We start from the raw sequence: 72,089 nt of genomic DNA on the forward strand, positions 1-72,089 counted from the left end.
AAAAGAATAGACTCGTATCCAGAGCGACGCTGCGCAGATAAATGCTGGGTACTGAGGTTCTTTAAAACGTGCACTACATCATGTGAGGTGTGGAGAACGAGCGGGTGAGACAAAACCAGCCGTTCAGCGTCCGTGACCATGACAGCACATGCAGCCACCGCCCTGAGGCAAGCAGGGAGACCCCGTGCCACAGAATCAAGAGTTTTAGAGAGGAACGCACAAGGCCGCATACCCCTATGCGTAAAAGCAAACAGGGGCTGTGTCTCACAGCCCACAGGGACGCTGAAAAAGGCAGAACAGAGGTCAATCACAGAGAAAAACGCATGTTCACACGGAATCGAGGCCATAAGAGAGGGAACGTCTGGAACTAATGGGGCGACTGGGATAATTAACTCATTAATCTTACGCAAGTCCTGGGTGAAACGCCACGTGCCGTTGGGCTTCTGCACCGGGTTCACTGGGGTGTTATAAGGGCTGACACAGGGAACAACCACACCTTGCTCTAGGAGAGAACACAGAACATCATCAATGCCAGACAGTTTAGCTGGGGAAAGGGGGTACTGTTTTACATATACTGGCGAAGAGTGTTTAATGACCGCCTCGTAAGGGGTACAGTTAACAAAGCCCACCTCGTCCTTATGTTCCGCCCAAAGAGAAGCTGGAAGGTCAGAAAGAGAGGGTGTGAGGTGGGTAACGGCACAAGCAGCATTGAGAAGGTTATGGGGAAGAGAAAGGGAGGTGAGGGCAAGAGCAGCCGACGAAGTGTCGTCTGGTATGTCAACAACCATGTGTGAGCCACTAAAAGAAATAGAGAGCCCTAGGAGGCTCATGAGGTCCCGTCCAAGCAGGTTAAAAGGGCAATCAGGCATGCAAACAAAGGAGTGAGAAAACTTCAGTAAAGGATCAAGGGCACAAGTAACAGAAAGGGGGGGCGTGCAACTGGAATGGAAAGGAACCCCTTCTATTCCCACAGAGCTTACAGACCGTGTAGATAAAGGACCCGCATATTCCCTCCCCACTGAGGACATGGTAGCCCCGGTGTCGAGTAAAAAAGGATATTCAGTCCCTGCCAGGCATAAAACAATAGTGGGAAGATCTTCGTTAAGAGGGGAGCTGAATAAAAGATTTAACATAGCAACGGTCGGGGTTTCATCGCTCTGAGGGCAGCCCTATGGGCGGGCAGGATCTCTCTGCCCTGTGGGGCTTGAACCGGCGCGCATGACGGGTTTCTCGCGTTCCTGCTCATCTCGCTGTTTCGCATGACATTCTCTTATCCAGTGCCCCTCTTTTCCACAATAGTGGCACTTTCCATTTCTCCTCCCTCCCCTGCCGCGCGGTCCCGTTCGGCGACCCCTCTCCTGTCGTCCCTCCGCTCGTCCGCCCGGCACGACGGATAAACATGCTTTATTCGTTTTACAGTCTAAAAGACCATCGCTCTCCAACGTGCGCACCCGCTCCCCGGCCTGACGGAGGACCAGATTATTCCGGTCACTCCAGTGATGTTTTAATACGCTCTGTATTTCGGGGCGACAATTAGACAGAAAGGTGGACAAGAACATTGGGTTCGGGTTTGCCAAATCAAGTTCAAGACCTCCCAAATGTTGCCAAACTTCCCCAAAGCGCTTCCAGAAAGCCGACGTCAGCTCAGAACGCTCCTGTTTGCAATTAGTGACCTGTGACAGGTCTCTATTTGCTTGTTTTAAGGCGAGCAGGTATCGCGTCAACTGCTCGCGAAGCTGCTGCAGCGCGTCCGGCGTGTCTTTCCAAAAAAAGGTAGACACGGTGCGCTGGCGAGGGCGACCGTTTTCCCCTACCGGAGGCAATTCCTCCTTAACATTAACAGCAATATCGTTGACGGGGCGGAGGACCTGTACGTTTTCTAACAGGGCCGTCTCATCGTATGCGCCTCCTAATTTATTCTGCAGAATAAACCGGTAGTCGGCTCCCGTTAGCTGACAGTTACGAGAAACATTAATTAACTGATCAACGAAGAGCAGAGGCTTGTCGGGTGACGGAAGAAGTGAGATGATGTCCTTAAGAGCCGACGGGGACGGAGGAGTTATATCAATACCACTGCGCTTTGCAACCCATACACAAGCAGCGTTTTGTGGCGGATAAGGACGCGAGCCGGCGTCTGGACCCACACCATCGGGATTATCCCAATCATCATCATCAGTGTCATCATCGGTGTCGTCACTGCTTTCTTCGTCTTTGCCGGTCTTGGCTGATGCAGGCGCACCTTTTATCCCTCCAGGGCGCTGCCCTCTGTCAACCGTGGGGGGGGGGCACGCAGACACAGCAGCCAGGGACGGATAAATTTTAGGAATCGTTTTTACAGATGACGACGATTTACCAGTAGCTTTTCCGGTCTTACTGTAAGGCGGAGGTTTACTGTCTAACGAGGCTGGAGGAGCAGAAGGAGATTTAGATTTTCCCAACGCCGCCTCCACCGTTTCTGTAGTAACGGGCGCAGATCGAGGCTTCGGGATGGACTTCAAGACTGAACGGGGAGTATAGGCCTGTTTAAAATTATCCCATACCTTTTTCATGTCATACCACTTAGCGTAACCCTCCCGCATATACGGGCGATCCCAACCGGGGTCCCCTAATCCCTCATAAATCATGCGATAGGCTGATGCAAGATAACCAGGATCGAATGTACCTTGACGAGGATAGGAAGGAATTTGAGGGTTGGCCTCAGTCCAACCTGCCAAATTATCGAGCCAGGGAGAAACATAATAAGCAAAACCGCACCTAGTCATCCATTCGGCCGGGGTTTCCCCTGGCGCAGGCTTAGGGAACGAGCTTCCCATCGTACAATGACAACAAACGGATCTGAAGAGGAACAGACAACAAATATAGTACAAATTTGTATAGCGCGCTCTTCCTGGACTCGAACCAGGGAAAACTGTCCTCCGTAGGACACTACGAAACTACTGCCAACCAGGTAGTCAATCAAACATGTCTTACCTGATTGAGAGTATCACGTCGGGGTCACCAAATTGTTAGAACCTGTGTCTGTCTCAGTTCAGATGCGTTGACGTAAGAGCGCTCTGGAGCAGGGAGAAAACAAACCACACGAATGAAATCAATCTGGTTTATTCAGGCACTGCTCAGTGATACACAAAAAGAGCAGGGTTTATATACATCAGAAGCTTTCGTGACAAGATAGGTAAGGGGCCCGGGGGCACAAGGTGAACTCGCCAGATAAGGAGTCGTTTTTATTATACATGAAAGAGCAGAATGTACACCCCCTAGAACAGGAGGGTCCAGGAATGTGGTTTCAGCGAAACTAGAAGGTACAGAGAAGAGCAGAAGAGTATGTTCTCACGGCTATGCACGTTTACCAGGATGTGAACAGGTCATAAGTTCAGTACAGCTATGCACGAGAACACACATACAATCTTACATTATTCTTCCGTCTTCTTCTTCTTCTTCTTCTTCTTTATTTTTCTCCGCTGTTGGGCCATTTTCGGGGCGCTTACCATGGGCGAAAACGCACGAAATTTGGCACCACTTCCGAGAATTGCCACCGCTACTCAGAACCAAAAGCCCAAACTTGGCCGGGGCTCAGGGCCTCTATAGCGCCCCCTAAGTCGTTGTGATTTTGGCCTCCCGCATTAAGGTGCCTGGTTGCCATATAGTTTGTAGTAGTGGCATGCCATTTGGTATGCATATGTATCTCACTAGGCCGGACAAAAATGTAATGCCAATGCATTAGCCACGCCCAACAGGAAGTGAGGTAATTTCACTTTTGTGCGAAATGCATGGCCACGAAGACGGCGCAACTCCTCCTAGACCGTTCATGGGAATGTCTCCAAAATTGATACACATCATCTACAGACATGGCTGACAAAAGTTACTAAATACGTTTCACGTAGGATAAACCGTTCAGAAGTTATACGTCAATCAATTTTCACTTCAAAATTTTACATGCTAAAAAATTCATAACAAATCTTATAATTGCTCAAAACTACTCATACTTCACACGCAAATCACTCATTGGGCTTCTGACATGTTACCCAATTTCTGTGATATTTCGCCTCTGGGGGCACTATTTTTGGGCAAAAAATCCAATCTTTCCTCAAATTTGGTCAAACTTCACGGCCACCCTCTTACTACCTCCCATGTCATGTATACCGCATTTTGGGAATTTTCGTCCATGGGGGGCACTGTTTTTGGCCGACGCAATTGCTCCAAAACGGGTTTTTGGTAAATAATTCCATAATGCTTTTCCTTCACACCACTACCTTGTGATAGTGCGTTCCTGTTGTAGACACTTATTTTTCCAACTCATAATCGCTCATGTACAGCATAGCGCCACCTTCTGACATGGGAAAAACCAAAAAATTTATTCTTCAAAAATCTATATCTCATCTTCTATTTACTCAATTGTCATCAAACTTCATACGCAAACTCTTCATAGCTCACCTGACATGTACGCCAAATTTTGTGCACTTTCGCCCCTGGGGGTGCTGGTTATGGCGGAAATGATATTGCAGCTTCTGATTTGTCAAACTTGGCAAGCAAACTCTTTTCAAGACCCTTATTGGGGCGCTTGCCATGGTCGACAACGCACGAAATTTGGCTCCTTTTTCTTAGACTGCCACCGCTACTGAGAACCAAAAGCCCAGATCCAGGCGGGCCTCAGGGCCTCTATAGCGCCCCCTAACTCGTTGTGATTTTGGCCTCCCGCTTTAAGGTGCCTGGTTGCCATGTAGTTTGTAGTAGTGGCATGCCATTTGGTAGGCATATGTATCTCACTAAGCCGGACAAAAATGTAATGCCAATGCATTAGCCACGCCCAACAGGAAGTGAGGTAATTTCACTTTTGTGCGAAATGCATGGCCACGAAGACGGCGCAACTCCTCCTAGACCGTTCATAGGAATGTCACCAAAATTGATACACATCATCTACAGACATGGCTGACAAAAGTTACTAAATAAGTTTCACGTAGCGTAAACCGTTCAGAAGTTATACGTCAATCAATTTTCAATGCAAAATTTTACATGCTTAAAAATTCATAACAAATCTTCTAATTGCTCAAAACTGCTCATACTTCACACGCAAATCAGTCATTGGGCTTCTGACATGTTACCCAATTTCTGTGATATTTCGCCACTGGGGGCGCTATTTTTGGGCAAAAAATCCAATCTTTCCTCAAATTTGGTCAACCTTCACGGCCACCCTCTTACTACCGCCCATGTCATGTATACCACATTTTGGGAATTTTCGTCCATGGGGGGGCGCTGTTTTTGGCCGACGCAATTGCTCCAAAACGGGTTTTTGATAAATAATTCCATAATGCTTTTCCTTCACACCACTACCTTGTGATAGTGCGTTGCTGTTGTAGACACTTATTTCTCCAACTCATAATCGCTCATGTACAGCATAGCGCCACCTACTGTCATGGGAAAAACCAAAAAATTTATTCTTCAAAAATCTATATCTCATCTTCTATTTACTCAATTGTCATCAAACTTCATACGCAAACTCTTCATAGCTCACCTGACATATACGCCAAATTTTGTGCACTTTCGCCCCTGATGGTGCTGGTTATGGCACAAATGATATTGCAGCTTCTGATTTGTCAAACTTGGCAAGCAAACTCTTTACGGTATTTCGCGGGGACGCATGCCCCTGCCCCCCCTGGCCGCTGGCGCGAGGGCCCGTCGAGGCCGCTTGCGGCTTTAATTATTCTTCCGTCTTCTTCTTCTTCTTCTGCTTCTTCTTCTTCTTTATTTTTCTCCGCTGTTGGGCCATTTTCGGGGCGCTTGCCATGGGCGAAAACGCACGAAATTTGGCACCACTTCCGAGAATTGCCACCGCTACTCAGAACCAAAAGCCCAAACTTGGCTGGGGCTCAGGGCCTCTATAGCGCCCCCTAAGTCGTTGTGATTTTGGCCTCCCGCATTAAGGTGCCTGGTTGCCATATAGTTTGTAGTAGTGGCATGCCATTTGGTATGCATATGTATCTCACTAGGCCGGACAAAAATGTAATGCCAATGCATTAGCCACGCCCAACAGGAAGTGAGGTAATTTCACTTTTGTGCAAAATGCATGGCCACGAAAACGGCGCAACTCCTCCTAGACCGTTCATAGGAATGTCACCAAAATTGATACACATCATCTACAGACATGGCTGACAAAAGTTACTAAATACGTTTCACGTAGGATAAACCGTTCAGAAGCTATACGTCAATCAATTTTCACTTCAAAATTTTACATGCTAAAAAATTCATAACAAATCTTCTAATTGCTCAAAACTGCTCATACTTCACACGCAAATCACTCATTGGGCTTCTGACATGTTACCCAATTTCTGTGATATTTCGCCACTGGGGGCGCTATTTTTGGGCAAAAAATCCAATCTTTCCTCAAATTTGGTCAAACTTCACGGCCACCCTCTTACTACCTCCCATGTCATGTATACCACATTTTGGGAATTTTCGTCCATGGGGGGCGCTGTTTTTGGCCGACGCAATTTCTCCAAAATGGGTTTTTGGTTAATAATTCCATAATGCTTTTCCTTCACACCACTACCTTGTGGTAGTACGTTGCTGTTGTAGACACTTATTTTTCCAACTCATAATCACTCATGTACAGCATAGCGCCACCTACTGACATGGGAAAAACCAAAAAAATTATTCTTCAAAAATCTATATCTCATCTTCTATTTACTCAATTTTCATCACACTTCATACGCAAACTCTTCATAGCTCACCTGACATATACTCCTAATTTTGTGCACTTTCGCCCCTGGGGGTGCTGGTTATGGCAGAAATGATATTGCAGCTTCTGATTTGTCAACCTTGGCAAGCAAACTCTTTACAAGACCCTTATTGGGGCGCTTGCCATAGTCGACAACGCTCGAAATTTGGCTCCTTTTTCTTAGACTGCCACCGCTACTGAGAACCAGAAGCCCAGATCCTGGCGGGCCTCAGGGCCTCTATAGCGCCCCCTGACGTGTTGTGATTTTTGCCTCTCGCATTAAGGTGCCTGGTTGCCATGTAGTTTGTAGTAGTGGCATGCCCTTTGGTACGCATATGTATCTCTCCAAGCCGGTCAAAAATGTAATGCCAATGCATTAGCCACGCCCTACAGGAAGTGAGGTAATTTCACTTTTGTGCGAAATGCATGGCCACGAAGACGGCACAACTCCTCCTAGACCGTTCATAGGAACGTCACCAAAATTGATACACATCATCTACAGACATGGCTGACAAAAGTTGCTAAATACGTTTTACGTTGCCTTAACCGTTCAGAAGTTATACGTCAATCATTTTTCAATGCAGAATTTTACATGCTTAAAAACTCATAACAAATCTTCTGATTGCTCAAAACTGCTCATACTTCACACGCAAATCACTCATTGGGCTTCTGACTTGTGCCCCAATTTCTGTGATATTTCGCCACTGGGGGCGCTATTTTTGGGCAAAAATTCCAATCTTTCCTCAAATTTGGTCAAACTTCACGGCCACCCTCTTACTACCTCCCATGTCATGTATACCACGTTTTGGACATTTTCGTCCATGGGGGGCGCTGTTTTTGGCCGACGCAATTGCTCCAAAACGGGTTTTTGGTAAATAATTCCATAATGCTTTTCCTTCACACCACTACCTTGTGCTAGTACGTTGCTGTTGTAGACACTTATTTTTCCAACTCATAATTGCTCATGTACCAGCATATGTATCTCACTAGGCCGGACAAAAATGTAATGCCAATGCATTAGCCACGCCCAACAGGAAGTGAGGTAATTTCACTTTTGTGCGAAATGCATGGCCACGAAGACGGCGCAACTCCTCCTAGACCGTTCATAGGAATGTCACCAAAATTGATACACATCATCTACAGACATGGCTGACAAAAGTTACTAAATACGTTTCACGTAGGATAAACCGTTCAGAAGCTATACGTCAATCAATTTTCACTTCAAAATTTTACATGCTAAAAAATTCATAACAAATCTTCTAATTGCTCAAAACTGCTCATACTTCACACGCAAATCACTCATTGGGCTTCTGACATGTTACCCAATTTCTGTGATATTTCGCCACTGGGGGCGCTATTTTTGGGCAAAAAATCCAATCTTTCCTCAAATTTGGTCAAACTTCACGGCCACCCTCTTACTACCTCCCATGTCATGTATACCACATTTTGGGAATTTTCGTCCATGGGGGGCGCTGTTTTTGGCCGACGCAATTTCTCCAAAATGGGTTTTTGGTTAATAATTCCATAATGCTTTTCCTTCACACCACTACCTTGTGGTAGTACGTTGCTGTTGTAGACACTTATTTTTCCAACTCATAATCACTCATGTACAGCATAGCGCCACCTACTGACATGGGAAAAACCAAAAAATTTATTCTTCAAAAATCTATATCTCATCTTCTATTTACTCAATTTTCATCACACTTCATACGCAAACTCTTCATAGCTCACCTGACATATACTCCTAATTTTGTGCACTTTCGCCCCTGGGGGTGCTGGTTATGGCAGAAATGATATTGCAGCTTCTGATTTGTCAACCTTGGCAAGCAAACTCTTTACAAGACCCTTATTGGGGCGCTTGCCATAGTCGACAACGCTCGAAATTTGGCTCCTTTTTCTTAGACTGCCACCGCTACTGAGAACCAGAAGCCCAGATCCTGGCGGGCCTCAGGGCCTCTATAGCGCCCCCTGACGTGTTGTGATTTTTGCCTCTCGCATTAAGGTGCCTGGTTGCCATGTAGTTTGTAGTAGTGGCATGCCCTTTGGTACGCATATGTATCTCTCCAAGCCGGTCAAAAATGTAATGCCAATGCATTAGCCACGCCCTACAGGAAGTGAGGTAATTTCACTTTTGTGCGAAATGCATGGCCACGAAGACGGCACAACTCCTCCTAGACCGTTCATAGGAACGTCACCAAAATTGATACACATCATCTACAGACATGGCTGACAAAAGTTGCTAAATACGTTTTACGTTGCCTTAACCGTTCAGAAGTTATACGTCAATCATTTTTCAATGCAGAATTTTACATGCTTAAAAACTCATAACAAATCTTCTGATTGCTCAAAACTGCTCATACTTCACACGCAAATCACTCATTGGGCTTCTGACTTGTGCCCCAATTTCTGTGATATTTCGCCACTGGGGGCGCTATTTTTGGGCAAAAATTCCAATCTTTCCTCAAATTTGGTCAAACTTCACGGCCACCCTCTTACTACCTCCCATGTCATGTATACCACGTTTTGGACATTTTCGTCCATGGGGGGCGCTGTTTTTGGCCGACGCAATTGCTCCAAAACGGGTTTTTGGTAAATAATTCCATAATGCTTTTCCTTCACACCACTACCTTGTGCTAGTACGTTGCTGTTGTAGACACTTATTTTTCCAACTCATAATTGCTCATGTACAGCATAGCGCCACTTACTGACATGGGAAAAACCAAAAAATTTATTCTTCCAAAAATCTATATCTCATCTTCTATTTACTCAATTGTCATCAAACTTCATACGCAAACTCTTCATAGCTCACCTGACATATACGCCACATTTTGTGCACTTTTGCCACTGGGGGCGCTATTTTTGGGCAAAAAATCCAATCTTTCCTCAAATTTGGTCAAACTTCACGGCCACCCTCTTACTACCTCCCATGTCATGTATACCACATTTTGGGAATTTTCGTCCATGGGGGGCGCTGTTTTTGGCCGACGCAATTGCTCCAAAACGGGTTTTTGGTACATAATTCCATAATGCTTTTCCTTCACACCACTACCTTGTGATAGTGCGTTGCTGTTGTAGACACTTATTTTTCCAACTCCTAATCGCTCATGTACAGCGTAGCGCCACCTACTGACATGGGAAAAAACAAAAAATTTATTCTTCAAAAATCTATATCTCATCTTCTATTTATTCACTTGTCATCAAACTTCATACGCAAACTCTTCATAGCTCACCTGACATATACGCCACATTTTGTGCACTTTCGCCCCTGGGGGTGCTGGTTATGGCAAAAATGGTATTGCAGCTTCTGATTTGTCAACCTTGGCAAGCAAACTCTTTACAAGACCCTTATTGGGGCGCTTGCCATGGTCAACAACGCACAAAATTTGGTTCCTTTTTCTTAGACTGCCACCGCTACTGAGAACCAGAAGCCCAGATCCAGGCGGGCCTCAGGGCCTCTATAGCGCCCCCCGAGCACCGTACAGTGCGAGACCCTGTTGTTGCCATGTGTCCATTTCTGTGCTTTGTCGCCATTGTGGGAGTAATGTCTCTTGCCGAAGAAGCTGTGGAAGGTATTTCGCGGGGACTCATGCCCCCGCCCCCCTTGGCCGCTGGCGCGAGGGCCCGTCGAGGCCGCTTGCGGCTTTAATTATTATTATATCAATAAATATTTATGGTGAAAGTAAGAAATACCGTTACCGACTTGCTCAACTAAGATTGTGGGTTGAAAGTTTGTGAATCCTTTAGAATTTTCTATATTTTTGCATAAATATGACCTAAAACATCATCAGATTTTCACACAAGTCAACTGTAAGTCCAAAAATTGCAGCCCAATTCACCCCGGTTGCCTGTGGAGACCACCTCTCACCGCCCCAGAGGGCACAGGTTATCAGGTTGCAGGAAGAATTCTGTGACGTGTTCTTACCCCTTCCTGGTTACACGAACCTCATAGAACACCACATCAAGACTCCGCCAGGGATGATGGTGCACAGCCGCCCGTATCGGCTCCCCAAGCACAAGAAAAATGTGGTTTGGGAGGAACTCTAGGCTATGCTTAAAATTGGCATAATTGAGGAGTTGCACAGCGACTGGAGCAGCTCAGTGGTCTTGGTTACCAAGACCAATGGGTCAGTCCGGTTCTGTGTGGACTATAGGAAAGGTCAACATGGTGTCTAAATTTGATACATATCCGATGCCTTGTGTTGATGAACTGCTCAATCAGTTAGGTGCAGTTCACTTTTACTCAACACTGGATTTAACAAAGGGATATTGCCAGATCCCCTTGACTCCATTATTCTGCAAAAAAATGGCCTTTTCCACTCCGTTTGGTTTACACTAATTTGTCACCCTTGCTTTTGGGTTGTTTGGGGTTCCAGCAACATTTCAGCATATCATGGACCAAATTCTCTGTCCCCACAATGCATATGCCCCGGCCTGTTTGGACAGCATAATCATTTATAGTAATGATTGGGAACGGCATTTACAACATCTCAGGGCTATCCTGAGGTTGCTGATGTGTTCACACACTGCTGAGGGGCTCACAACAAACCCTAAAAAGCGTGTAATTGGACAGGTGGAAGTATGGTATCTGGGCTTCTACTTGGGTTATGGGCAGGTACATCCCCAAATTCATAAGACTGTAGTGATTGCGGCCTGCTCATGGCCTCGGACCAAAAAGGGGGTGAGGCAGTTCCTGGGGCTGGGTGGCTATTATAGGTGGTTCCTGCCTAACTTTTCAGATGTCACCAGCCCACTGACTGACCTCACTAAAATGGGGGTGCCAGATCTGGTCCAGTGGACAGAACCATGAGAACTGTTTTTTCCTCAGGTAAAAGTGGTTTTGTGCGGGGACCTGCTGTTGCATTCTCCTGACTTTTCTCTCCCTTTTGTTTTACAGACTGACATGTTGGACAGAGGGCTGGGGGCCATTTTGTCACAGGTGATGGAGGGGAAGGAGCGCCCAGTGCTGTACATCAGCCACAAGAGTCGGAGTCAAAGTGCAAAGAGTTAAAGTGCGTGAGTCAAAGAACAGCACCGTGTAAAAGGAGTGTCTGGCAATCAAGTGGGTGGTCCTCACCCTCCAGTACTAGCTGCTTTGAAGTCCTTTCTCCCTCTGTTCTGACCATGCCCCGCTCCAGTGGCTCCACTACATGAAGGATGCCAATGCATGGATCACTCATTGGTATCTGGCCCTTCAACCCTTTAAATTCGAGGTGGTCTGCAGGCCAGGGACATAGATCGTGGTGGCAGATTACCTCTCCCACCGGGGGGTGGGGGGGAGGTGTCAGCTGCAGACCAGATGGCTCCCTGGCCTGAGTCAGGCAGTGGGGGTATGTGGCAGTGAGGGTGTGGTCATGCATTGGTTGTGAACAGCGAGGAGACTGGTTGAACCAGCAGTTCACATATGATGAGGTATACCTGTGTCTAATTACTGGGTGTCTATTAATGTGTGTCTCTCAGACAGCCAGTATGGAGAGAGTTGTACCTTCCCCATGTGTGTGTCTGTGTGCAAACAGTAAAATCACTGAAAAGTGTAGAGAAAATTAAAAGGAAACCGGGAATTGCGAGCGGCACGGTGGCGTAGTGGTTAGCGCTGTCGCCTCACAGCAAGAAGGTCCAGGTTCAAGCCCCGTGACCGGCGAGGGCCTTTCTGTGTGGAGTTTGCATGGTGTCCACGTGGGTTTCCTCCGGGTGCTCTGATTTCCCCCACAGTCCAAAGACATGCAGGTCAGGTTAACTGGTGACTCTAAATTGACTGTAGGTGTGAATGGTTGTCTGTGTCTATGTGTCAGCCCTGTGATGACCTGCCGACTTGTCCAGGGTGTACCCCGCCTTTTGCCCGTAGTCAGCTGGGATAGGCTCCAGCTTGCCTGCGACCCTGTAGAACAGGATAAAGCAGCTAGAGATAATGAAATGAGACCTTGAATTGCAGCAACTTTCTCAAGTTCCTCATTGCCCAGTCGCCTAAAGTTGTTATAATGGAATTATTATTATTTATTTTATTTTTTTCACAGGCAATTAACTTAGGTGACCTTAACTCCAAACCCAATGAACATGATTAATGCATCTTGTGGCCAAGATGAATGACCCTTCATCAGATAGGAGTGTGTTGCTCCCTGAACTGCTCAATATGTTTCATGATGATTACACAACATTAACCCTGTCAAATGCCTGCTGAAACTGATGGCTAATGAGGGCCATGTGTGTGTGTTTTTTTAAGCAACTAGGTCATCATCTCCATGCATGGTGGGTGCTGTTCCTGTGTGCACCACCAGGTGGCATCTCTGCCTGTGGAACATCTCATTTCAGAAGCTTGTGTGTGGGTCAGTGTTAGAATGAGTAGTAACACTATGTGAGAGGTATCAGTGCCAGTTTACTGTCTAACCCTCATTTGTAAGGAATTATACCTTATTAACTGAATAACCAGACAGCAGTAAGAACTGCACATCTAAATGCAAGGCTACTGGGTTTTCTCTTTAAGATATTTTTCAGTGCCATAAAGAGTGGTATATAAGGCTGAATTCTACATCAGTGTGTTCTGAACAAGACTCTCAGAAAGTACAGGCAGTTCAGAATGCGGATGCATACTGTTTTACAGGACCAGAAAATTAAAACAGGCTTGAAACACAACACCTAACAATGCCTGAAAGTAAGATGTTAAATTTAGAATGAAACTATGAGATAGAAGAAGAAGAAAACCTAGAAAGGAACTTCATGTGTCCATAAAGAGCCATGATGAAATACATGTGATAAAAGGCATCTCAACATTTAATAAGTTCATTTTTAGTAGAATGAATTAGTTGCATTTTTAATATTATGCATCACTGCATACTTAATAATAATAATAATAATAATAATAATAATAATAATGTTACAATAACTCATGTTATCTTCTTTTTTAGGTGGCACAGTGGTGTAGTGGTTAGCACTGTTGTCTCACAGCAAGAAGCTTCTGGGTTTGAGTCCAGAGGCTGTCGTGGGCCTTTCTGTGTGGAGTTTGCATGTTCTCCCCGTGTCTGTGTGGGTTTCCTCTGGGTGCTCCGGTTTCCCCCACAGTCCAAAGACATGCAGGTTAGGATAATTGATGGCTCTAAATTGACCGTAGGTGTGAATGTGAGTGCATGAAGGATGTGACGAGCAGAATCGATGTAAACTCCCTCGGTAGGTAGAAGGGTCGGCACTTGATGATGATAAACTCCGCCAGTGGAGAACAGTGTTTGTGCACAATAGTAGCATTCCAGCACCAAGCATCAGTGATGTAAACACACGCTCCCCCACCGCGAGTCTTGCCTCCTTCCATAAAGGCTTGGTCAGCGCGGTAGCATGTTAGCCCAGCTCACTGGATAGCAGAGCCTGGGATGTTGTTATTCAGCCAGGATTCCGTAAAGGTGAAAACATAGCAATCCCTCACATCACATAGCACAGATCTCATGAGTTCCTATAGCTGGAAGGCAGTGGCAACAATATCTTGTGACTGACATTGTCAGTGCACTACTCACACATGTACGTAGACATAAAGCACACAGACATACACTAGAACATGTACTTTTAGACACTAAACGCGGAGAGCAGGGCTGGACAGGCCGTCTGGCGTACCGGGCAAAATCCCGGTGGCCTAACAGTCCATGTGTCCTGACAGTCCAAGATATTAATTAAATAATAATTATAATAATAATTTTACTTTGAAACCGGTGGTCCGGCGCATAATATAGAGTCGTGGCGCCCTATTGGTCTATTTTCAGTGGACTGAACCAATCAGTGGCGCTCTGGCACCCCCACCCCTCCCATGCCCCTTCCCTGCACCGAATCAGCTCTGCCGAGATTTTGCCTGGTTCATAGATTACCTGTGGAAGGATGGAGAAACCAAAATGCAAAGGTGGCGCAGCGAGGCTGCGAGAGAAAAAAATTAAACAGCTCGAAGCAGACGCACCAAAATGCTCAAAAATAACAGACCTGTTCACTGGAGGGACTGCTGTAGCCTCCACATCGTCCCAGTTTGAGGTTTTTGAAAGGGAACCCAATGCTGAGGGACATAATGAGGGAAGTGTAGCACAGCAGCAGCCGGTAAGCAAGCAGTAACGTTAGGACTCATCTCATCTCATTATCTCTAGCCGCTTTATCCTTCTACAGGGTCGCAGGCAAGCTGGAGCCTATCCCAGCTGACTACGGGCGAAAGGCGGGGTACACCCTGGACAAGTCGCCAGGTCATCACAGGGCTGACACATAGACACAGACAACCATTCACACTCACATTCACACCTACGGTCAATTTAGAGTCACCAGTTAACCTAACCTGCATGTCTTTGGACTGTGGGGGAAACCGGAGCACCCGGAGGAAACCCACGCGGACACGGGGAGAACATGCAAACTCCGCACAGAAGGGCCCTCGCCGGCCCCGGGGCTCAAACCCAGGACCTTCTTGCTGTGAGGCGACAGCGCTAACCACTACACCACCGTGCCGCCCACGTTAGGACTAACTTAGGATAATAGGGACTTTAAGGTGATGGAAGTAAGCAACGTTAACTCTATATCACATGAGAATCATGAGCAACTGTTATTTTTACATGCCGTAGCAGTTGCATTAAATAGTGCTTTGCTTTCGTTTCTGCTCCACCATGCGAGTTCCAGAACAGGCGAGGTCGCGAGTACCATGTTTTTACTGTACAAGCATGCCCGAAACCAACTCCAGTCCTTTGTTTTTGTAACCTTGGTTGGTGTCATGTACACAAGTATGAGACGTTTATCTTATGATTAGAGCATATTAAAAAAATAAACATGTACCCTTATGAAAAACACCCTGCGTTGTACTGCAGTAGGCCTATCTGCCGTTTTTATTCTGCGGTAGTATTGCAGTATACTATCATGCCTTCTGCAGTAAAAGCAATATTTTGCGCACGGAAAAATTGGACTACAAAAATACTGCACTTTACAGCATTACACTGCATAATGCAATATTTTAGACGTGGGAATATTACAGCACTACAGAAAAATGGCAGTTTTCATGTTATACATTGCAGTTTTTTCATAAGGGTAACTGAATACTGAGAGATTACTGAATAGAGTGGAGTGTATGTGTTGATGGTTAAGGTTGTTGCTCAGTTTTTCTAGGTTGTTCCAAATAGATTTATTTAATCAATTAATTATTTATGGAGTAGTTTATAAATTGCAATATTCCATCCCTCTCTTCCTGTCTAGTCAAGACAGGCTCTTGTGGCAGGTGAGGTTGAAGAGAGTGAAGACACAGTAGATTACTTTTCACGACCAGAGCCTGGTAGGATGCAAGCGTTTTTAATGCATCATCCCAAACAAGATGCTACAAATGCAATTGTAAAGAGGGTGTTCACTAACAAAGATGGCACAAGCCGGAAGTGGCTGACGTACTGTAATCAACGTCATGCTTTATTCTGTTTTGTATGCTTGGCTTTTAGCAAGACTACTGATTCCAGCATATTCATAACTGGGATGTCAGACTGGAGACATGCCCACCAGAGAGCTGTAGAGCATGAAAAAAGCATGGCACATAGAGCCTGTGCTGAAGCTTATTTCTTAAACTGTTCAGAAGCTGACATAAACAGTCTGCTTAGGGGAAGACAGCTCACTGTTCACAGAGAGCAGATCAAGAGGAGGCGCCAGGTCTTAGAGCGTGTTGTTGAAGTTGTCTGAGTAATAGGGAAGAGGGGCCTGAGCTACAGACACAAAGAGAATGAGGCTGCGTATACTTTGGAGGACAGTAGCCTTGACCATGGTCATTTTCTGGAACTGATTATTTTACTGGGGAAATATGATGTGGCCTTTTATATAAAAAAAATCAAGTTTATTTGTATAGCGCTTTTAACAATAAACATTGTCGCAAAGCAGCTTTACAGAATTTGAACAACTTAAAACATGAGCTAATTTTATCCCTAATCTATCCCCAATGAGCAAGCCTGTGGCGACGGTGGCAAGGAAAAACTCCCTCAGACGACATGAGGAAGAAACCTCGAGAGGAACCAGACTCAAAAGGGAACCCATCCTCATTTGGGCAACAACAGTTTTAACAGGTATAACCCTCAACTGTCCTCATGGGGCCGTCCTTCACAGGAGCGGTGCGATAAAACTCCGACCAGACACAGGGCACCAGGATGGATCAAGCAGGTCCGAGGGGCAGAAGAGGCCAGCATCTCAATCCCAGGATCAACATGTAACTCAGAGGGACAGATTGGGGGGGGGGGGGGAGAGAGAGAGAGAGAGAGAGAGAAAGAAAACACGTTGTTAGGTATGCCCTAAAAATGACAAGTATTAAATCTGTGTGGTAGGCTCGCAGAGATGAGAGTCTTTACATCAGGCATAACACACAACAATGGCATGTTAATCTGGTAAAATATATCATGACCTGCATATATATGTCATTTATATGTCTTTTATATGTCTGCCATTCATTTAGGATGCCATTTGAGAGGATTTTGTCGTAGATATTCAGGGGTCATAAGTCATGATTCAGCAAGTAAGTGCACAATGCATTTATGTGCCTATTTATCTGGCTTTCCCAATGTTTTTCCAGTTAGTAGTCTTTGTATTGCTTTCATGTACATGAAACATCTATTCTATCATCTATTAATCTTCATCATCTATTCTATCTATTCTAACATCTATTAAAAATATTTGAAGCTGTCATTTAAAAGTGAGTGTAAACTTGTTCATGTCTCACCTCTCTGCATCTCCCTCTTTATGAAATCCTGCTCCTCTGAAGGGTCTTCTGGCGTACATAGATGTTCATAGGATCGTCAGGGTATGAGAGCGTTTGTTCAAGTCAAGTGAGCTATCTACCAAGTGAGTAAACATACCGGTAATACACCTCACTACAATATAAAAGTGTGATGACTGTCCAAGTAGCAGATTGGACTGAAGACTGCAGATAAGGTTGGTTCCTCCCAGCTTCTGGGGGCTCTCTTCCAACCATGCCCCATTGTGTGCAAGAAGCATTTTAAATAAATCAATGACTGCATAGTTACTGTGCATTTGTTGGTGTTTTTTGGGGGCCGGGAATTCTTGCTTTAAATGTTGCATCACTTCCCCTTGGCCAGGATGTAACAACTGTAAAAAAAAAATGTACATTGCTTCACGGAAAACATACTTAAACAAGTGCAATGAGAGATAGCAACCTGGCCCCAACCGGTGTGTTTGGCTCCCCGTAAGGACGGCACACACACACACTGCAGGGGGACAGACAGACAAACAGATGGGGTTATTGCAATACCTGGCCAAACCTCCTCCGGGGGGGCAGGTTACTAGTTGTTTGTACTCCGGTCTTTATGAGCCTGTCGAAGTCTTAATATTGGCCTGCCTAAGTCAAAAATGCCCGGCCCGTTTTTTTGTCCCAGTCCAGCCCTGGCAGAGAGAGAGGGGCTGCTGTGTCCATATGTGCCGCCATCTTGTAAAAAAAAAAAAAACTCACTTGGACTCAAACATTAAGTGATTTAGGTTTTGGCTGTCAAAGGTCGAAGTTCAAGGTCATGGTGAGCTCACGTTATTGTGAATGTGATATATCAGGAACGCTCAAATGGAATTTCATTACATCACAGCACAAACATTCATTTGGACTCCATTATGAAGTGATCAGATTTTGGTGGTCAAAGGACAAAGGTCACTGTGACCTCACAAAACACATTTTTGGCCATAACTCAATAAATCATGCAATAATTATGACACAATTTAACACAAATGTCCAATAGGATAAAATGATAAATTGATGACAATTTATATCCAAAAGGTCAACTTCACTGTGGCATGATAATGTTCTGGAAAACAATCCTAACCCTAACCATATTTCCTAATACTTGGCGAGTTGGTTGCCATGGCCGCAGGCATTATGTTTTCAGCTTGTCTGTCTCTCTCATTCTTGTAAATTCAGTATCTCAGGAGGACACAGAGGGAATTTCACTACATTTGGCACAAACATTCATTTGCACTCAAAAATGAACTAATTAGTATTTGGTGATCAAACGTTATTGTAACTTCATAAAACATGTTTCTGGCCATAGCTCAAGAATACTTATGTGAATTGTGATCAAATTTAACATAAATGCTGAGTATGATAAAACAATGAAGTGATGACATTTTGTCTTCAAAAGGTCAAAGGTCAGTCACATTCTCATGAAAGTAATACTATATCAGGAACACCTTGAAAGAATTTCTTCAAAGTTGGTACAAATGTCCACTTGGACTCACGAATGAACTGATTAATTTTTTGTGCTCAAAGTTCCAGGTCACTGTGACGTCACAAAACATTTTTGGCCATAATTCACAATTGATTGGATTAGGATGGAATTGAACAAAAATGTCTAATTGGATAAAATGATGAAGTTCCAATAAATCTACATACCAGAGGACCTGACCTGGAGCCTGAATACCTCACACTTTTCTTTCTCAGTGGGACAGAAGTAGTGGAAGTAAAACATTATAATGTCCAAATTTCAGATTAGTTCAGAAATTAACATATTCTATGAAAGTCACTGCTTGGTACGGTGGATAACTGATTATTAGAGATGATTGGAATAAGATATGGGTGTGTTTAAATGCCATGTGGTGCTCCTAAACCTTTCATCAAGGAGCACCAGTGTTGGAGAAACTAGGCTGGAACCCTGCTTTACTCTGGTGATCTGTTTTTAGCGGTGCTAATTTTTACATCTATGCCTTTCAGACAGTGAGGGTGTCTTCTCAGTTATTTACCATTTTATATCTTTCATTTCTTTAACAGAATCCTCAGGAGCTAAGATAATACAGCAACCTGTTGAGACTGACATCGATGACCCTAAACCAGGTATATCACACGACATGCTGTGCTTGCCTGCAGTGTTATTTACTTGATCTTGTCAAGCAGAAAGCACCGCAGCCTTTCTGAAATCATTTATGATATTGCAGCATTATACGCATATGGAGATCTGTGTAGAAACTTAAGTAGGGGAGAGTGGGGAGGAGTGAGCCATGGGGAGAAGTGAACCACTTAAAATTTTTCTAAATTTAGCCAGGGTTTATCCCAGTTAACTTGTCATATGAAGTCACCAGGGAATTCCCCTGACTTCAACCCACAGTGGATGGAAGCCTGGCACCCTGCTCACAATAGGAGAATAAAAGTCTAAAATTCAAGGTAGTAAGTAAATATTTCACTTAACATGTTTTTTCATCCTATTGTCTAATAAACCAAGATAACGATCACATTGTTGTTGTTGTTTATTAGGCATGTACTATGGTATTGTGTGATGACATAACCTGGGCCACATCCTTCCGTTCAAATGTAGGTCGACATCAGAAGCAATGGCGGGTCGTTTTGGGAGGAGTGAGCCACACAGTGCATGGGAGGAGTGAGCCTAGGCCCACTCCTCCCTTAACTAATCTTGTGTCATGGTGATACATTACCGTACTAATACTTTTACATGTAATTAAGGTATGGGGCTATAATCCACAGATTACCAATAATCCTACCAACCCTTACCATTGTTAAATCTCTTCTCTCTGGGCAACACTATTGCCTGTTAATCAAGATCAAATTTTCTCTAAACTATCACCCAAAATTGAAACGCTGTTAATTTGATTGTGATGGGATTTCCTTGCATTTCAGTCACTCCCAAAAGGTACCATGCCATTCCAGTCAAGAAAAAGAGGGAAAAGTTTGGATCAACGCCAGCTGGTGACATGTTACGGGCTACAAAAAGTGTTCTTGAAGGATCTGAAAGTATCCGTGCTGTTGCAAAGCAAACCGGTATACCACGTGCTACCCTCAGACGCTATGTAGACAATGCTAGAAAAAATGGCCTGGAGGAAGCAAGAATGGCACCAAACTACAAAAATGTTAAGATTTTAGATTTTTTTGATATCTTTACTGTTTTACAAGTTTTACAGTCTGATTTTGTTTTTTTTTAATACGTTTCATTTGTTACAGTTCAAATAAAAGTTTGTATTTCATGACAAATGTCATTTGTTCATGATTTCAAGCCAGTGGTCCAGTCCTCCCCATGGGGTGGTTCACACCTCCCTTAGATCGGGAGGAGTGAGCCATAAAATTAACAGGCTTTTTCTCCCATCTGTAGAACTGATGGTTGCACGATTAGTTGTACAACTTGGTTCGTGTTGCAACTACTCTGAATACCTTTCATTTGCATAGGATCATTTTAACTTCGGCCCTTTTATTTTGGCTAGGGGTCCAAAAATAAAAAAAGCGGCTCACTCCTCCCCACTCTCCCCTACTTACATGTGTATTGAATACTTAGATTTTCATACTGGTTACTTTCATTTGAGCTGGTCATATAAGCAGCTGTGTAAGAGTATACATATCGTCGTGTATTCTGAGGGCAGGAGCTCTTATTGTATAATGACTGGATATGTCTCAGTTGTCGTGATGCTTACACATGGGTTACATGTGAGATGTTAAAGCAGTTGATGAACAATAACTGTCAGACATGAGATGCTGTTCTTTCTGGTTCTCTGTGTTGAGGACCTGCCAACCTGTCTGCATTTTGACATTTCAGTACACTGGTATGATTTGTCACATTAAAGTCTGCGAAAAGCTTGTGCTCTGCGAGGTTGTCCAGTTGTGCAGTATGAAGTCTATGCCAAAGAGTGTCTACATGAATGACAGACCTTTGACCTTTAGCTCTCCAGTTCATCTACACAAAAATTTATCATGAATTTAGCAGTTAAAATCATGTCTCTAGACCATTCAGAAAGGATGGATCCCACAAGAACCCTCTGAGTCATTCATCCTGAAGCTGATAAAAATGAAAGGTTTCAAGGGTTTTGCCTGGGAGCTTCTCACCCTCCCCCACACACAGTTGTGTGTATGTGTAGGTTTGTCTGTGCTGGCCACAAGATGCTGAAACGGGATTCTTTCCACATGAAGTCAGCTCACACGCACACATCTATTTTTATACCTTATAAAGACCAATGACTCAGAGGGTTCTTGTGAGATCCATTTCATACACACAGGCAATTCAATGTGCTTCACAAAAAATAAAAGCATAAGAACAGTAACAAAGAATTAAAGTAAAAGTAAAATCATTAAAATCCAAGAATAAAAAGAAATTAAAATAAAGAATTAAAGTAAAATCATTAAAATCAAAATTAAAAGAAATTATATTAAAGGAAATTAATTACACTTTAGGTAAAAATGAATCAAGTGAAAGCATCTGAAAACAGCTTTGTCTTGAGCCTGGATTTAAAACTAACAACAGTAGGAGCATTTTTGAGATCATCTGGAAGTTGGTTCCAAAGCTTAGCAGCATAGCAACTAAAGGCTGCTTCACCACACTTCGTTTTGACAGCTGGTATTACTAGCAAGTTTTTCTCTTGTGATCTTAGAGACCTAGTTGGTGCATATAATTGAAACATACCCAGTAGGTAGCTGGGTCCCATCCCATTTAATGTTTTAAATAGAAGAAGTAATGCTTTAAAGTCAATTCTATAGCTCACTGGGAGCCAGTGCAGAGACCTTAGGATTGGAGTGATATGGACTACCCTTTTTGTTCTTGTAAGAACCCTTGCTGCTGCATTTTGGATTAGTTGAAGCTCTTTGATGGTCTTTTTTGGAAGACCTGTGAAAAGGCTATTGCAGTAATCAACTCTACTGGAGATGAAAGCATGAATAAGTTTTTCTAGATCATGTTTTGACATGAGACCCCTGAGTTTAGAAATGTTTTTTAGGTGATAGAATGCAGACTTTTTTACCACTTTCATATGACTGTTGAAGTTAAGTTCGCTGTCAATAAGGACACCAAGGTTTTTGACAGTATCCCCCTTAGTTTCAAGAACAGTGGCAATCCTAAGCTTTTCCTCCTTTTTGCCAAATATAATTGCTTCAGTTTTATCTGCGTTCAGCTGAAGAAATTTGTGAGACATCCATTTGTTAATTTCGTCAGTGCATCTATGAAGAGACTCAAGAGGGGCATAGTCATTAGGTGACATAGCTAAGTAAAGCTGAGTGTCATCTGCATAGCTATGGAAGTTTATTGAGTTATTCTTAATAATTTGTCCAAGTGGGAGCATATAAAGGTTGAATAGTAATGGTCCCAGGATTGAGCCCTGGGGAACCCCACAGTTCAAGGACACGGGTGATGAACTGTGGCCTCCAATGGCCACATAAAAAAATCTTTGTTGTAGGTAAGATTTTAACCAGTTGATTACTATACCAGTAAATCCAACCCAATGCTCCAGTCGATGTAACAGTATGGAATGATCTACCGTGTCAAATGCAGCACTTAAAGGACATGGGACATGAAACATAAATGCATGCTATATCAGTTTCTTTCCATTAACCTTAGATGCATAAGTGGGGTCCAAACGGACCCCAGTGGTAGTTTTGTTGCAAAATCTTTGTCATTTTACATTTATATTGTCTAACCTTCCATGTATTCCTCAAATAGGGTGTTTTTGATATGTTCTCATTTGGATTTGTATGTATAGTTTTTTTCTTTTAAGTTATTTTATATTTTGTATCAATACCCAACTTTTCCATAAGTGGGGTCCAAACGGACCCCAAGCATTTTATATGGAGTTTCGGTTGATATCCCTAGGAACTTTTTATTTTTGTCACCTCTGGTTGTCAGGAATACATTTGTTGCCGATCAACACATCTACTGCTTACATTCTCACCACCCTGAAGAGCATTTTTACTCAGCAACACACATGTAAGTATTATCATCAGTTTTATTCGCCATACAATAGTCCTAAAATGTTAACTTATTTTCAACATCAATGAATCTTGTGTGATTGTGTTGTTACTGCATACTTATGTTGTTCTATACTTATTTTTATTACACTAGCTTACTGTGCTAACAGTAAAGTACGGCTTCCAAACTGCAACCTCAATGATGAGAAAACCTTGAAGAAAAAGGGAAGAGGGACATTTGATGTCAGAGTGGAGAAGAACCACAACATTTGTGCTGTGACATGGTACGACACCCGTCAGGTGACACTTGTGTCATCCTTTACTGGCCCAGAACCAGTGGAAAAGGTTAAACGTTGGGACAAAACTGCCAAAACATTTGTGGAAGTTCAGAGGCCTAACATCGTGGCGACCTACAACAAAAACATGGGGGGAGTGGATTTGCTGGACTCATTTGCGGCCAAGTACAAGTTTCCTCTCAAGTCCCATCGTTGGTACATCTACATCTTCTGGCACACAATTATTCTAGCTGTGATCAACGCTTGGCTCCTGTACAAACGGGACTGCAAGGCCTGGGCTATTCCAAAGAAAGAGATCGTGATCAGGAGACGGTTTCAGGCCCAGTTGGCATCCTCCCTTATCCTGACTGGCACATCTGTCCCAGTGCCAAAGCGAGGGCAGCCATCCTCAAGCCCTATGAGTTCTCCAGCTGCTAGGCCCTCTAAGAGGAGAAATGCACACCCACCAAGTGATGTCTGCAAAGACATGACTGGGCATTTCCCCATCAAAGCTGACGGGGGAAGGTGCAGACAGTGTGCTAAAGGCTACACTAACACTGTTTGTATGAAGTGTGATGTCTGCCTTTGTTTTTCAGAACAAAGAAACTGCTTTTTGGACTACCATAGGTAAAGAAGGGAGATGTAAAAATGCATCTTAAGTTTGTTTTCAGATTTGTACATACAGCATTCATCCAGTGTTTTTAAAGAGTGGAAATTACTTTTTTTTGAATAAATTACTTGTCATAAAACAATATAACATGTCTGACTATTATTGTTGTTTGTTGTGAAGATACAATCACTTCTGTGACCCTTTATCAGCAGGAAAGTGAAGACAAACACACCCAGATCATTTACAGTGTGTGAATGATGCCAGTGAAATTCTGCTACCCTTGAGAGCCAACGTTGTAATTTTACAACATTTCCCCAAAAAGTTGCTAAAATATCAAAATTAAAAAAGAAACACAATTTTTGCATCAGAGCCTTCCTAGAACAACATATATTAGGTTGAAAAATTGTTTTTACACTTTTTTTCTATATTTGGGTGTTAAGGGGATAAGTAAGCATGTAAATAAAGTGCATGAGAACATCATACAACATCATACTGTTGTCATTGTGTCATTACTGTTTCTCTCATCATTCTCTCCACTGGAGAATATGTTATCCTCTGAGATACCGCTATACGGATGAGCACACACACACACACACACACACACACACACACACACACACACACACACACAAATTCAACTGTACATGTACAGACATACAAAAATAAACAAACAACAAACAAATTCACACAAAACAAACATACAAAGTGGTGAATGAACATGTCAAATATCAAAATATGGCATTAACAATCAACTCTGAACAACATAAAATCAGTTTCCACTCAAAAATGCCCTAATTCCAATTGGGGTCATTTTGGACCCCACTCATGGAAGAGTGTAGGTCTGGTCGTCCATGCATCTAAGGGTTAAAAATATGAAATAATTGCATCAACAAATACAAAATTATCTATTAAATTCAGCAAAATCGTTATATTCGTGATGATTATATGGCATTTCTGCTCGAGCTCCGATATGCATATTTTACAACCGGAAGAGCCGCTGTCACGTGATCATACGTCACAAAAACTTTCGGGTACAGCACAAGCGGGTAGATGAATATGGAGAAGTGTGAATCGTGATGATGACGAATGCGACAAAATAGTTTTTGTGTCTTGGATGACAAGAAAATTGTTTCGTTTTTAGAGTGTTTAACGTACATTGAACATCATGGTGTATTGCGACCTCCCAGTCAGTCAGACGCGCTGTCACTCCTGTTAGCAATGTAGCTAGGCTCAGCATGGCCAATGGTATTTTTTGGGGCTGTAGTTAGATGTGACCAAACTCTTCCACGTTTTTCCTGTTTACATAGGTTTATATGACCAGTGACATGAAACAAAGTTCAGTTACACAAATTGAAACGTGGCGATTTTCTATGCTATGGAAAGTCCGCACTATAATGACAGGCGTACTAACACCTTCTGCGCGCTTTGACAGCGCATTGATACCTTCACTCGGAGTTGTACCATTATTTTTTTAGACAGGGCGGACGGACCAGGGCATTCGCCCGCCTGGCTGTGCCCGACCAGGAGCGCTCTCGGCCGGCTTGGGAGGCAGACGGCAGCCCCTCCAGGAAGTGTGGTTTTACCATGGGCCTCATGCGGTAAGGATTAGTATTATAATTTTGGGTGTATCAATTATTGATTATCATAATTCTGACTCGTTTCGCCATTTTGAATGTTTTCATCTCGGACTCTGGAAGCATTGTATCTCAATCAATCTCGAAAAATATCAGCAAAAAAAAAACTAGCTTGCAACGGACTTTAGCTAGATCTATGATGAACTTTCAATGTATGATACAAAAATAATACTTCTTTCAACAGATCATTAGCCTTTGAGCAGAATTGTTTTTAACTTACCAGGAAGTGTTATCGAGCCGACCGCTTTCAGTTTCATGGGGATTGAATGAACTCTCACTCTCAGAATCATCTGACCCGTCAGAGTAAAGACAAGATCCATGTCCATGTGAATTTCCAGCTATCGGTTCGAATTGATAGGGTCTAACTTCACATCTCTGTGAAACATCGGGAATGTCACTGTCGATGGTGTCCATTTCGGTAACCTGTTTACATTAGATTCCCAAGCGCTGGCTCCTTGGAAAGTTTTTGTGATGTCACGGGTCACGTGACCACCTAGCTAATTAACGAATCATTGTTTTACGCTGATGTATAAAAAAGTTGAATAATGTGATGATTTTCACATTTTTGACGCCCTGCAGTGATTTAGATGGCATTTCTTATGTCCTTTATACATAATTATGCCCAGAAAAAAATCCATGTCCCATATCCTTTAAGTCTAAAAGCACCAAGACTGATGTTTTACCAGCATCAGAATTAAGACGTAGGTCATTCATGACTTTAGTAAGAGCTGTTTCAGTGCTATGATTGGCACGAAAACCTGACTGAAACTTATCAAAACATCCGTTTAATGTCAGGAAGGCAGTTAATTGATTAAAAACAATTTTTCAATTATTTTACCAACGAATGGCAAATTGGATATGGGCCTGTAGTTGTTGAGTACTGAGACATCCAGGTTATTCTTTTTCAGTAGGGGTTTTACAACCGCTTTTTTCAGAGATGAAGGAAACATGCCAGTTCGTAAGGGAGTGTTGATAATCTGAAGTACCTCGTCTGATATTAGGTGAAGAACAGATTTGAAAAAGACTGTAGGTAAAATGTCCAGTTCAGATGTGGAGGAGCTGAGACTTTGTACTGTTTTTCTCAGAGTCTCAACATCAATTAAACTAAATGTTGACATTGTATTACGACCCCCTCTCTCTTTATCCAATGGTTCCAGATTTTGAAGTGTTTGCACCTGTGTGGCTATATTCATACGTATTTTATCAATCTTTCCTTTGAAAAAAGATGCAAAGTCGTTGCATGTATTAACTGAGAGAAATTCAGAAGGCATTTGTTTTGATGGGTTTGTTAGCTTTTCAACTGTAGAAAATAGCACACGGGCATTGTTGATCTCATCTCATCTCATCTCATTATCTCTAGCCGCTTTATCCTTCTACAGGGTCGCAGGCAAGCTGGAGCCTATCCCAGCTGACTACGGGCGAAAGGCGGGGTACACCCTGGACAAGTCGCCAAGTCATCACAGGGCTGACACATAGACACAGACAACCATTCACACTCACATTCACACCTACGGTCAATTTAGAGTCACCAGTTAGCCTAACCTGCATGTCTTTGGACTGTGGGGGAAACCGGAGCACCCGGAGGAAACCCACGCGGACACGGGGAGAACATGCAAACTCCACACAGAAAGGCCCTCGCCGGCCCCGGGGCTCGAACCCAGGACCTTCTGGCATTGTTGATATTCCTATTAATAATGTCAGCAAAAAAAGACTGTCTTGCTTTAGAAATTTCTAAGTTGTATTTACATAACATCCCTTTGTAGATTTGATAATGAATCTGGAGTTTAGATTTACGCCATTTTCTTTCAGACTTTCTACAATCCCTGTTTAACATTTTAACTGTTGGATTTAGTTTCCAGGGTGCTTTTCCTTTGTCTATGACTCTTTTGGTTTTTAAAGGAGCAATAGCATCCATAATATGATTCATTCTTGAATTAAAAATTTCCATTAGATCATCTGCACAATCTGAAGATTGACATGGGAGTTCTGAGAGTGCCTGCTCAAAAAGAGCTGCTGTGCCATTGGTAATTACCCTCTTTTTTACAGTCACAGACTTGTTTTGAAAGTGAGGGGAAATGGAAACATCAAAGAAAACACAGAAATGATCAGATATACCCAGGTCCATGACACTAGTAGATACATTAAGACCCTTAGTGATGACAAGGTCGAGGGTGTGGCCATGGGAGTGTGTTGGCCCTTGTACATGTTGTGTTAGGTTGAAGGCATCAATCAGTGTAAGAAATTCATTTGCATACGTGTTATCTGGATTATCAACATGGAAGTTAAAATCCCCAGAAATAATAAGATTGTCAAACTCTAAACAAATATTTGACAACAGTTCCCCAAACTTCTCTAGGAACAGTGGTGCAGAAAGTCTTGGTGGTCTGTAAATAGTCAACACTAATATGTTAGAAGAACATTTTAGGATTGCACTTAAGTATTCAAAAGATGTAAAATCACCAAGAGTTGTCTGTCTGTACTGAAAACATGCCTTGTATATATTTGCTATTCCTCCTCCCCGTTTATTGGCTCTTCCAACACTCATGAAATCAAAGAGTGGGGGAGTTGCTTCAATAAGAGTAATAGAGCTGCTTGACTGTTCAAGCCAAGTTTCAGTAAGAAGCATAAAATCCAGTTTGTGTGTACCGATGAAGTCATTAATTAAAAAAGGCTTATTAAGTGATCTTACATTCTGAAGAGCTAGTTTTACAGTGAATGTGGGGATAATTTCCACAGAAGCGTTCTGTGGTTGTTTTGGAACTGGAAGGAGATTTGACGAGTTTACCCCATTGATAGGATGAATAAGAACACCTCTCCCTTCTTGTTAGCACAGGAATAGAAAAGTACGTCGTGGGTCCCAGCTTATTTTCAAAACTACCATCTGGACCCAGATTATATCAGTTCATTCCAACATGAAGGTCTTCACTGCTGCTGGTGAACTGTAGCTGTGCACATGGTCCTTGAGTCTTATCTGTAATCACAGGGGGAGGTGGTGCCCTCTGTTTCTTGGGTGCTGTAGCAGTAGGATATATCATTAAAGATATTGGGGTACACAAGGCCTGACCATGAGGCAGCTCTGTGTACGGTACTTGATTTGAGTGTCCTCTTGGGCTTGCCAAAGACACTCGGCTTAAAGACAATAGTCTCTCCATTTTCTCTGGAAAACGCAGTCTGGAGGGTGAAGGAGATACAGAGGGGCTTGGGGTTACATCCACTGTTGTTGGTGGTGATTGCCTATTGCCAGTCTCAGGAGGTTGTGGTGATGCTTGTTTATCTGATTGTCTTTCTGATAGTTCTGCCAGCTTACCCGTTAGCTCAGATATCATGTTGCTAGCCTTGGAAAGTGATGGGGATGTGTGTGGTGATAGATCCACCCTCTGATCATTTTCCTGAACTGTATTGGGGGCAGATGAGTCAGCATGATCCTCTGTAGTTGCTGGGGGCTTAGTTGCCTTCGTTGGTGACAAGGAGTTTTGCTTGACTCCACTGAGAATGGGAACTGAGATTGGACATTTCCTGGAATGTTGTGAATCATCTGTATGTTTGAGGTTGTTTATCATTTTTTTAGTTTGTAATCCATCAGAGTAAGCATTAGTCCCGCTTCTTTCTGCCTGCAGATTCACTGCTTGAGTTTGAACCTCAGCAGTGTGTTTCCGTACTGTTTTTGAATCTTTGTTGATGTCCCTGGGAGGTTCAGTTTGTACCCAAACAGAGTTCGTATCAGTGTTGTTAACTCCTTTCAGTGCAGCTACAGAGCGCTTATCAGAGAGTGTACCCAAGGTCGGCATGGAATGGTGGACAGAGTGTTGATAATGGTCTGCCAAGACTTTGGCACCAGTCCAGCTGAGTTCTGTGTTATTTGGGCTGAAAAAGGCTTTGCGTTTCCAGAAAAGGTTAAAGTTGTCAATAAAATTAATGCCAGAGGAAAAACATGTCTTTGCAAGCCAGGTGTTGAGACTGAGCAGTCGGGAAAACCTGTAATTGCCGATCACAGATCCTGGTAATGTACCACTGATAAAAAAAGGCATTCCAAGTCCATTTATGGCAGAAAAAAAGGTCTTTGAAAGATTTCCTCACAGTGAGCTGTTCCCTGAAAACATCATTTGCTCCAACATGCACAATAATGCGTTTAATTGATTTGTAGTTTGACAGCATTTTTGAAATGTTGTCTGTAGTCTCTGAGATGGAAGCGTGAGGAAAACAGCACACAACCATGGACTCTCCTCCAATATTTTCCACAGTGAAATCACCCACAACAAGGGTTGTAGGATTAACAGGTGTTGGCGGCTGCTTTCTACCTCTACTGCGAGCTTTATTTTTGTTATTCAAATTCTGCCACTTTCTAGGAACTACTGGTTCCATGTCTGTAAGGCACTGAAATCTGTTCTGGAGTGTAATGGGCTGTGTATATCTGTAGTTTTCAGCCCGGTGGTATTCATGGACTGTAGGTCTGACGGCATCAGACCGCAATGGAGTTGAAGTTAATACCCTTTTGTTTTTGGGTCTAGCACCTTGTCTTTTCCAGCAATCAGTACTCACATTTTGCTTTGTGAAGTCAACTGATTCATCCAAGTTCCCATCATTCAGATGCTGAACATTCCCCGCATTCCCTTTAGCGGTATCGGCTGCTGGACTCCCTTCAATCCTTAATAGACGGGCATTAATCATAGATTCCAGGCTAGAAATTCTTTTTTCAAGCTCAGTCCATTTGTTACTAGAGTTCCTTGGTTTCCCCATTTTGCTATAATCCAGTCTTCTGTGTCAGTTGCTTTGTCTAACTTCTAGGTTATCTTGTATAAATGGGAGAAAACATCTGTCCTTCCTTGCTAAACTTGTTGAATGTAAGTAAAAAGAAAGCAAATAAGAAAAAAATAGAGAAATAGTGAAAAAAGCAGAAAAGAGTTCAAGCAGGAGCAAAGCAAAAAGCATCCTACTCGCTTGAGTAGGAGGAGTTAAGAAAGAGTGAGATCCTTCTCTGAAGAAAGCACTTAAATCAGGACATAGAAGTGACAGGCATATTTTCACAACCCTTCGAAACAAGGTTTTAAGAGGCATAAGAAAGGCTAAAGCAGATTTTTTTTTTATTATTATTAGAGTTATAAACCAGGCACAGGGTAATGGGAAAATTATACAAAAAATCTTAACAAATTAACTAATAGGAATAAAGAACAGCAAACAACTGTATCTGAACTTGAGGTAAACGGTATAATGATCCAAGATGAAGGTATAACAGCAAGCACTTTTCATGATTTTTTTATAAACTCAGTTGAGAAGCTGGCCCAAGGCTTGCCAACCGGAACTACACCATGTGTCCTTATTGATGACATAAAACCATCTTTTAGAATAATGGAGATATCTGAATTAGCAGTGAAAAGAATCATTGCATCTCTGAAAAATTCAAAAGCAAAGGATGCCTGTGGCTTGGATACCACATTTCTAAAATCACATAAGGATGCTTTAGCTCGTCCCATTGCTCATATGATCAATCTTTCAGTTAAAAGTGGTGTATTTCCTAGTATCTGGAAAATAGCAGTCATAGCTCCTGTCTATAAGTCTGGTGATAAAACGTCTGTGTCAAATTACAGACCAATCAGCATCCTACCAGTGGTATCCAAGGTGGCTGAGAGATGGGTAGCAGAACAGCTGACAGCACACCTAAATCTGTGCCATACCCCACTGCATCCAAAGCAATTTGGATTTTGTACCAACCACTCCACAGAAACAGCTAATTGTTATTTTTTGGAAAGTGTTAAATCCCAATTAGATAAAGGTGGTGAAATAGGCGCAGTGTTTTTAGACCTTAAAAAGGCTTTTGACACTGTGAACCATCAAACACTAATAGCAAAACTATCTTTTTTTTTATTTTTCAATAGATGCCATTAAATGGATGAGTTCTTATTTAAAACAGGAAACAAAGTGTACTTATTGGCAATACTCATTCCACTTATCAAAACTGTAATATAGGAGTGACACAGGGATCAGTGTTGGGACCTATTTTGTTTAGTCTGTACATTAATGATCTGCCATCATTATGTCCATTTGTCAACATTCATATGTATGCTGATGACACAGTTCTTTATGCACATGCAAAAAACAAACAACAAGCTGCAAGCAAGTTAACTGCAGCCTTGGTCCATGTTTCTGAGTGGTTAAGAAACTCATGCTTACATTTAAACATAAATAAAACAGTTTGTATGTTCTTTTCACAGAAACATGCTAAGACACATCAACCTGATGTTTTAATTGGTGGAGAAAAGTTCATGGTTGTATCTGATTTTAAATATCTTGGAATCATTTTAGACTCTAACCTAACATTCAAATAACATGTTAAAAAGGTGATCAACACCATTAAATTCAACCTGGCAAATTTTAGACACATACGACCATATTTAACAATAGAGGCAGCTAACCTCTTGATGCATGCCTTGATCTTTTCTTACATTTCATACTGTTTCACAAGTTGGTCTCAAGCTAATAAGACAACTTTGAAACCAATAGAGGCCCTATATAAGCAAACTGTAAAAGTTCTTGACAAAAAACCAATCAGCTATCACCACTGTCATATTGTTAAGAAGAACAATTTATTTAATTTGGATAGTTTTTTACATTTTTTAGACGCTTGCCTAATTTTTAAGATATTACATGGGCTTGCACCTCCCCCATTGAGTGAATAATGGGGCTTTTCCACTACCAACGCGGCTGAGTTGGGCTGAGCCGTGCGGTGCTGAGTTGGGCTGAGTCGAGCTGAGTGGGGCTGTTGGCGTTGCATTTCGACTACAACCGCACTGAACCATGCTGCCTGGAAGTGGGCGGACACATTGGGTGGAGTTAGCAAAAGTGGGTGGACATCACGTGATGTCGTTAGGCGGCGCAAACAGTGACATCAGTGACCTTTTAAGCGGTAGTCTCACGACCCGGATAGTAAACAATAAACATGGAGGACATGGAGTCGTTAGTGTTGCTGGTCTTGGTGCTGTGGCTTGTTGTCACCGACAACGCCAACAGATACTGGCAAGAGCATATAGATGAGGCGAGGCGCATAATTTGTCGTAATTCTTCTTGTTCCGGGTTTACGGTGTTTACAGATGGTGGTTCCCAGCGTGCTCATGGGGTGTGTGTGGGCATGTGAGGACAGTCCTCCTCACCAATCAGTGCACAGGGGAGTGTCTCCTCACACCCCTAGCCCCACTTGGCTCGGTTTGGCTCACTTCAGCCCCACTCCAAAACCGTGCGAGTTTTGGGTGCTGAGTAAGGCTGAAGTGAGCTCAGTCATGCTGCTCTGAGGTAGTCGAAACGCGAGCCGTGTTGGGCTGAAGTGAGCTGAAGTGAGCTGAAAAAGGGTAGTGGAAAAGGGCCATTTGTGAAGCAGATGGATGGTAGTGGCAGGGTAACTAGGGCAACCACCCGAGGAGACTGTATGACACAACACAGATATAGTAAACTTGGGCATACAGTCTTCTCAGTAAGGGGCTCCAACTACTGGAATAGTCTTCCTTGTGAGGTAAGGGAAAGTTCAAATTAGACAACTTTTAAAACCAGACTTAAGAGATGGATCGAAATTAACCAGTCTTGTAACCATGAATAGCCCTCAGGTCACACATCACTCTTAAACAAAATTACTCATTCTTGTGCTGGGTGCTTGTATTGTTTTTTGCTGTACTGACCTGCCAAGGGACTACAGATGAAAATTAGCTAATTTTCTAACTCTGGCACATTTACATTTTTAATTCAGATGGAGATGTTGATGAATGTGCATTGTCCCTTTTAAATAAATGAAAGCAAAAAAACCAGGCCATATTTGCCTGCTGCGATCTGGTAGATCTGATTGGGTTAGGCCGCTGCAACATATCAGAGAGGTAATTGGGCCCTGTACCATTTAGAGATTTGTACACCAGCAGCAATGCTTTAAAGTCAATTCTGTAGCTTACTGGAAGCCAGTGAAGGGACCTTAGAATTGGAGTAATGTGCTCTGTTCTTTTTGTTCGTGTGAGAACCCTAGCTGCTGCATTTTGAATCACCTGAAGTCGTTTGATGGTCTTTTTTGGCAGGCCTGTGAAAAGGCCATTGCAGTAGTCAACCCTACTAGAGATGAAGGCATGTATAAGTTTTTCCAGATCATTTTTTGACACAAGTCCTCTTAGTTTGGAAATGTTTTAGGTGATAAAATGCCGATTTATTGATTGCTTTCATGTGACTGTCAAAGTTTAGCTCGCTATCAATGAAAACACCAAGATTTTTAACCATATCTTTTGTTTTAATCCCCTTTGTGTCAAGAATAGTGGTAATCCTGAGTCTTTCATCTTTTTTCCCAAATAGAATTACTTCTGTTTTATCCGTGTTTAGCCGAAGAAAATTTTGTGACATCCAGTTGTTGATTTGGTCGATACACTGGTAGAGACATTCAAGGGGGGCATAATCATTAGGTGATAAAGCAAAATAAATTTGAGTGTCATCTGCATAGCAGTGATACAAAATTGAGTTGTTCTTGATAATTTGTCCAAGTGGGAGCATATAAAGGTTGAATAGTAATGGTCCAAGGATCGACCCCTGGGGGACACCACGGGTCAAGGACATTGATGTTGAGGTACAATTTCCCATGGTAACAAAGAAGCTTCTATCTTTTAAGTATGATTTTAACCAATTGATAACTTTACCAGTCAACCCAACCCAGTGTTCAAGTCGATATAGCAGTATGTTGTGATCAACAGTATCAAAAGCTGCACTGAGGTCCAGTAACACCAGGACTGATGTTTTGCCTGCATCAGTATTAAGATGTATGTCATTTATAACTTTAATCAGCGCTGTTTCAGTGCTGTGATTGGCACGAAATCCTGACTGAAAGTTATCAAAACAGCTGTTTGATATCAAGAAGGCAGTTAATTGATTGAAGACAATTTTTTCAAGGATTTTCCCGATGAATGGTAGATTTGATATTGGCCTGTAGTTGTTCAATACTGAAGCATCCAGATTATTCTTTTTAAGTAGGGGCTTTACAATGGCTTTTTTCAGGGACACAGGAAAAATGCCAGTCTCTAGGGATGTATTTATGATCTGAAGCACATCTGTAATTATGAGGTGAAGAACAGACTTAAAAAAGTTGGTGGGCAGAATGTCCAATTCAGATGTTGAGGAACTGAGATTTTGTACAGTTTTTTTCAAGAGTGTCGTAATCAATCAAACAAAATTCTTACATTGTGTTGAAATTGTCTGTCTGTGTCAGTGGTGATTGTGACACTGTCTGTGTCACTGGTGAATTTATTCTACCTTTGGTTCTGCAGACTGACATGGCCTGATGGGAAGGTAGTGGAGGGGGATTAGTGGGAGGGACTTTGACCTGACTATAACCCAGTGACCACAACTCCAGGCAATGGAGGTGGTATGTGATGACATTCACAGTCCCCCCCCCCTCCGATTATGTGACATTAAACCAGACGAAGGTTCATTTCAACATGATACGCCATGAAACTGCACGAATAAATCCAAGTAAATATATTTGACAGCATGTGAATAATTAGTGATAAGTTGTTAAAAAAAAGTAATCTGAAAAAAAAAAATTACAACCCCAATTCTAAAAAGCTGGAATGCTCTGGAAATAAAAAGAGAACGCATTGATTTTCAAATAATGGAAACCCTATATTTCATTGAAAATAGTACAAAGATCCATGCTCTGATCCATGACTGGTTTGCCAACAACCCACATTTTGTAGTGCTGTACCTTCCACCATATTCCCCATTTCTAAATCCAATAGAGAATTCTTTTCAGCATGGAGGTGGAAAGTGTACAAATGCAGACATGTGGCACTACTCCAGGCAATGGAGGAGATACGTGATGACATTCACGCAGATGAATGCCAAGGTGCAGCTGCTAAGACAGGCCTTTTTCCCTTCCTGCTGCTGAGCCGCAAGTCACTGAATCACTTCCCCCTTCCCCCTTGCCCAGTAAGTTCTATTAACCATAAAGCCAGGCCTTTTTCCCTTCCTGCTGCTGAGCCAGGGGAGAGCACTGCAGCCAAATCACTACAGCTGCAAATCATTTAATCACTTCTCCCTGGCCCACTCAGTTCTCCTCTCCTCTCGTCTCGTCTCGTCTCGTCTTCTTCCGCTTATGGGAAATTCCATGTAAATGTCAACCTCACCATGCAAAAATAAAGCAACATGTAATACATCAAAACCACTCCCAGAGATATCACCTAGGCCTGTATTTTACAGATGTGAATAAGTTGAACCAATTTGTCTCATCTCATTATCTCTAGCCGCTTTATCCTTCTACAGGGTCGCAGGCAAGCTGGAGCCTATCCCAGCTGACTACGGGCGAAAGGCGGGGTACACCCTGGACAAGTCGCCAGGTCATCACAGGGCTGACACATAGACACAGACAACCATTCACACTCACATTCACACCTACGGTCAATTTTAGAGTCACCAGTTAACCTAACCTGCATGTCTTTGGACTGTGGGGGAAACCGGAGCACCCGGAGGAAACCCACGCGGACACGGGGAGAACATGCAAACTCCGCACAGAAAGGCCCTCGCCGGCCCCGGGGCTCGAACCCAGGACCTTCTTGCTGTGAGGCGACAGCGCTAACCACTACACCACCGTGCCGCCCCTGAACCAATTTGTAACCAACCTAATATGTCACTGTCAGTCTTTCTTTCTTATAATGTAAAACCCAAGCTAAAATCAACTTTGATCATGTACAATTCTATATTATTGCCACAAGCCACAGAAATGTATGCTAAAATCCACAAAACAGCAAAACAATAGCCATCCTAAATATTATTTAAGAACTTTGATAGTTTTAGCTGATATTTAGAGAGTTTTTCAAAGGGTTATGGTGGTTAAATTGCTGATTTTCTAAACATATGCCATGTCTATTTCAGACGCGTCACATCCATAACGGAATTTCGTCACATCCATAACGCTGACTTTTCCTTCCGAAACTCTGCATGAAATGCAAAATATTTTAAACAAAGATTTTTTTAATATTCACCTTGGACCCCTCTATCAAATGGATATCTCCATTTCGACATTAGGTTTACAATTTCACAGAGTTTGATAAAAATGTACAGTAACCCAAGAAAAGTGATACTTTTTCTGTCACATCCATAACGCATCTTTTATTGGCATTTTCTGGCATGCCCTAGATGTACTATGGGAATTGTTCTTGTTCTATCACTTCTCCAGTATGGTACAGCCTTAAAATATGCAACACCTGTTTAAATACTGGGAGACAATAAAACATGCACTGGGTCATTTGTTGCCATTTTGAGTTCAAGTGTCACGTCCATAACGCTGGAATTGCTCTTATCCGGGACCGGGTCGCGGAGGCAGCAGTCTAAGCATGGAAGCCCAAACTTCCCTTTCCCCAGACACCTCGGCCAGCTCCTCGGGAAGAACACCGAGGCGTTCCCAGGCCAGCCAAGAGACTTAGTCCCTCCAGCGTGTCCTGGGTCTTCCCCGGGGCCTCCTCCCGGGGGGACATGCCTGGAACACCTCCCCAGGGAGGTGTCCCGGAGGCATCCGAAAAAGATGCCCGAGCCACCTCAACTGATTCCTCTCGATGTGGAGGAGCAGCGGCTCTACTCCGAGCTCCTCCCGAGTGACTGTGCTTCTCACCCTATCTCTAAGGGAGCGCCCAGCCACCCTGCGAAGGAAACTCATTTCGGCCGCTTGTATCCGCGATCTTGTTCTTTCGGTCATTACCCAAAGCTCATGACCATAGGTGAGAGTCGGAACGTAGATCCACTCAGTTCTATTAACCATAAAGCCCATTTTCCACTGAAGTCATTTGTGTCCTGCACTCTTTCTCTCTCATACATTCAGTCTCATTCATGTCTTGTCGTCATTTTTTATTTTCTTCACAAATCCTGCAAAATGACCCTTGCATAAAATCACATGAACTTCACATGTGAGTTATCACATGACTCACGTGGAATTTGCAAATGTGGTTTTTACACATTTCACATGTTATGATTCACACAGTTTCTACATGTATGCCATGCATGTGCTTTTATTTTCATTACGTGGCATTTGGCAGATGCTTTTATCCAGATCAAGCACAAGTGCAAAAGTCCTGCCATGGGATTATGATGAGCCAGTTGGAACACCCTCCGTGTCCCTGTGATGCAGCACTGATGCAGATAGTCCTCAGACCACCTGCCCAGCTAATGCTGCACTGGAATTCTCTCAAGTTCCACAAAGGTAGGACCCATCCACGGATATGTATTTTACTAATGCCTGAATCCCAGCAAGCCAGTTTAGCATCTGCACTCTTTTAAGACAGAGGCATGCGGTTTTAATAAGTGCAGAAAGTGGTTTGGCATTGACTTTCTAAAAGAAGGAAGGCCTTCCCTGAAAAAGATTTTGTCTGGATGGCAGCATATTACTCTGAATTTTATCATTCAGCATTAATGATGCCTTCCCAGATGTACAAGCTACCCATGTCATGTGCACTAATGCCCCCTCATACCATCACAGATGCTGGCTTTTGAACTGATAACAAGCCAGATGGTCCCTCTCCTCTTTAGCCTGGAGGACATGGTGTCCATGATTTCTAAAAATAATTTCTACTTTTGATTCGTCAGACCTCAGGACAGTTTGATGAGTCACTGATGGTCAACAAATCCAGCCTAATGCTGGGCAAACCTACTTCTCATGGTGCACTTCTTTTGGCTAGGCATTTGTGGCAGAACAGGTATGTACTGGTAGGTGTCCACATACTTTTGTCCAGATAGATAGATAGATAGATAGATAGATAGATAGATAGATAGATAGATAGATAGATAGATAGATAGAGTGATGTGGCATTGTCTTGCATGAAGCAAGTCTTAAGTTTGGCTCATTGCACAATAGTTTTACCACCATCCACATGCACTGCCACTTTATTCCTATTAATTATTTGTCCCATTTCTCCTTTTGGGTGGCACTGTGATGTAGTGGTTAGCGCTGTCACCTCACAGCAAGAAGGTCTGGGTTCGTGGCCGGCGAGGGCCATTCTGTGTGGAGTTTGCATGTTCTCCCCATGTCCGCGTGGGTTTCCTCTGGGTGCTCTGGTTTCCCCCACAGTCCAAAGACATGCAGGTTAGGTTAACTGGTGACTCTAAATTGACCGTGAGTGTGAATGGTTGTCTGTGTCTATGTGCCAGCCCTGTGATGACCTGGCGACTTGTCCAGGGTGTACCCCGCCTTTCGGCCATAGTCAGCTGGGATAGGCTCCAGCTTGCCTGCGATCCTGTAGAATGATAAAGTGGCTAGAGATGATGAGATTTCTCCTTTTTCTTCCTTTTATCCTATTCATGCGATACAACAATCACAATCCCTGTTCATTTTACTGCTGTTTACAATGTTTACACTGTTGAATGGCAAAATACTCCAGCTGCACAATGCATACATCACTGCTTATTTAAATGACATTATCACTGAGAGTAATAATTGTTAGTGGCATTTACAACATCTGAGAACTGTCCTGAGATCCTTGAGATGGGCAAGACTTACAGCAAACTCAGATGTGTGTGCAGTTGGATGGGTGGAAGTGCAGTATGTGGGTAAATACAGTATCATGGCATCTCCAAAGTGATTAGGCAGCAGAAAATACGGCCTGATCAAGACTGAAAAAAAAAATGGTATAAGTTCCTGAGGCTACTTGGCTGTTATTGTGGGTTTGTGCCTGAATATTTTCAGATATCATCAGCCCACTGACCGAACTCACTAAAAGGGAGCGCCAGATCCGGTAGTGGACAGAGCCATGTGAGTGGGCTTTTGGCCAAGTAAAAATGGTTTTGTGTGGCGGTCACTTTTACATTCTCTTGACTTGACTCTACCTTTGGTTCTGCAGACAGAAATTGCATCATTTAGCAAACTCTCTTCACCTAGAAACACTGGCCTTCAAAATGCACCTGTGCAAACTCAATTGGAAGAACAATTCAGTCATGGGTCAGAGTATAAACGAGGTCTCAAGTGACTCATAGAGGTGTTTTGCATGAAGGTTTAGCAGCAAGAACACAGAAGAAGCGAAACCAGATAATGCAAGTTTCCACCAGGATGCTCTGATCCATGACTGGTTCGCCAACAACCCATGTTTTGTCATGCTGTACCTTCCATCATATTCCCCATTTCTAAATCCATGAGAGAATTCTTTTCAGCATGGAGATGGAAAGTGTACGAATGTGAATGTGTGGCACTACTCCAGGCAATGGAGGAGGTATGTGATGACATTCACGCAGATGAATGCCAAGGTGCAGCTGCTAATCCAGGCCTTTTTCCCGTCTTGCTGCTTAGCCAGGGAGAGCACTGCAGCCGATGTGGCACAAATCACTGAATCACTTCTCCCTCGCCCACTAAGTTCTATTAACCATAAAGCCCATTTTCCACAGAAGTCATTTGTGCCCTGCACTCTTTCTCTCTCATACGTTCAGTCTCATTCATGCCTTGTCATAATTTTTATTTTGTTCACAAACACTACAAAATGACCCTTACTGAAAAGCTCCACTGGAATTCTCTCAAGTTTCACAAAGACAGGAACCATCCACGAATATGCATTTTACTAATGCCTGAATCCCTGACCAATTTGTTCCCCAAAACACCTCACCTACATTTCCCAATACCCTGCAAGGATCAGGCTTTGATGAACTGTGGTTTGATGACACCCCAAGTCCACCAAGGCCTGATGTGTACTCGCTTGAATACTCAATGACACATTAATCTAGGCCGTTGTGAAGGACCGAAGAAAGGCAAGAATCAGCAGGAGAGAATGAAAGGACATGACTGCTGATGGTGGTGATGATGATGGGGAGGTGGAGGAAGATGAAGGTCACAGTGCAAACAGAATTACTGCAGATATCACCTGACTCTTGAGTTTATATAAACTGGTAAGAGGAGGGTGAGTGTGTGGTTTGGGTGTTTGATGATGATGAAAAATTCTTACTTTGACTAAGAGACAAAAAAAAAAATGAACCTGTTCTACATAACAGCCTGTTGTGGTTTTCAGCTACAATATGAAAGATCTGAGTAGCATTTAATACTCATCTCATCTCATTATCTCTAGCCGCTTTATCCTTCTACAGGGTCGCAGGCAAGCTGGAGCCTATCCCAGCTGACTACGGGCGAAAGGCGGGGTACACCCTGGACAAGTCGCCAGGTCATCACAGGGCTGACACATAGACACAGACAACCATTCACACTCACATTCACACCTACGCTCAATTTAGAGTCACCAGTTAACCTAACCTGCATGTCTTTGGACTGTGGAGGAAACCGGAGCACCCGGAGGAAACCCACACGGACACGGGGAGAACATGCAAACTCCACACAGAAAGGGCCTCGCCGGCCCCGGGGCTCGAACCCGGACCTTCTTGCTGTGAGGCGACAGTGCTAACCACTACACCACCGTGCCGCCCGGTATCAAATGTATTTACTGTAATTCATATATACATTTTTAATGACCGTGTGTTGAAATGCACCTTCACATATTTTTCAGTCACATTCTCACAAGTAGAAAATTGTATGCTCATGTGAAATCTAGAGGGTTTTTCAAGGTCAATATTTTTCATTTATTATGTTGAATGATTTGTTTTATTCATTATGGCAATTTTTAATACTTTTTAATGATAAAAAAGAATATTGTTCGCACTGCAAAGACACTTAAGGAAATAATGAAGCTGTGTGAATAATTAGCCATCTTCAATTTTAATTCTACACTCTCAGAAAATAAAGTACATTATTACATCTTAAGAAGTACAACAATTTGCCACTGGGGCAGGACCCTCTAAGGCACTTGTTTGTGCCCTTTATCTACTGCTTGAGACCATAAACATACCTTTTTAGCCCTAAAAAAGTCCACATAGTTACCCTGAGGCCCAACAATGAGCAGTAGGGGGTACAGTAGTGTAGATTATACCTTGGGGGACAGAAATAGACTCCTACTGTACCCCTATTTCTGACAGTGTACTGTATATTATCTCTGTGACGTGATGTATGTGATGTGGTGTGTTGTTTTATATAAGATCTGAGTTCTTATGTTCAGGTTCAAGTTTCACTGCAATAAACCTGTATTTATTTATATTTATTTTACTTTAAGTGTTTAATACAGGAGTGCGAGATGAGTTTGTTTACAGAGTATTAAATGCTGCTCAATTATCTCTAATTTTAGGTGAAAACCACAGCAGCCTGGTCTGTAGAAGAGGTGGATTTTTTTCTCCTTCTCTCTCTGAAATTGCGGAACCATGTCCAGACAGGAAAGTGAAATGATGTAAAATGGGAATATTAGAGTGAAAGCACATTCCTTTTTTTTCTTTTTTTTTTCTCTGTTAGACATCATGGACCCATGTCTACGTAGACATGAGGCTGAACTGGTGATGCTGAGATTTTCATTGGATGGGATTAGGAACAAGAAAATCATGTCACATGGAGGACGGCTTATTTAAACTGCAAAACCAAGTGATATCTGCAGTAATCCCATTCTGTTTGCATCATTATCTTCTTCTTCATCATCATCATCATCATCATCATCAGTCATGGTCTCTCGTTCTCTCCTGTTGGTTCTGCTGGTTCTCGCCTGCCATCAATTCTTCACATCGGCCGAAAGTAAGCTCAAGCTTATCTATTTTTCATATTTAAATCTTTTTTTGTTTCTTCTTCTTCTTATCATTATTATGAAGGTATCGCACAGATGCTCTTTCATCTGGAAGTTAAAGTCACTGATACCAAGATACGACTCGTATCTTTAGGTCCCAAAGACGTTTCTAATGATCCTAATAGTGCTGATTTCTGAATAAGGTCTATGTGTGTTGTAACATGTAAAGTGTCCAGGTGAGATTTCAACCTCCCTGGTCGAGTTCCCAGTGCACCTGTTACAATAAGGACAACCTTGCACTTAACATTTCATATGCTTGTGAGTTCCCAGGCTAGGTCTTGATGTTTCTCTGTCTTTTATCTTTCTTGTTCTGAAATATTCATTTCATTTGGCACAGCTGCATCAACAATTAGAGCTTTCTTTTTGAACTATATCTATTCTTCTAGCTGATTTCTCTTTATCAGTTTGAATTGAGAAATCCCACAATATGTTATCGTGATCATTTTCTACCACACTTTCAAGTTGATGCTGATACCATTGTTCAGCAACTTCAAAACCGTTTTGTCAGAGCAAGTCCCAGTGGAGAGCTTTTGCTATGCAGTCGTACCTTCTTTAATATTCTTTTTGTGCCAAAACACCACATCGACTGACGATGCGAGTGATTGTCTCTCCTTCTGTTTCCTTTTCTAACTCTCCATTCTTCAGCTAATTCCATGTTTCTTCTGCTGCTATATCCTTGGCTTGTCTCAAGTGCTGACCATGCAATTCTTTCCCGTATGCTTGTTCTTTTCTCTCATTTTCGTCTTCCCATGATATTTTATGGTGATCATTTATCATCGTGACCAATTATTATTATGAGGACAGTCTCCAAAGCAAGTTAGTTTCCATTCTCACTTCCATTACAGCAGTTATAAGCAGTTGTTCCCTCTCCATCTCTTTATTCTCTCTCTTGAAGTTAAAAATGCAGATTGTCATGTTACAGAGAAACTGCAAAGAAGCCTAAACTCCTCCATCCTGAAGATGTCAGAAAACCTCAAATTACAGCTTCACCTCTGACTGTAACAAAGCACTGACACTGAAGACTCCTTCCAGAAATGTTACATAAATGATCGCTCCAGAAAACTTCACCATACAAACAATTTCACAGATTCTTTTTACCTCCGTCATCTTTGTTGGAGGAGGTTATGTTTTTGATTTTGATGTTGATGTGTGGCTTGGTGGAGGTACGAACTCGACCGAGTGCCCTTCTAGTTTTATTGATTGATTACTGTTTGGAATAAAGCAAAGAAGATATAAAAACAAACAAAAAAACCAACAAAAAATAAAAAATGCGATCATCAAAACATCGTCATAAACAAACAAAATAGCGTAGCCACAAGGCAATAACATCATAATGTTCAGAAAGGATTAGGAAGAAGTAAATAACTTATCAAATCCTAACCCTCTATACCACCGTTAATCAAACGTCACTTTCCACCATAATAAACTATATATACACAAAAGAAAGCAAAATCAACAAAAAAAAAGCACACCAACATACCAAGACATACCAACATGGTATAATATCGACCAAATCATATATACAAATACTTGTTATGCATATATACACATACATACAATACATATAACTATACACATCCATACATACACAGACACCCATATCATAATTATGCATATTAGGCTTATATATTATATACAATTATGCATATTTTAAATCTGTTTATGAGGAGCTGCTGTACCAGTCCCTGTGAATGAGGTGTTACCATAGAAACAATAGCGTATGAGAATGCGGGCATGAATATAAACCTGTGATTTGTATCTGCACTACTGTCAGAGCTGCTGTTATAGAGAATTAATCAACACCTTTTGACCAATCACAATCCAGAATTCAAATTCTAATATGTTTTTTTATTGAGTATTTAATCACAGAACTAAATGTATAAATGTTTTCACACAGGTGAAAATGATGTAAAGAAATGCTGTTTCAGTTACCAGAAGAGTCCAATCCCTGTAAAACTCATTACAGCGTATGAAGAAACAGACTTTCGGTGTACAAACCCTGGAGTCATGTAAGCTTTCACCCCCTCATTTATTTAAATTATTTTCACTAATAATAAAAGGTTTGTATTTTCCTGTCTGTTATTGCTTTATAGTTCTGTGTAATATAATCTCACTTTAAATGATGTTGGAGGTTTGGGACGTGTGAGAGTGTTTGATTTTCTGATTTTATTGCAGTTTAACACTGATGTAAATCTCTTCTCTCCTCTGCAGCTTTACTCTAAAGAACGGCAAAAAGGCGTGTGCAGATCCTGAAGACGGGTGGGTGAAGAATCACAAGAACACAATCGACCAGCGCGAGTTTAAAAACCTGTCTTAAACTCAGCCGAGTGTTTAAATCCTCTCTCCGTTAATAAGTATTTTTTAATCATAGTTAAACAAACTTTTGTTTGAATTAGTTTTGCATTGTTTCGCTGAATTACACTCGAGGCTATGAGGATAAATTAATTATATCTTTATACCTAATAAAGGACATTTTAACTTGCATATTATGACTTTCTATTTCTGTTATCACATTTTAAAAGAAAAATTGTGAAATGTTGGTCACCTTCAAAGAGATTAAAATGTTCATGACATCTTTGATAGCAACATGTGAAAAAATAATGAAAAAAATGTGTTTTTGCTATTCAATATTTTTCAGTCTTTCCCATTTGTTTCTTTCCCATTTGTATGAGCTCCTCCCTAACTGCCAAATTGTGTTTGATTTGTTAACGCCACATGCACATGGATACTTAAACTATCACTGTCAACAAAAACGTTAATTAATCGATAAAAATATAATCACTGGCATCCTGCTGTGGTAAAAGGGGAATAAAACACTTTGAGATAAGATCAGATATTCCTTTACTGATCCCCATGAGGGGAAATTCAGTGTTGCAGCAGCTCAAGTACAGAGTAGAATATAGATAAATGTAGGTGAAGTTAAAAAAAGAATAGAATAAAATATAATATAATAAAGACAGAGCTAAATCAGGATAGTAATTGCTCACAAAAAAATAACAACAAACAAACAACAAGAATTGGTACATGCACGAGTGGCACTAGTCCCCCAAAGTTCATCCCTACATCCTCATCATGGGGGGTGATAACGGGTAAAGCCTCACTCACAACCCGCTGTACGGGCTGCTACTGGCAGTCTACGGTAAAAAATTTGGCAAGTCAGCAGCACAGCTAGTAGGGGCTTTTTGCGATGACAGTAAGACACATGAGTGACGCACGGTCATTGTATGAGTGATGTGCCTCAGAAGTACTACACAAGTATTCCACACTTGCTATTTGTCAAGTCAAGTTTATTTGTATAGCACTTTTAACAATAAACATTGTTGTTGCAAAGCAGCTTTACAGAATTTGAATGATGTCTGGAAAAGAACAACTTCAGGTAAGGTCACTGGCTTTGTATTTACTCTTCTACACACTCTCCGTGGACTTGCAGAGCTAGGGACACTTTGTTTTGTTTGTAGGAACCCTCTACTCACTTCCACAGAACTGTCAAGTTGTTTTGAGCTTTGCAATGGTTTTAAAACTAGCGTTTTGTATCGGCAAAAAGACACGCCCCGCGCACTGCCGTGTTAGCGCTTTCCGGTTGAAATCGCAAAAAACGAATTTTCTCAAAACACATCCAATTGACGTGATTGTGGTAGCAACTCAATGTATGCACTCCCAATAATGTGAAAATAGACCTAGAAAGCATTTCACTCCGGAGTATTCCTTTAAGGCTGAGATCATATATCATCATGGGATCATAATTTTCTCTCAGGTCAATGTGGATGGACTTCGGCCAAGCCGGGCACCTCTACTGTAAAAAGCAGCAGTAAACTAACGTCACAAATAGCAGCTTTTCAAGAAGGATGTTTACCAAAACTTGTCACAGCGACCTTGACTTTCCACACCGTCGAACAGCGGACATGCCTCGGCAAGCTAATGCCTTGAGTATAAACCCCCCACCGAATTAGGCTCACCTCAACTCCACTGTTCTTAATCTTAACAGCCCTCTGAAGAGCAACATATAACGGACGTATCCTCTAGAAATTTTTCACACTACAAAAACACACACTGTGCACTCATTTCGAGAAATAACAACACACATAAATGATACTGATGGGAATTAGCATAGCTAACGCAGTGAACAGTACCTTACCTTAACATTAACATTGTCTAATTCATGTTACTCAATCTTGCCGGCAGATAAAAACATCGGCTTTATAAAAACAACGCGTCTAAAGTCACTACCTTAAACTCTGACCAACATTTGATAAGATTCAATTATTTTTACCTTGTCGAGAGCTCTCCAGGGCCACATTCAGTAAACCACTGCAGGGGCAAAGATGGCAGAATTCACTGGGCTGTAGAAGTTTTCCCAGTGGACAGAGTTTCCAGACAAAACAACCACTTTCTTTGTTCTTAAACTGACTGAGAATTATAGATTTTACATCCCCCAAGATTTAAAGAGTTCTACGTGATTGAAATATATTCAGAAGAGGAACATAATCATGTATATACAAAATGTATATTTATAAATTGAACAATCCCCTTCTCCCCTTTTGTGTCAGTAGTGCAGGTTTACAGTGGTGCTTGAAAGTTTGTGAACCCTTTAGAATTTTATATATTTCTGCATAAATATGACCTAAAACATCAGGTTTTCACACAAGTCCTAAAAGTAGATAAAGAGAACCCAGTCAAAAAAATAATAAAAGAGATTATACTTGATCATTAATATTACATATCAGTGAGTGGAAAAAGTATGTGAACCTCTAGGATTAGCAGTTAATTTGAAGGGGAAATTAGAGTCAGGTGTTTTCAATCAATGAGATGAAAATCAGGTGTGAGTGGGCACCCTGTTTTATTTAAAGAACGGGATCTATCAAAGTATTATCTTCACAACACATGTTTGTGGAAGTGTATCATGGCACGAACAAAGGAGATTTCGGAGGACCTCAGAAAAAGCATTGCTGATGTTCATCAGGCTGGAAAAGGTTACAAAACCATCTCTAAAGAGTTTGGACTCCACCAATCCACAGTCAGACAGATTGTGTACAAATGGAGGAAATTCAAGACCATTGTTCCCCTCCCCAGGACTGGTCGACCAACAAAGATCACTCCAAGAGCAAGGCGTGTAATAGTCGGCGAGGTCACAAAGGAACCCAGGGTAAATTCTAAGCAACTGAAGGCCTCACTCACATTGGCTAATGTTAATGTTCATGAGTCCACCATCAGAAGAACACTGAACAACAATGGTGTACATGGCAAGGTTGCAAGGAGAAAGCCACCGCTCTCCAAAAAGAACATTGCTGCTCGTCTGCAGTTTGCGAAAGATCACGTGGACAAGCCAGAAGGCTATTGGAAAAATGTTTTGTGGATGGATGAGACCAAAATAGAACTTTTTGGTTTAAATGAGAAACAGTATATTTGGAGAAAACACTGCATTCCAACATAAGAATCTTATCCCATCTGTGAAACATGGTGGTGGTAGTATCATGGTTTGGGCCTGTTTTGCTCCATCTGGGCCAGGACAGCTTGCCATCATTGATGAAACCATGAATTCTGAATTATACCAGCAAATTCTAAAGGAAAATGTCAGGACATCTGTCCATGAACTGAATCTCAAGAGAAGGTGGGTCATGCAGCAAGACAATGACCCTAAGCACACAAGTCGTTCTACCAAAGAATGGTTAAAGAAGAATAAAGTGAATGTTTTGGAATGGCCAAGTCAAAGTCCTGACCTTAATCCAATGGAAATGTTGTGGAAGGACCTGAAGCGAGCAGTTCATGTGAGGAAACCAGATACTGAAAGCAAAGGTTCACATACTTTTGCCACACACAGATATGTAATATTGGATTATTTTCATCAATAAATAAATAACCAAGTATAATATTTTTGTCTCATTTGTTTAACTGGGTTCTCTTTATCTACTGTTAGGACTTGTGTGAAAATCTGATGTTTTAGGTCATATTTATGCAGAATATAGAAAATTTTAAAGGGTTCACAAACTTTTAAGCACCACTGTACCTCCATCAGGGAAGCAGTTTTCTTTGCTGAGGTAAGTACAGTGTGCCAAGAGGAACCCTAGCTATTGCAGTTGCTGTATAAACCCACCAGGTGGATTCAGAACTATATAAATATGTAAGAAGCATGGCTATTGTGCAGAAATTCATAAGAGGTTATTTCTAACTCTGTTATATACACACCAAATCTGGGAAACATGAACCAACGGCAAGCAGATTTGTAAAGTACATTGCATTAGCCACACCCACCAGGAAGTGAGGTACTTTGTGCATGTGACACATGTTACATTAGAATATTCCTCTGAGATGGTTCATCGGATTCATATCAAATTTGGTTTACAGGCATAAGCTTTAGTTTTGAAGTGTGACAAAACATAATATGTGAGTGTGTGTGTGTGTGTCTGAGAGAGAGTGAGAGAGAGCCATCTCTTTTTGGAAAGGGAAACTTTCTCAAACTGCTGGAAATGTGGGACGGGTTCTAACGCTTCACCAAAACCGATCCATCCTGGAAAAGAGGTTTGAGGTGAGACTCCTGTCATAAAGCCATCCTGGTGAGGGAAGAACCTTTAATTCTGAAAGACAGAAGAGCATCAGTGTAAACAAACATCCATATAAACATGCAATAAAATTGAAAATATGATGGCACATGATGAATATTATTCATTATCATCCAATACAGTAGAGTAAAGAGACAGTAAATCAGTAACTCACTGTAGTGTCTCCAGTGTACAGTGTGGATCCTTCAGTAGATCAGAGAGCAGCTTCACTCCTGATTCTCCTGGATTATTCTCTCTCAGATCCAGTTCTCTCAGGTGTGATGAGGGATTTGACCTCAGAGCTGAAGCCAGAGCAGCACAACCTTCACCTGTAATCCTGCAGTTACACATCTTGCATGAAAGAAAACCTTCTCACACTTAACACACTCAGTTTGAGCATCGAAAACATCAACTACCCAAAATCTTTATCTCCAGAACATTTACTCTCCATCTCATACACACAACAATCAAAATGACCACAGATGAAAAGTGGATGTGACTGCATTTATTAGAACTCGTGTGTGTGTGTACCTCAGTATCTCCAGTGTACAGTGTGGATTCTTCAGTCTAGCAGAGAGCAGCTTCACTCCTGAATCCTGCAGGTTATTGTAACTCGGGTTCAGTTCTCTCAGACTGGAGGAGTTTGAGCTGAGAACTGAGGACAGAACTCTACAGCTTTCCTCTGTCAGGTTACACCGACACAGACTGGAAGAGAAATGATGGAATATCTGGTGAAAATTGAAATTCAATCCAAATTGCTTGAAATTGCTCTCACTGAATTCAGAATTGAAGGTTAAACAACATACTTTTTCACAGAATTTTAAAAAAAATGTTCCTATTCTTGAGATATTACAAATCAAAGATTGAAGAAACGCCTTAATTTTTTAGAAAACTGCCGTAATATTCTGTATGAGGATCACATGGTCCAAAATGGGCCTTATTAACCAACGAGATCAAATGTTTTTTTCTTGTCAGTAAACCCGCTGAGAAAACTAAACATGGGTACCCTGAACTACAGTTCCCAAGACACACAGCGCCCTCTGTCTCCAGCCGACTGAAACTCAGCTGTCTCTCATTTCCTTGATACCCTGTTCCTCTATTTAAGCTCCCCAAACAAACACTCCAGTGTGAAGTATTGTTCTGCCTGTTTCATACATAACAAGCCTTGGTTCTTCTGACTGCTTCCTGTGCTTTGACCCTTTCGCTTTAACTGTCAAGTTTTCACTCTTTGACTTATCTTTCCTGTGTTATTTGCTAATTGCCCGACCCTTGCTTGTTTACTGATGCTGATTTCTGTCTCTTGTCTTGGCTTTGTTGACAGTCTGCACCCCTCTCTCCTCTGCACATACATCTGTAAGTGCCTGCATTCTAACAGGATACTTCGCCGAACATGGATGAAGCGAAGGATACAAAACCAACTGCTCTGAATGCGCAGGGGCATTTGCTGGGAGAACATCAACAGATGCTCACCAACCTCAACACTCGGATGACACAGCTTGCAACTGTGATGTCGCAGGCCCTCTTAGCACGCCCCGAGTCTCCTCCTAGCCCAGCATTACAACTCCCCACTCCGGAGATGTTTGCTGGAGATGCCATCACATGTAAAGGATTTTTACTTCAATGTTCTCTGTATTTCACCACCATGCCAAATCTATCTGATGAGCATGAAATCACTAAGTTTCTATCTTTTCTCACTGGCAAAGCGCTCCACTGGGCAACTGCCATTTGGAACAAGGGTGGTGAGCCAACTACTTCATATGATCATTTCCTCTCCCTATTCAAAAGAGTTTTTGGCCATGAACCAGAGGGGACTGAGCTTGGGGAGATTCTACTCACCTGCTCTCAAGGCTCTTATAGTGTTGCTGAATATGCCCTGGAATTCAGGACATTAGCGGCTGCCAGTGGATGGAATGATCCAACCCTTAAAGCAGTTTTTCGCCAAGGTCTGCACCCTGAGATCATCAGTGGACTGGCCTGTAGAACCTCACGCTGGACTCCCTCATTGACCTTGCTATTCATCTCGACCAACTGTTAAAATGCCAACCCTCTCTCCATGAAAGCACCAGGTCTGTGCAGCCTTCTGAAGACAGCTCACCCATGGAGGTGTCTTGCAGTAGGTTAACCCATGCTGAGTGTGCGAGACGATGTTATGCTTTTACTGCGGGAGCACCAAGCATAACATCTAGCACTGTCCTGTCCGTGAATCTCCAGCAGAGACACCAGCAAAATCTACAAGTCCGGTGAGAGAATTTAACTCAAAATCCTTTAAGATTCCAGTATTATTAAAAGTGGCGTCCTCCACCTACGTCCTTTCTGCTTTTGCTGACTCAGGGGTAGCGGGGAACTTTATTAGCAGCACCATCGTACAGAAGCTCAACCTGCCTACCACCCCTCTGCACAGTGCACTCAGCATTAGGGCTATCGATGGAGGACCCATAGATGATGGACTCGTCACCACACGAATCCATCCAGTCCAGATTCAAGTAGGAACATTAGACAAAGAATTTATTTTCCTGTATGTGACCACAACTGTTGACCATGACGTTATCCTTGGATATCCCTGGCTACAGCTGCATGACCCTCTGATCTCATGGCAAAGTAAAGAAATTTTTCAGTGGTCACCCATGTGCTTCCAGAGCTGTCTTTCTTGTCCTCAGATCAAAGTATCTTCCACCTCAGTGGAAAGTCCTTAACCAGACTCCATGGACAATGTTCCTGACTGTTATTGGGATCTTTTGGAGGTTTTCAGTAAGGGGAAGGCCAGTGGGCTACCTCCACACCAGCCATATGACCGTGCGATTGACCTACTACCAGGTAGGTCACCATCACACGGTCGTATTTATCCTCTATCCAAGAAGGAACACTTTGCCATGGAGGAGTATATTCAGGAGGCCCTCAAACAGGGATATATCCACCCTTCCAAGTCTCCTGCATCGGCTGGTTTCTTTTTTGTGGACAAATAAGGAGGTGGACTAAGGCCTTGCATCAATTACAGAGGTTTAAACCAGGTCACTGTAAAACACCCTTCTCCTCTTCCCCTGGTCCCAGTGGCTCTGGAGCAACTAAGATCTGCAAGGATCTTTTCTAAGTTTGATCTACACAGTGCATATAATCTGAGCAGGATAAGGAAAGGCAATGAGTGGAAGACAGCCTTCAGCACTACTGCGGAACACTTTGAGTACCAGGTAATGCCTTATGGCCTTTCTTTAGCACCAACCTTGTTCCAGTGCCTTATCAATGACGTGCTACTGGACATGCTGGATAAATATGCCATTGCTTCCATTGATAATATCCTGATATACTCCTCTGATATCAAAAGTTACCAGGAACACGTCAGAGCAGTTCTCAAGCGTCTACTGGAAAACAATCTCTACGTAAAGGCTGAAAAATGTGAGTTTCATCAAAGCAAAATTTCTTTCCTCAGTTATATCACCAGCACAGAAGGAATAAGCATGGACTCATCTAAGGTATCAGCTGTCACGTCCTGGCCAACACCAAAATCCATTAAGGACCTTCAATGGCTCTTGGGCTTTGCGAACTTCTACCACCAGTTCATTCATGATTTCAGCTCTCTGGCAACCCCCTTGACAGCATTACTGAAGAAGGGTCCCAAGCACCTACAGTGGAAGTCAGCAGCAGAAGAACCCTTCAGTAAGCTCAAGCTTGCCTTCACTTCGGCCTCCATACTCCAGCATCCCGATCCTACTAAGCCATTCATTGTAGAAGTGGATGCGTCAGACACTGGAGTAGGGGCCGTTCTTTCCCAACACTTTGGGGAGAAACAAAAGCTACATCCAGTAGCTTTCTGTTCAAAGAAGTTATCTTCAGCAGAAAGGAATTATGATATGGGGAACAGAGGACTGCTTGCTGTTAAACTAGCCCTTGAGGAGTGGCGGCATTGGTTAGAGGGAGCTACTCACCCCTTCATAATCCTCATGGATCATAAGAACCTAGAATATCTCAGGAAAACCAAAAGGTTAAATCCACGTCAGGCCAGGTGGGTATTATTCTTTACCCGATTCAGCTTCACAATTTCATTCTGTTCAGGTTCCAAGAATACCAAAGCAGACACCCTATCCAGAACTTTTGGTCCATCCCATCAAGACTCAGTTCTCATTCTACCCTTCCACCACAGTGCTTCATATGATCCATCACCTGGGAACTGGACAAGAAAATAAGGAAGTCATAACCTAAAACCTGTCCCATTCATCTCCCACCTGGTCTTCTCTATGTGCCCAAGCATCTTCACAGCAGACTCATCACCTGGGCACATGCATCTCCTGCCACAGGACTTCTGGGCAGTCAACGCATGTACCGAATGTTAAGGAGCAAGTATTGATGGGAGAACATGCTCACGGAAAACTGTGGGTGGTAAAAGAGAGCAACTGGACTTGCTTGAAGATTCTTGAAGACGTTTCACCTCTCATCCGAAAGGCTTCTTCAGTTCTGTCTGACTGGTAGGGAGCATCAGGTATTTATCCTCTCATGGATGAAAAGCTCATCTAAGGTGTCATTGAGTCATCCTGTTGGTGTGGGTCAACTGGGGGCTGGTTGTGAACAGCCTCGAGAGTCGTTAGGATGATCAATGGATTGCCCGTTAGGGTGATCAATGGAATGCTGATTCTCTCTGTCCTCCTGTGAGTCACTGAAAACAGCTGCGTTTTGGTGTGCATTCAGTTGTCTGGGAAGTGTGCCAAGGACTGCATTGTAGGTGGTTGATAAATGATGTCTTAGACCCCCACCTCTGTTCAGTGATGGCCATTCCAGGTTGACCAAAATGGCTTCTTTAATTCCTCGCTCATACCAACGATCCTCTCTGGCTAAAATGCGTACGTTGCAATCCTGAAATGAGTGTCCTTTGTTGTGAAGATGAAGGTAGACAGCAGAGTCCTGGCCTGAGGAACTGGCTCTCCTGTGTTGAGCCATGCGCCTGTGAAGCGGTTGCCTTGTCTCCCCAATATACGAGTCCGTGCATTCCTCACTGCACTGAATGGCACACACTACGTTGTCCTATTTGTGTTTGGGTATTCTGTCCTTAGGGTGGACCAGTTTCTGCTTCAGAGTGTTACTGGGTCTGAAATGTACCAGAATGTTGTGTTTGTAGAAGATCCTCCTGAGTTTCTCAGATAGACCAGAAATGTAGGGAATGACAATGTTCTTGCGTTTGTTCCTGTTATCCTCCTTGTCTGTTCTGTTCCTTTTTCTGCTCTTGAGGAAAGACCAGTTGCGATACCTGCAGTTCTGAAGTGCTTTCTTGATGTGATTCTGCTCCTTCTCTTTTCCCTCTATCATTGTAGGGATATTCTGAGCCCTGTGTTGCAAGGTCCTAATTAGGGATGTTAACCGATGACCGTTTGACCGGTGGTTGACCGAATCAACATCAACCGGTTAATTTTTTTTTGGTTGTCAGTTAAAAAAAAAATCAATCATTTTGAAGCTGCCGATTTTGGAGCGGAGAACCTGGAATTCTGTGTTTGTAAACGCTTGGGGCATGCCATGCGGTGTAAGGATGACAGCTGACAAATCAGAAACACCCATTCAGTCATGTCCCGCCCTCTCGCCCCAGTTAAAGACAGCTGACAAATCAGAAACACCCATTCAGTCATGTCCCGCCCTCCCGCTGCCACTCGGCGAAAGAAAAGTGTAGACACAGGCTTTTTAGCTTACAAATTACTATTCTGTTTTTTTTTTTTTATTATTAGAAGGGACATCGAGTTTAGTCCTGCCTTGGCCAGTGCATTCTGAAAGTATGTTTCGGTCTGTAGCCAACAATGCATGTTATTGCAGATCATATCTCTCCACACAAACTAAAGGTGCAGATGCCGCCTTTTTCACAGCTGAATCGCGCAGATCCGATTTTTTTTTTTTTGGGGGGGGGCGTTGGAGTGTCTGAATAATTTCATCAGAGTAAATTCTGGATTAAAATTACTAAATAAGCAAATGCTGTTACAGTCCATGAAACATAGGAAGTATGAGAAGAAAACAGTAAATCAGAAAGCTGTGCACATTTGTGCAGCTTCCGCGAAAACATTTGCATCCCTGTAAACTCATAGGTTAACCGACTTTAACCGGCTAATGAGGCTCGGTGGTCGGTCAAGATTTTTTTTAGTTTTTGCCATCCCTTGTCCTAATGACCCCCAATTTGTGTTCCAGTGGGTGGTGAGAGTCAAAGAGTAGGTACTGGTCTGTGTGTGGGGGTTTCCGGTAGACCTCGATGCTCAGGCTTCTGTCTTGTCTAATGTGTACATCACAATCCAAGAAGGCTAGATTATTCCCACTGACGTCCTCCCGAGTGAAGTTGATGTTAATATCCACTGCATTGATGTGCTTAGAGAAGGCTTCCACCTCATGGGTTTTGATTTTAACCCAGGTGTCATCCACATATCTGAACCAGTGGCTGGGAGCAACTACTGAAAAAGTGGTCAAAGCTTTATGTTCCACTTCCTCGATGTAAAGATTGGCCACAAAAGGGATACCGGTGAGCCCATGGCGCATCCATGCTTCTGTCTGTAGAAACTTTCATTAAACTGGAAACAAGTGGTAGTCAGGCAGAGGTCAAGCAGGGTGCAAATCTGGTCTGTGGTGAGGTTCGTTCTATCCAATAAGGTCCTGTCTCGAAGGAGTCATTTTCTAACAGATTCAACTGCTTCTGTGGTAGGAATGCAGGTGAACAGAGAAGTGACATCGTAGGAAACCATGGTTTCATCTGCGTCTAGTTTGAGGTCTGCAACTTTAGTAGCAAAATCTTGGGAGTTTTTGATGTGATGTGGTGTATTCCCAACGAGAGGAGCCAGAATGGTGGCCAGGTGTTTGGCAATGTTGTAAGTAACAGAGTTTATACTGCTGATGATAGGTCTGAGTGGAGCTCCTTCCTTGTGAATCTTGGGAAGTCCGTATATGAGAGGAATGGCTTCCCCAGGGTACAATCTGTAGTACAGAGATCGGTTGATGGCTTGGTCCTTTTCTAGTTGTTGCAGGCAGCTAACAACTTTCTTTTTGTAACAACTGGTGGGGTCCCGCCTCAAGGTTTCATAGGTGGTAGTGTCGCTGAGGAGACTGATCATCCTGGAGTGGTAGTCCGTTGTGTTTAGCAACACTGTGCATCTCCCTTTGTCAGCAGGAAGGATGGTGATGTTCTGGTCTCTTTGAAGCAAAGTAAGAGCCCTCCTTTCTTGGCTGGTGAGGTTGGAGGGGGGTGCTTTCGCACTGGATAGAGCAGCTTATATCTTCAGTCTAAGTTGTTCTGCCTCTGTGTTGGTCAGATTGTTGTTTCTGATGGCTGACTCTGTGGTTGTGATGAGGTCTACCACTGGTATCCGCTCTGGTGAAACTGCAAAGTCCCTTGGATAGAACATCTTTCTCTGGTTGGGTGAGTACCCTGTCGGATAAGTTCTTCACCCATATCTCTTCTATGTCCAGTTGTGTAGCCTGGTCAGATTTCTTCTTCCAAGTTCTGTCTTGCTGGAGGAGGTGGTTTTAGACAGCAAAGTTTGAAATTTGCACATCTGTCGTTCCTTGCCTTTGGTATGTTGTGAAATCTGTGCCTTCTCAGCGAACTCAGTGACTCGTTCCAAAACTTCACTGGAAAGAAGTAATGTCAATTCTTCAAAAATCAGTTCAGTCTTGTTCTGGAGAGCATCGATGGTGAAATGTACTTGTCTCACTCTCTCGTTGAGAAGCTGCTTCTGGGCTTTCTGGAGGATTATTTCAGCTCTGTGTCCTTTGACCGTTGAAAACAGGCGTAGGCTAGTGGGGATAATGTTGGATTGTCGGCATCTCAGGTTGAAACGCAGGTGGTTTCTGTAGTCTGCCAGTTTTCTGGAAGTCCTCTCATACTCCCGCACCAGTCGAAGGGTTCTCATCCCAAAGTGCATGGAAACGTCTGTGAAGACGCTCGGTCATCCAGGTCATGGTAAACTGTGGGTGATAAAAGAGAGTAACTGGACTTGCTTGAAGATTCTTGAAAACGTTTCACCTCTCATCCGAAAGGCTTCTTCAGTTCTGTATAGATGAACTTTTCATCAATGAGAGGATAAATACCTGATGCTCCCTACCAGTCAGACAGAACTGAAGAAGCCTTTCGGATGAGAGGTGAAACATTTTCAAGAATCTTCAAGCAAGTCCAGTTGCTCTTTTACCACCCACAGTTTACCATGACCTGGATGACTGAGAATCTTCACAGACATGCTCACGGAAATCAACCAGTTCATCACTTCATGTTCTGAATGTGCCCAAGTAAAAGTTCCAAGACACCCCCCCGGCAAATTATGCCCCCTCCCGATTCCTCAAAGACCCTGGTCTTACTTAGCTATTGACTATCATGGATCTCCCTCCCTCTCAAGGTAACACCACTATAATGGTGACTATCGACAAATTATCTGAGGCACTTAAATGCACCCCGTTGCCAGGCATCCCCACAGCTTCTCAAACTGCAGAACTGTTGTTTCAACAAATCTTCAGGTACTATGGCATCCCCAAGGATGTAGTGACCAGGGCTCCCAATTCATTTCACATTTTTGGACAAGCTTCATGGAAAGGTTGGGAGTATCTGTAAGTCTCATGACAAGCTATCACCCCCAGTCTAATGGCAAAGTAGAAAGAGCAAATCAGGAGATCGGTTGTTTCCTGAGGATCTACTGCATGTGTAACCAGTGGGACTGGGCACGCTTCCTTCCTTGGGCCGAGTATGCACAGAACTCACTCAAACACTCAGCTACCCAGTTAACACCGTTCTAGTGCATACTCAGCTACTAACCGCCCTTGTTCTCCTGGGATGATACACCCAACCAAGTACAAGCTGTCAATGACTGGTTCACATGCAGTCAAACCATCTGGGAGGAGGTCCATCAGCATCTAGAATCAGTGTGCGCCAAATACAAAAAGAATATGCAGATAAGCATAGAGGTGAGACTCCGAACTTTTCCCCGGGTGACAGAGTATGGGTGGCCACAAAGAACCTGAGAGAACCCAACACCTGTAGAAAACTCCAGCTACACTAGGGCATTTAAAGTTGTGCGCCACATTAATGAAATATCATACCATCTTGAACTTCCCCCTCACAGCCAAGTATATCCTACCTTCCATGTATCACAGCTAAAACCTGCTATCCCAGGGCCCCTTGCCAGCAACACACCAATCCAGGAGCACCTTACCCTCGATCTAGAGGGAGAACCCATCTACAGTACCAGGTTAATAAGATCCTCGACTCAAGATGAAGAGGAGGCCAAGTCGAGGACCTGGTAGACAGGGAAGGATATAGACCCAAGGAACAAATTTGGGTCAGGGCCAAGGACATTCAAGACCCACTTTTAAAACAGGAATTTCATGCCCAACAAACCAGCACCCACAGGTAGGGGTATTCCGAGAAAGAATGTAGCTCACAGAGGTAGCTCCTTGGGGGGGATTCTGTCAGTAACCTGCTGAGAGAACTACAAACATAAGTGCGTCTTTTTCCCACCAGAGAACTATAAGCTACAAACACTTGTCCATTTCGATTCAGTTCGAAGGTTTATATTGCAGATTAAACTTATCCATTTCTTTCTTCTCTTCTCCTCGACTGGCAGCTAATAAAAGCTCAGATGAGGTGTTCTTTGTTGTGGAGACATGGTTAGGCACACAGCAATTCACTTTAGGCATGGTTAAAACCGGTTAGACAGAACAATGCAGTGTTTAACAAAGGCGAAAGTAAACAATAAAACAGAGCTGACCCCAGGTATCGCCCATAATGCATTGCAGCAAATAAGTGATGACATACTCAAGGGTTAGGGTTATTTTCACAGCATGGCCAGCGAGCGTCTGATATGCCTACTTTATGCGAAAACGTTTACAGCGCACGCTGTCCGGAGCGTGTCTGAGAGTCTCTCTCGTACATGCACCAAGGTGCACAGGTGTGACACTCTTGCACAAATTTCGTACAAAAATTAATGTAGATATAAATATCTTATGACAATTTATTATGGCATGTTACAAAAAATAAAGAAAAATAATCTGAGTCCTTGTCTCCAATTAACAAGTCCGAAAGCAGTTAATGTATGAGTCCGAGTCATCAGTGCTCGAGTCCAATTTGAGTCACGAGTCCTTAAAATAAGGGTGCAAGTCAGACTTGAGTGCTACAAGCCTGGGATCATCCAATACAGTACAGTAAAGAGAAAGTAAGTCAGTAACTCACTGTAGTGTCTCCAGTGTGGATCCTTCAGTAGATCAGAGAGCAGCTTCACTCCTGATTCTCCTGGATTATTCTCTCAGATCCAGTTCTTTCAGGCGTGATGAGGGATTTGACCTCAGAGCTGAAGCCAGAACAGCACAACCTTCACCTGTAATCCTGCAGGACCATATCCTGCAATAAAGAAAACCTTCTCACACTTAACACACACAGTTTTAGCATCGAAAACATCAACTACACAAAATCTTTATCTCCAGAACATTTACTCCCCATCTCACACACACTAAAATCAAAATAGGCATATTAGGTGATTATTATATTCATGATAGAAAATATTCAAGAGTTAAGCAATGACAGATTTGGAAACTCAGATGAGCGTCTGCAGGCATAATTTTCACACCGCGGCCAGCGAGTATCTGATATGCCGACTGAAAATCCATCAGATCACTACAATTAAAATGACAACAGATGAAAAGTGGATGTGATTGTGTTTATTAGAACTCTACTCTGTGTGGTGTGTGTGTGTGTACACCTCAGTATCTCCAGTGTACAGTGTGGATTCTCCAGTCCAGCAGAGAGCAGCTTCACTCCTGAATCCTGCAGGTTATTGTAACTCAGGTCCAGTTCTCTCAGTCTGGAGGAGTTTGAGCTGAGAACTGAGGACAGAACTCTACAGCTTTCCTCTGTCAGATCACACACGCAAACTGGAAGAGAAATGATGGAATATCAGAACACTGATCTCAAACACAAACACAGCCATAATCCAGCTAAACTTTAGCATGGAACAGAAATGTGAGTGTGCTTCTCTCACACACAGAAATCAGAGGACAGGACGCCACACCAGCACATTTACAGGAGCAGCGACGTCTTTCTGCACTCCACAATCTCTCAGCTACAATTTATTATCACACCATTAGCTCATGGACAGAACACACGTGTGAGAGCGAGCAGCCGACAAACACTCCACTCTGAACTGTGTTCCAGTTTCGACAACCAACACAGCAGATATTGTGCATTTTATTACACAAAATAAAGAACTCTATAACTGTACACTCCCAGTTAATAACATGCCAATACCAGTCGCACTTTACAGCCAGTTATATGTGGAATTTCACAGATACGATAAAACAGTTGGTGTGTTTTTTTCTTTGTGCTCGTACAGTTACAAATTTTTCACCTCGAGATGTTTGGTAGTTTGGTGTGGAGCATCAGAGTTGTGTTTAAAGATGATTAGAAGAACTATTAACAAGCATTAATCCAAACAGTGCAGTTCAGCGTGACATTTAAATAGACCATGCAGTAATACATTTTATGAATAAAAATAAAAATACTCACACAGCTTTTCTGGAGGTTTTGACCACTGGCAGCAGATTCAGAAGACATTCATCTGATGGGTCATATTTACTCAAATTAAACTCATCCAGCTCCTGTTCTGAGTTCAGTAACACAAACACCAGAGCCGACCACTGAGCGGGAGAGAGTCTGACTCTACTGAGACGATAACAATCTCCTCTGTTCAGGTAACGTTGTACTTCCTGTTCATTCAGACAGTGGAACAGATTGATGGATTTCTCTGGAGATGGCTTCTCCCTGATCTTCTCCTTGATGTACTCGACTGTTTCCCATTTGCTGTGAGAGCTACTTCCTGTCTGGGGCATTAAGCCTCGTAAAAGAGTCTGATTGGATTCCAGTGAGAGACCCAGAAAGAAGCGGAGGAACAGGTCCAGGTGTCCATTCTCACTCTGCAAGGCCTTGTCCACTGCACTCCTGAGGAAATCAGACATGTTTGACTTGGTCAAGGAATTAAGAAGTCCAGTTCTTTGATCCACAAGCACATTTATGTTTCTAAAAATAAAGCGGAGAAATGTGTATAAAGCAGCCAGAAACTCCTGAACACTCAGATGTACAAAGCTGAAGACCTTCCCCAGGTGAAGCCCAAACTCCTCTCTGAAGATTTGGGTACACACTCCTGAGTACACGGACACTTTTCTCGCAACAATGCCACACTCTCTCAGGTCTTCCTCATAGAAGATCAGGTTTCCTTTCTCCAGCTGTTGGAAAGCCAGTTTTCCCAGTGCCAGGATACTCGCTCTGGTCTGCTGAGGATCAGGCTTACATTTCTATTGGTACTTTTTCTCCTTGTGTTTGATCTGAAAGATAAGGAAGTGTGTGAACATTTGAGTCAGAGTCTTGGGGATCTCTCCACTCTCTGCTTCACCCAACATTCTCTCTAGAACAGTGGCTGAGATCCAGCAGAAGACTGGGATGTGGCACATGATGTAGAGGCTTCTTGAAGACTTCATGTGTGTGATGATTTTATTGGCCAGGCTCTGATCACTGATCCTCTTCCTGAAGTACTCCTCTTTCTGAGGGTCACTGAATCCTCGTACCTCTGTTACCTGGTCTACACACTCAGGAGGGATCTGATTGGCTGCTCCTGGTCAAGAGGTTATCCAGAGGAGAACAGAGGGAAGCAGATTCCCCTTGATGAGGTTTGTCAGCAGCACGTCGACTGAGGCCGATTCCATCACATCACACAATCTCTCATTGTTCTGGAAATTTAGAGGAAGTCGACACTCATCCAGACCATCAAAGATCAACAGGACTTTGTAGAAGTCACAGTCTATTAATCCTAGTTCTCTCATTTCTGGGAAAAAGTGATGAAGATTCATCAGACTGAGATTTCTCTCCTTCATCAGATTCAGCTCTCTAAAGGGAAGTGGGAACATGAAGGTGACGTCCTGATTCGCTTCTCCTTCAGTCCAATCCAGAATAAACTTCTGCAAAGAGACTGTTTTTCCAATTCCAGCAACTCCTTTAGTCAGCACACTTCTGATGGACGTGTCTTTAAAGAGATCCTTACATTTGATGGGTGTCTTTTGTGTTGCTGGTCTCCTGGACACCGTCTCAATCTGTCTCACCTCATGTTCTTTATTGACGTCTCCACTCCAGCCCTCTGTGATGTAGAGCTCTGTGTAGATCTCATTCAGAAGAGCTGAGCTTCCATGCTGTGAGATTCCTTCATTAATTCTTTTAAACTTCTCTCTCAGGTTGGATTTCAGCTTTTGCTGATACACAGAGGCCACAGACTCTAAGAAACAAAGTAAGAACATGTTTTAATGCAAAATCACTGAGAACAATATAAAAATTAAAATTCTTTCAAATGCTGCAGTTCATTCCTGATTCATAAAATAAAGTCATGACAGTATGTGAGCGAGATCTGTGTGATTCATGTTCTTCAGGAAGTGCAGTGTGATCTTCAGCACTCCCTCTCTGATGCTGCTCTGATCCTCCTCATCCTCCACCTCCCTCTCAGAGCATGCTGGGGAATCTGGACTCAGGAGCCTCTTAAACCTCTTCAGCTCCTTCTGGATCACACTGATGACTTTGTGTTCCAGCTCCTGGTTAGAAACACACAGGAACAGATCCCAATATTATAATGTTACACAGTGAGAGAGGATTTTATTTCAGGAAAAGAAGAAAAGTCTCTTTCTATTTCCACAGTTACAACAAACTCTGTCTGATTACCCATAATGCTGCTGCACATCACTAAACCTGTCAATTATCATGATCTAAAATAAAAAAAAAACCCTGCAACCTCCTCACACACACCTTGAATATGGACTCCAGCTGATTCCTGTTGAGGTTTGATTTCTTCTTTTGTGGTCTGTGAACAAACAAAATACATGCTGTAATATGGACTATACTAGTGCATCTCAAAAAATTAGAATACCATGAAAAAGTTCCTTTTTTTCATAATTTAATTAAAAAAGGTAAACTTTCATATATTCTATATTCATTACATGTAAAGTGAAATATTTAAAGCCTTCTTTGTTTTAATTTTGATGATTATGGCTTATAGCTCATGAAAATCAGAAATCCAGTATCTCAAATTATTAGAATATTCCCTAAGATCAATCAAAAAAAGGATTTACAATACAGAAATGTCCAACTTCTGAAAAGTATATTCATTTATACACTCAATACTTGGTTGGGGCTCCTTTACCATGAATTACTGTATCAATGCGGTGTGGCATGGAGGTGATCAGTCTGTGGCACTGCTGAGGTGTTATTGAAGCCCAGGTTGCTTTGATAGTGGCCTTCAGCGTATCTGTATTTTTGGGTCAGGTGTTTCTCATCTTCCTCTTGACAATACCCCATAGATTCTCTATGGGATTCAGGTCAGGCAAGTTGGCTGGCCAATCAAACACAGTAATATCATGGTCAGCAAACCATTTGGTAGTAGTTTTGGCACTGTGGGTAGGTACTAAGTCCTGCTGGAAAAGGAAATCAGTATCTCCAAAAAGCTCGTCAGCAGATGGAAACATGAAGTGCTCTAAAATCTCCTGGTAGATGGCTGTGTTGACTTTGGACTTGATAAAATACAGTGGACCAACACCAGCAGATAACATGGCACCCCAAATCATCACAGACTGTGGAAACTTCACACTGGGCTTCAAACAACTTAGATTCTGTGCCTCTCCACTCTTCCTCCAGACTCTAGAACTGTGATTTCCAAATTAAATGCAAAATGTACTTTCATCTGAAAAGAGGACTTTGGACCACTGAGCAACAGTCCATTTCCTTCTCTCCTTAGCCCAGATAAGCCACTTCTGACATTGTCTCTGGCTCAGGAGTAGCTTGATATTAGGAATGCGAAAGTTGTATCCCCTTTCTTGAAGATGTCTGTTCGTGATGGGTCTTGATACACTGACACCAGCCTCAGTCCACTCCTTGTGAAGCTCTCCCAAGTTCTTGAATCAACTTTTCTTGACAATCCTCTCAAGACTGCGGCCATCCCTGTTGCTTGTGCACCTTTTCCAGCCACCCTTTTCAGCAATGACCTTTTGTGGCTTACCCTCCTTGTGGAGGGCATCAGTGATCATCTTCTGGACAACAGTCAAGTCAGCAGTCTTCCCCATGATTGTGGTTGTGTGTACTGAACTAGACCGAGAGATACACTGTGTTCATACTGTTTTACTCAAACTCGAAATGAAATATTCTAATATTTTGAGATGGTTTTTTTTATGTTTTTGTACTGTATGCCATAGTGATTAAAATTAAAATAGAAAAATGCTTGAAACATTTTAGTTTATGTCTAATGAGTCTATAATATATAACATTTTCACTTTCTTAAATAACTGATGGAAAATATTGAACTTTTTCACAATATTCTAATTTTTTGAGATGCACTAGTATGTACCACAGCTGTCCAGCACACACTAATAAATACAGATACAGATATTTACCGTAACACTGTCCTCTGAACACAATACACTGAGTTCAGGATTTCCTCACTGATACTATCATACTGAGAAACATGTTTGAGTGAGTGAATGAATGAATGAAATAGTGACATGGGTTATTCTCTGAATTCGGTGCACTTTGTGTCCCACAGGTGTTCCTGAAAGATTTTCATATAAAGTAAACCACAGTTGCTTTTTAATACAAGAAATGGAAATGTCCATGTGTTTTTGCATTATAACACACAAACTTATTTTAATGGCACTCTGTTTCATTACCAAATGTACCACTTGTGAGCTGCAGACACAGTAATTCTTCACGCGCATGACATGAGAGGTATTTTCAGTTTTAGGAGTCTTTAGTTGAAATTCCAAAATGTTACAATTGTCACAAGGCACACGAGTCACACGGTAAGAAAACTTTATGCTCCCGAGCCTTGCGCAGCTTTCTCTAAACTGACTGAATCTGCGCATGCTCTGTTACAGCATCGATCTAAGGGAGCGTCACTAATACGTTCTATATCCACATTATCATTTTCTAAATAGCCTATTAAAAATTACACTATGTCATTACTATGCATCAAACAAAATATAAATTGCAACTATTAATTATACATATTTTCTGCATATATTACCATTACTGATTTATGGCTCTTACATATCCGGCCCCTAATTGGGTAAACTGTAAGATTAGACAATTATCAATTTAACTCAAAAACTAAGAGCCATCAAATTTAAAACATCAACAGACTACAAATAGTTATCTTTAACTAAAATCACTCTGTTTTATCAGATTGTTCATTGTCTTTATACGGCTTCTTGCAGTAGGCATAACTTATGCACAGATCTCTCCAGGGTGCTGTTTTTCGTCTGCAACTTCACCCGACGTACAGTTCCACTGGAGTCAGGTAAGGTCTGTACTATTCTTCCCATGATCCACGTGTTTCGTGGGGATGAACTGTCGACTACTAGGACCACATCTCCAGGTTCAAAGTTCCTTTTCTGTCTCGTCCACTTCTGGTGTTCCTGGGGTATGGGGAGATATTCACAAGTCCATCTGTGCCAGAATAGAGCCGCAAGATATTGAACTTGCCTCCAATGCTTTCTTGCGTATAGGTCATCCTTGTTGAAGGTCCCTGGTGGCATGTTGGGCTGTGTCTTCATCAACAACAGATGGTTGGGAGTCAGAGGCTCTATGTCGCGGGGATCATCTGACACACTTGTTATGGGTCAACCATTTATTATGCTTTCAACCTCACAGAGAAGGGTTTGAAGACTTTCGTCTGTGAGGGTCTGTTCCTTTAGCAGAGCGCCGAGAATCCTACGCACTGTGCGGATTTGCCGCTCCCAAATTCCTCCCTGATGTGAGGCAGCAGGGCTATTGAAAATCCATTTGATGCCCCTCATTTGCGTTGTCTTCTCTATCTCAGACTGGTTCAAGTTTTCCAAGGCCTCTTTCAATTCCTTCTCGGCACCAACAAAATTGGTGCCATTGTCAGAACGTATTATGGACACCTGTCCTCTTCTACTTATAAAACGACGGAGGACATTGATACAGGCACTTGTGTCAAGACTATCAGCCACCTCTATATGCACTGCCCTGATGGTGAGGCAGGTGAAGATTACACCGTACGTTTTAACAGTGCCCTGGCCCTGTTTCACTTCAAATGGGCCGAAATAGTCAATTCCAACATTGGTGAATGGTGGCTTGTCTGGCAAGAGACGGTCTTCTGGCAGAGGCGCCATTTTCTGTTCACCAACTCGTCCTCGAAGTCTTCTGCAGGCCGTGCATTTAGATATGAGCTTCCTGATGGCTGATGTTGCTTGAGGGATCCAAAACCTTTGTCTCAACTGCAATAGCATATAGTTGCGCCCACAGTGACTGATCTTTTCATGGATGTCATTCAGTATGAGCATTGCAACTCTGGAGTGTTTGGAGAGTATCACAGGATGTTTTGTGTCCACCAGCATGGCAGACCTGTCCAGCCGTCCTCCCATTCTCAGTATGCCATCTTGCAACAGGGGATCGAGCCTGTACAGCTGGCTGCTTTTCTTGACAGGCTTATTACCACAGAGGGCTCTAATTTCATCAGGAAAGCACTGACTTTGGCTGTACCGGATGATTTCCTTCTCTGCCATCATTAGCTGCTCAAAGGTAAGAGATTTCTTTTCAATGGTACTTCTGTACCTTTCTATGCTCTTTTGCACGAGTATCCTTTGTTTCTCTGAATCCTTTTCTGTTTGACTGATCTCCGCTTGAAACTCTTTCCTTTTGTTTTTCAGGTGGACCAACAGCTCTTTAACTCTCATAATCCAAGCAGTCACTCTTTTCAGTCAGTTCCAACTGTCGTAGTATTGAAGTAGTTTGTTCATGCTGTCAAGCTTTTCCTCAGTAGTGATGGTGTTTACTGTGACATGTTTTACCTCTGGATCATTTTGCAGGTTCTGATTCATGTTTTCTGGTCTCTGTGGCCATTCACTTTCTGGTTGTAAAAGGAATTGTGAGCCATATATCCAGTCTTTATCTTCCATCAAACTTTTAGCTTTCATGCCCCTGGTAGCTTTGTCAGCCAGGTTCTGCAACGTCCTAACATACCTCCACTGCGGTGGTTTAGTGGGCTCTCTTATGAGTGAAATCCTGTTTGCCACAAAGGTCTTGAAACAGGCAGTCTCACTGTCTATGTATTTTAGGACCGTCGTGCTGTCAGTCCAGAAGATTGACTGCTGGAGAGGGATCTGCATTTCCTCTTGCAGCATCTTGTCCACCTTCACTGCAACTGCTGCTGCAGTCAGCTCCAGCCTCGGAACAGTGATCTGTTTCAGTGGGGATATTTAGACTTCACCATCACAAGGGAGCTGTGGATCCTGCCTTGGTCATTCTCCAGGATGAGGTAAGATGCTGTGCCATAGGCAACCTCACTCGCATCAGCAAAATGGTGCAACCGGGCCACCACCATGGTTCCAAAGTCCTTCGGTTTGACACATCTACTGATGCTGAAGCCTGAGAGGAGAGTGAGATCTTCCAGCCACTTATACCATCGTTCTGTCCATGAGTCACCAATTTCTTTGTCCCATCCTAGCTTTTCTTTACACAAGTCCCTCATCAGAAGCTTAGCAGGGAGTGTCAGTGGTGCCAGGAAGCCAAGAGGGTCGTAGGTTGAATTTACGACAGAAAGAATACCTCTTCTCGTCTTGGGCTTATCCTGTGGCTTGAAACGGTAAGTAAATGTATCATCTTCTGTGCACCATTGTACACCAAGAGCTCGCTCTGTGGGCAGGGCTTCTTGTATGAGATCAAGGTCTTTCAGTTCAGTGGCTCGGAGTTCTGCAGGAATGGATGACAAGACTTTCCTGCTGTTGCTGACCCACTTAGTGAGGGTAAACCCTCCTTTAGCACACAGGTCTCCAAGACTCTTCACCAGAACAACTGCTGCGTCCTCCGTAGCCACATATTTGAGACAGTCATCTACATAGAAATTACGTAGGACTGTTTCCATGGCTTCTGGGGCTGCGGTGCCTCTCCTATCCTCCGCTGTTCAGCATAGTACATAGGAAGCTACACTGGGGGATGAAGTCACACCGAAAAGATGCACCACCATCTTGTACTCCTTTAAAGGTGTGCTGAAGTCACCAGCCGGCCACCACAGAAATCGCAACAGGTCAGCATCTGTCCCAGGAACTCTCACCTGATAAAACATGGACTCAATGTTCGCCATCATCGCTATTGGTTCTTCTCGGAACCTCAATAAGGCACCAATGAGCATGTTGGTGAGGTCAGGTCCTTGCATCAACTGGCCATTGAGCGACACATTCTGAAAGGTGGCATTGCAAACAAATACAATGCGTATTTTCTTTTTCTTCGGGTGGTATACCCCATGGTGTGGGACATACCAAACCCTGTTGTTGTCATGAGCAAGCTGATCTTGAGGAACTTCCATGGTGTAGCCTTTTTCCAGGATACTCTTCATAAAGCCTTTGTAGTCCTCAAGGAAGTCTTTGTTCTTCATCAGCTTTCTCCTTAGACCAGCAGCTTGCTGTTCGGCCACACAGCGGTTGTTGGGCATTTTTGCATCTCTGTCTCTCAGTGGGAGTCCGACACAGTAATGTCCATCTACAAACTTGGTTGTCATTTGCACTGACTGCATGAACAATTTGTCCTCCTGGGACATTTCTTCTTTATCGTCATACAGACACTCTGGAAAATCAGTGTTATACTGCTGTATCAGTAACTGTTCCACCTCCTCAACTGAGGCCAAGTTTACATTAGACCGTATCTGTCTCATTTTCTTCGTGGATGCACTGTCCGTTTACATTAAATCACCTGGAAATGCCAGGAAATGGGAATCCACCAGGGTCCACGTATTCAATCTAGATCGTGTCTGGTCCGGTGCTGTGTAAACATTGAGAATATGCGGATACGCGGATACGCTGTGCTGAGCTCTAGCTGGCGTCGTCATTGGACAACGTCACTGTGACATCCACCTTCCTGATTCGCTGGCGTTGGTCATGTGACGCGACTGCTGAAAAACGGCGCGGACTTCCGCCTTGTATCACCTTTCATTAAAGAGTATAAAAGTATGAAAATACTGCAAATACTGATGCAAATACTGCCCATTGTGTAGTTATGATTGTCTTTAGGCTTGCCATCCTTCCACTTGCAAGTGGTAAGTGATATGCGCTGGGATCACACACACAGCGGCTCAGTCCCGAATCATTGCTCGTGCACTCCACTCGCGCGCTCTGTGAGCTGCGCAGGGCCGGAGTGCGCACCCTCCAGAGGGCACTCGCTGTTCAGGGCGGAGTGATTTGGAGCGCAGGATGCCTGCGGAGCCGAGCGTATCCGTGTATTGGTGTTGCTGTGTGCACGCGGATCGTGTATTGGTGTTGCTGTGTGCACACTAATCGTTTTAAAAAACGTTAATCTGATGATCCGCTGATACGGTCTAATGTAAACCCCACCTGAGATTCGGTTGACGCTGTAATGAGCTGTGCTGCATCTGAAAAGAGTGTCATTCTTAACGGGTCCACACACCATCCAGCTGAGAATGGTCTTTACTGCATAGGGCCCTTCCTCCTGGCTATTTATTACATGCTTTAGAATTGTTTGCTCCAATGAGAAGGCCTACATTAGCATTGATATGCGGTAGATTCACTTCTCTCAGGTAAGACCACTTCTGCAGATGGTGCTGACTGGGGATATTTTCTCTCTGAATGGGGATGCTACTGTGTGTGTCAACTTTGGGTAGCCTCAGGTACTCTTCTCCCTCAAGGCTACACACCTCTAGGTCTGAGAGCAGGTAACTATTAATCAGCTTTTGTTCCCCTGCTTCGTTCTGTCCCATTGTGCTCAACGAGATCTGAGTCAGCTTTCCCTTCTCATTCAGCTTCTTTCTGAGATCCTCTGTAATGAATGTGGCTGTACTACAAGCCCACCAGGATTACCCCACACTCTGCTACCTTAATTGATAACATATAACAAACACACTTAACATCGACTACACGGCTGGGATTATGGTAACAGATATATCGGATCACTTTCCGATATTCCTTATATCTGATTTAGTGGAACCAACTAGGAAGACTGACAAAATATCTTACCGTCTCATTAACATGACAAACATTCAGAAATTTACAGAATCCCTATCAGGTATAGTTTGGGACAACATACTTAGCGAGGCGGACACAGAGAAAGCTTACAATAAGTTTCTTGAAACGTACGGATCTTTATATGAAAAATGTTTTCCTAAGAAAAACGCAAAAATTTTCAACCATTCTCAAAAAAAACCTTGGTTAAGTAGCGGAATATTAAAATCAATATGCAGAAAAAACAAACTTTATGCTAAGTACGTCAAGAACCCTACACCCCTTAACCACAGTGTCTACAAAAAGCACAAAATCAGCTAAATCATCTCCTTAGAACTGCAAAGAAAGAATACTATCTCAGAAAGTTTATTGAAGCTGCTTCTAATATAAAACAAACATGGAGAATGATAAATGACGTCTTAAATCGTGACAAAATAAAAACACCCGGTCCAAACAAAATTCAAAAATTGGAAATAAAACTATTGAAAATAAAGAAGAACTATGTGATGAATTCAGTGATTTTTTTGTCAATATTGGGCCTTCACTAGAAAGCAAAATGCAAAAAGGACCACAGGACCTTCTGAACTACATTACCTTACAAGTAGAATCTAATTTATTGACCTTTATACCACCAACTAATGCCGAAATCACAGACATCGTCAAAAACCTAAAAGATTCAGCTGCTGGGCATGATGAAATAAGCGCTAAAGTTCTAAAACTTTCCCTGCCCTATATCATTGCCCCTCTAACACACATTCTTACTCTTTCCTTGCAAAATGGAGTTGTTCCTCACTCACTAAAAGTTGCAAAGGTAACTCCCATCTTTAAAAGTAGTGATCTACTTAATATCAACAATTATCGACCCATATCTGTCCTCTCCTGTATATCTAAAGTTCTCGAAAAACTAATATATAACCGTCTTCTGAAAAATTTAGATCATAATGACATCCTATACAAACACCAATATGGCTTCAGAAAGGGCCCACCTCTATGGCACTGATTCAGTTAATGGACAAAATTTCCTCAGCTATAAACAACAAAGAGTACACCATTGGGATTTTTCTAGATTTATCTAAAGCATTCGACACAGTAAATCATTCTATTCTACTAAGCAAACTAAAACGATATGGCATAAATGACTGTGCATTAAAATGGTTCTCTTCTTATGTATCTGACAGACAACATTATGTAACAATTAACAATACTAAATCTACACTTAAAACAGTACAATGCGGAGTACCACAGGAATCAATTTTAGCACCTTTACTATTTCTAATTTACATCAATGACCTTGCACAAGCTTCCACAATCATCTTCTTAATCTTATTTGCAGATGACTCCAATCTTTTCCTTTCACACTCAAACTTTAGTACTCTAATAAAACTAGCTAATCAAGAATTAGAAAAAGTTGTTATCTGGTTCGAGGCTAACAAATTATCTGTCAATGCCAAAAAAAATACTTCCTTATTTTCTGTAATAAAAATAAAACCTACAATAGAAATAATGCAAAAATCTTACTAAAAAGTATACCCCTTTCTCAAGAGTGTCAAGCTAAATTCTTAGGCGTAATAATAGATGACAAACTGACCTGGAAACCACATATAGCCATTGGATTTATGGGAAAAATCAGACATTTTCTCACTCAACAAACCATTATCACCATATATAATAGCTTAATATACCCATATCTGACCTACGGAAATACTGTATGGGGATGTGCCTACAAAACTACACTACAGCCCCTAATACTACTCCAAAAAAGATTTGTTCGTATGGCCACCGGATCCAGTTTTTATGCCCATTCTTTACCTCTATTTACGAAGCTTAAGATTTTAAATATTATTGATATCAATAGACTTCAACTAAATATCTTCACTTTCCAATTTCTTAGTGTGGCAGCGGGGGCGTGGTCAAGCACCGGTCTGTGACCGGAGGGTGGAGTCAGGGAAGGTAAGTGGCAGAATCACTGCACCAGATGTCAATTAATGTGTTTGAGTGTCTTCCCCAGTGACCATGCCCTATTTAAGGAGAGAGAGCAAGAGCAGAGGGAGCTCTCTCCCCAACCAG

The 72,089-nt window shown here is 42.6% G+C and overlaps 2 protein-coding genes across 2 annotated transcripts; both read left to right on the plus strand.

The window, feature by feature from the left end:
- Window positions 1-23,172: 23,172 nt before the first annotated feature.
- On the plus strand, window positions 23,173-42,221 carry LOC132886134 (piggyBac transposable element-derived protein 3-like). The gene is made up of 3 exons (XM_060920706.1): window positions 23,173-23,367; window positions 23,503-24,182; window positions 42,177-42,221. The coding sequence occupies exons 1-3, from the start codon at window positions 23,229-23,231 to the stop codon at window positions 42,219-42,221; spliced, it is 864 nt and encodes a 287-aa protein (XP_060776689.1). The 5' UTR covers window positions 23,173-23,228.
- Window positions 42,222-42,352: 131 nt separating this feature from the next.
- LOC132882777 (C-C motif chemokine 4 homolog) lies at window positions 42,353-44,905 on the plus strand. Its single transcript, XM_060915889.1, has 3 exons — window positions 42,353-42,449; window positions 44,396-44,507; window positions 44,710-44,905. The coding sequence occupies exons 1-3, from the start codon at window positions 42,380-42,382 to the stop codon at window positions 44,813-44,815; spliced, it is 288 nt and encodes a 95-aa protein (XP_060771872.1). The 5' UTR covers window positions 42,353-42,379; the 3' UTR covers window positions 44,816-44,905.
- The last annotated feature ends 27,184 nt before the right edge of the window (window positions 44,906-72,089 follow it).

This window comes from Neoarius graeffei, chromosome 1, assembly GCF_027579695.1.
Source record: "Neoarius graeffei isolate fNeoGra1 chromosome 1, fNeoGra1.pri, whole genome shotgun sequence".
Classification (NCBI taxonomy): Eukaryota; Metazoa; Chordata; class Actinopteri; order Siluriformes; family Ariidae; genus Neoarius; species Neoarius graeffei.

What these genes read in the sequence shown, in the direction of transcription:
- LOC132886134 (XM_060920706.1), top strand. Translation starts at nt 23,229, where the DNA reads ATGGAGTTTCGGTTGATATCCCTAGGAACTTTTTATTTTTGTCACCTC. An exon ending in TTTTACTCAGCAACACACAT is followed by an intron (nt 23,368 to 23,502) that starts GTAAGTATTATC and finishes TTATTACACTAG; the next exon opens with CTTACTGTGCTAACAGTAAA. An exon ending in CTAAAGGCTACACTAACACT is followed by an intron (nt 24,183 to 42,176) that starts GTTTGTATGAAG and finishes TTTCTCTGTTAG; the next exon opens with ACATCATGGACCCATGTCTA.
- LOC132882777 (XM_060915889.1), top strand. Translation starts at nt 42,380, where the DNA reads ATGGTCTCTCGTTCTCTCCTGTTGGTTCTGCTGGTTCTCGCCTGCCAT. An exon ending in ATTCTTCACATCGGCCGAAA is followed by an intron (nt 42,450 to 44,395) that starts GTAAGCTCAAGC and finishes GTTTTCACACAG; the next exon opens with GTGAAAATGATGTAAAGAAA. An exon ending in TGTACAAACCCTGGAGTCAT is followed by an intron (nt 44,508 to 44,709) that starts GTAAGCTTTCAC and finishes TCTCCTCTGCAG; the next exon opens with CTTTACTCTAAAGAACGGCA.